Source organism: Apium graveolens, chromosome 10, assembly GCF_009905375.1.
Source record: "Apium graveolens cultivar Ventura chromosome 10, ASM990537v1, whole genome shotgun sequence".
NCBI classification, from domain to species: Eukaryota; Viridiplantae; Streptophyta; class Magnoliopsida; order Apiales; family Apiaceae; genus Apium; species Apium graveolens.
This window is the reverse complement of record NC_133656.1, coordinates 149,439,059-149,511,147: the sequence shown is the minus strand read 5'-3', so window position 1 is coordinate 149,511,147 and position 72,089 is coordinate 149,439,059. Positions and strand designations below refer to the sequence as shown.

The window sequence follows — 72,089 nt, the reverse complement described above, 5'->3', positions numbered from 1 at the left end:
AGCATGAACAAATTGGACTCGCAGTCTTCATGAGAAATTTCATTAATAGATTGGAGTTCTACTTCGAGAATATGTACTTGGTACATTTTTCTACCTTATTCCTGTGGTGATTAATTGCTCAATAATGTGCACGATGTGAGTTTATAATCTTAATAAGTCTGAAGGAAAATTTGCGAGATTCTCGTCTGTTCACAAGTATCTTTCAGAACTTACATATACGAGAGTAGTTGTGCGACCGTAACTATGAAACTTGGGTTGATCTTTAATAACTTTCACAAATCAGTAAATTGTGCATGGTCTTTAAAGGGAAAAATCGGACGATCAAAATTTCTATATTTTGTGTGCTTTTATTGAAATGTAGTCAAAAGAGCCTAGTCCAAGTTTAGTCCACTAATATTTTTTCACGTTGAGATGATTGTCACTAAGTACATGTTCAAATCCGGAAGGTCTGTAATATCGTCTGATCACCATTACTATTTTCTAATTTTTTTATTTTTTTCCAAAATTTTATTTTGGGGGCCGATTGTTAGATATTTCTTATAAATATTTTTAAAAAAATCAAAAAAATGATCAAATAAAATCTTTTTCAATAATTATATTAAAGATTTTCTAATTAATAGCTTCTTAATATATTTCAGTTCCATATAATGGGCCTTTAATTCTAATCATGTCTTAAAGCCCATATTAATTTATTCGATACTAGTTCACTTTGATTTTTTGAGAGCATATCCTTGCGTCTTGTAAAGGATGAGGTGAAAAATGAAGTCAATATATATGGGCGATTATTTTCTTTCCTTCTTGATATAATATATAATATATCATATCACTTTTATACTGATTGACAAGCCCCAAAATATATTTACAATACCCAAATATGGTAGAAAAAATTATGATTTAGATTATAATTATAGAATAAACATTCTTATGATTTATTGATTTGAAGCACCGGAAATTTGACGTTCTTTTTTCTTCTCATTCATACACGGTAAAGAATGAATCGCAAAGAGGTGTTTTACTGCTAGGAAATTGGCATCCAAACCTTGCACGAGGGCGGGCACAAATCGTTAGGGTGGCATTAAAGCGACTCATCCCAATTGTCAAAATTTATATCCTTTCATTATTTTAATTTCTTGCTTAATTGTTTAATTCATGATTCTATTTTAGTCTAAATAACAACGGTTAACGACTAACAAATTTTTTATGCTTATTTGTATATTTTTGCAAGCTAAGAAGCGTAAAATTTCTATCAATCTAAGGATTTTTGATTAAATATGTTTTCGTTTCATAGACGTGATGTTCACTAAAATGTCATAGTTACAATTGAATAATGTGGTGTGAACTCGTAGATGTTCATTTTAGTTAGCTCGGATGACTTCCCGGTGCAGGGCGAGGAGGGCAAGGAGTTCGCAGAATCAAAACTATTGTTTATATCGAGACGTGTCTTCAGTTTGTATTGCAAAATTTTTGTTATTTGGACTAAAAAGGTAAATCTATATTTACACCAAGTTCTTGCGAGGATGTAACAAAAATAAATTTTTATTTGTTAAAGGTTAAGTGATAAGTTGTGTAATAGGTATTTTTTATTATCCTCTATGGACATTTTTTGTTTGGAAAATTTCTTTTAAATAAGACATTTTTGGTGTTTTGGATTGTAAAATTTTAAATTTGTAAGAAATTTGTTAATGTGTCCATGATAGATTTTTGTACGTCTTTTAGCTGTTTTGAAAATTTGTTAACTATTCCCTTGTTATAGTGATATATGAAATCTCTTTGGTATGCATTTTTAAAATTTAGTGTTCTATCAAGAAATCAAATTTGTCTCTAACTTACATTTAACTTTTTGATGTTATTTATATTGAATTTTTATTAACGGGTGCAACAAGATATATGTATGTTTGTTCATTATTTATTATATTTGTGTGTGTTTGATAATGTTTGACGTAGGAATTCTTGATCAATGTTTTTGTTTAAAACCGTATTATAAAAATATACTACGTTATTAGTTTTGTTAGTTTGAACTATAAGTATGCAAATATATATGCCATGTGATATCTATTCGAACTACCTTAATTATACAAGCTCTATTGTTTAATATTATGTTGTGCTTTCATCACTACTTATATACACCTCTCTTTCGTTTCCTGTTAATGTGCTAAATTCTAAGTTGTGTAAATAAAGAGTTTCAAATGATGTTAAATCATAAATTTTCAGTAAGTTTATTTTTTTGTGGTACTTGGTTATTATAATGTTACAAGGACATGTACTAAGAAAAAACAGAGAGTTGTTTTTATTTGAATATTTTATATGTTTTTATGTAGAATCTCCTTATTTTTTATCCCTGATGTTGTGCTTTGTGCATTTTTCTTGTTTGTTCTAATTCTCGTAAACTACGTCAATGATCCGTTGTTTATTGTAATTTTATGTGTTTAGTCTCTCTACAAATTAATATTAATTACCTACAACTTGTGTTATATACACGTCGGTGTGATAATCTGTCTTTAAATAAATAAATAAAATATTGTGGTGAGGTTTAATTACAGGGAAAATTCATTTTTTGTAATTTATTCTATATGAAGAAATCACTGATAATGGCCCAACTAACAAATAAATTTATTGATACATGTTTTAATAAAGAAAATTAAAACAATATAATGAAATGAAAATATTTTGTTCACATTAAAATATTCTACCACACATATTACATTAATTGGTACGTACCGAATAGTCCACCAAGTTCTGAAACTGCCTGAAGAAATCGTTCGTGAAGCTCTAAAGTCCAACATACGCGTGACTTGCCTCCATTAAATAAAGAGAGTTCTAATTCTACAACCAGAACATCATGCCAACTTATCATTTGTTGTGTTACCGGCGACTGTTGTTGAATTTGATTTTGTTAAATAATCGGAGGTCTACACCCTAGAATCTTTGGAATCATGTTTTGATGGATGGTATTTTGATGATAAAATGATATTTGTGCTATCATCGAGTTTGCACTGCTAGAGGAATTTACACTAGAATTGTAGTTATTTTTTTTGGGTTTTGGATATATTGACATATGTAGGTTTATATCTTCACTAAAGCCCAACGATCCAAATATAATTCACATCCTTCATATTGAATTGAAGATGATAAGAACAATTTTTACTTGAATTTGATATAAATATTGACAATTTGGTGCTAATAATTTTATCATTCATTAAGATTCATTGAATAGATATCTGAATGAAAGATAAAATTATTAGCAAAAAATAGTCAAAAATTATGTCGCATTCAAGTGAAAATTCTTTCTATTATTCTCAATCCAATGGGAACGATGTGAATCACATTAGATCGTTGGGCTTTAGTAAAGAAATAAACCTACAAAACTCAATACATCCAAACCCCAAGAAAAATAACTACAATTCTGGTTTTAATTTCTCTCGCATTGCGAACTCGATTTTGGGACAAACGACATTTTATCATCAAAATCCCCTTCACCAAAACATGATTCCAATGATTCAAGGGTGTAGACCTCGGGTTATTCAACAAATTCATATTCAACAACAATTATCGGTATCACAATAAAGGATAAGTGGACATCATCTTCTGGTTGTGGAATTAAAACCTTCTTTATTTAATAGTGACAATCTACGTATGTTGGACTTTAGAGTTTCACGAACAATTTCTTCATGCGGTTTTGGAACTTGGTGGATAATTCGATACGTACCAAAAAGTCTAATATGTGTTGGTGACATTAGAATATTAATTTGTTAACATAATATTTTCATTTTATTATAACATTTTACTTTTCTTTAATAAAACATGTACCAATAAATCTATTGTTAGTTGGGACATGATCCATGATTATCTTGAGAATTCATATATCCTCGTAGTTTCATGATAATAACGACTTGAATTTCACAAACACTTCAGGTGTTTTGGATATATAGTTAGAATTATTATTATATATTTATTTTAAGAATTCAAAAATCTAAATAATATTATAACATACAAAAACATTTAAACAATAATTATAATCGTATAGTCAAAATATTTAATGTGTACTAAAAATCAAAACGAATATTAAAATGGAAGAGAGTAGATGTGCCCTTTCAATTTTCGTTTCTTTTTTATAATTAGACTTCACCACAAGATTATCATTTTGTTACATTAGAAAGGACATTCATGTTCGTTTATTTAATGATAACTCTTTTGTAGTTGCCACCCCAAAGGGCATTTTACAAAAAATGAATGTTAGAGGGATGAATATGGACCAAATAAAGAGTCATCTTTAGGTTGGGCTCTATTACCATGAAAATCACAGATAATGGCCCAACTGACAAATAAATTTATTGATACATATTTTATTAAATAAAAGTAAAACAATATAATGAAATGAATATATTTTGTTCATATTAAAATATTCTAATGTCACCCACATATATTAGATTATTTGGTACGTACCAAATAGTCCACCAAGTTCCGAAACTTCCTGAAGAAATCATTCGTGAAGCTCCAAAGTCCAACGTACGCGTGACTTGCCTCAATTAAATAAAGAAGGTTCTAATTCCACAACCAGAACATAATGCCAACTTATCATTTATTGTGATGTCGGCGACTGTTGTTGAATCTGATTTTGTTAAATAATCGGAGGTCTACACCCTAGAATCATTGGAATCATGTTTTGATGGATGGTATTTTGATGATAAAATGATATTTGTGCTATCATCGAGTTTGCACTGCTAGAGGAATTTAAACCAAAATTGTAGTTATTTTCCTTGGGGTTTGGATATATATTGACTTATGTAGATTTTTATTTTCACTAAAGCCTAGCGATCCAAATTTAATTCACATCCTTCCTGTTAGATTGAGGATTATAGGATCAATTTTCACTTGAATTCGACATGACTGTTGACTATTTGTTGCTAATAATTTTATCATTCATTGAGATTCATTGAACAGATATCTCAATGAAATATAAAATTATTAGCAATAGATAATCAATAATTATGTCACAATCAAGTGAAAATTCTTCCTATCATTCTCACTCCAATAAGAACGATGTGAATCACATTGGATCGTTGGGCTTTAGTGAAGACATAAACCTACAAAAGTAAATACATCCAAACCCTAAGAAAAATAACTACAATTCTGGTTTTAATTCCTCTCGCAATGCAAACTTGATTTTGGAATAAACGTTATTTTATCATCAAAATCTCATTCATCAAAACAGTATTCTAATGAGTCAAGGGTGTAGACCTCGAGTTATTCAACAAAATCATGTTCAACAATAATTATCGGCATCACAACAAAGGATAAGTGGGAATCATGTTCTAGTTGTGTAATTAGAACCTTCTTTATTTATTAGCGGCAAGCCCCGTACATTGGACTTTAGAGCTTCACGGACGATTTCTTCAGGCAGTTTCAGAACTTGGTGGACTATTTGGTACATACCAAAAAATCTAATATGTGTTGGTGACATTAGAATATTTTTTTGTTTATATATATTTTCTTTTTATTATAACACTTTAATTTTCTTTAATAAAACATGTACCAATAAATCTATTTGTTAGTTGGGCCATGATACATGATTATTTTGAGAATTCATATATCCCTGTAGTTTCAAAATAATAATGACTTGAATTTGACAAACACTTCAAGTGTTTTGGCTATATAGATAGAATTATTATTATTGATTTATTTTCAGAATTCAAAAATCTAAATAATGTTATAACTTACAAAAACATTTAAACAATAATTATAATTGTATAGTCAAAATATTTAATACGCACTAAAATCCCAAACGAATATTAAAATTGAAGAGAGTAGATGTGTCTTGTAATTTTTGTTTCTTTTTTATAATTAGACCCCACCTATCATTTCATTACATTAGAAAGGACATTCATGTTCGTTTATTAATGATAACTCTTTTGTAGTTGCCACACCAAAGGGCATTAATGAATGTCAGAGGGATGAGTATGGACCAAATAAAGAGTCACATGGGGGTTGGGCTCTATTACCATAAAAATCACTGATAATGGCCCAACTAACAAATAAATTTATTGATACATATTTTATTAAATAAAAGTAAAACAATATAATGAAATTAAAATATTTTTTCATATTAAAATATTCTAAGGTCACCCACATATATTAGATTATTTGGTATATACCAAATAGTCCACCAAGTTCTGAAACTTCCTGAAGAAATTGTTCGTGAAGCTCTAAAGTCCAACATATGCGTGACTTGCCCCTAGTAAATAAAGAAGGTTCTAATTTCACAACCAGAATATCATGGCAACTTATCCTTTGTTGTGCTGCCGACAACTGTTGTTAAATCTGATTTTGTTGAATAATTGGAGGTCTACACCCTAGCATCATTGGAATCATGTTTTGATGGATGGTATTTTGATGATAAAATGACATTTGTGGTATCATCGAGTTTGCGCTCCTAGAGGAATTTAAACCAAAATTGTTGTTATCTTACTTTGGGTTTGGATATATTGACTTATGTAGATTTATATCTTCACTAAAGCCCAACGATCCAAATATAATTCACATACTTCCTATTAGATTGATGATAGGAAGAATTTTCACTTAAATTCGACATAACTGTTGACTATTTGTTGCTAATAATTTTATTATTCATTGAGATTCATTGAACAGGTATCTCAATGAAAGATAAAATTATTAGCAGCAAATAATCAATAATTATGTCATATTCAAGAGAAAATTCCTCCTATCATTTTCAATCCAATAAGAACGATGTGAATCACATTGGATTGTTGGGCTTTAATTAAGACATAAACCTACAAAAGTCAATACATCCAAACCCCAAGAAAAATAACGATAATTCTGTTTTTATTTCCTCTCGCGGTACAAACTCGATATTGGGACAAATGTCATTTTACCAACAAAATCCCATTCATCAAAACATGATTCCAATGATTCAAGGGTGTAGACCTCGAATTATTCAACAAAATCAGATTCACCAACAGTTATCGGCATCACAACAAAGGATAAGTGGGCATCATGTTTTGGTTGTGGAATTAGAACCTTCTTTATTTAATAGAGGCAAGCCGCGTATGTTGGACTTTAGATCTTCACGAACAATTTCATCAGGCAGTTTCAGAACTTGGTGGACTATTCGGTACGTACCAAAATATCTAATATGTGTTGGTGACATTAGAATATTTTTATGTTAACATAATATTTTCATTTTATTATAACATTAACCTTTTCTTTAATAAAACATGTACAATAAATCTATTTGTTAATTGGGACATGATCTATAATTATTTTGAGAATTCATATATCCCCGTAGTATCAAAATAATAACGACGTGAATTTGACAAACACTTCAAGGGTTTTGGCTATATAGTTAGAACTATTTTTATTAATTTATTTTCAGAATTCAAAAATCTAAATAATATTATAACTTACGAAAACATTTAAACAATAATTATAATTTTGTAGTCAAAATATTTAATGTTTACTAAAAACCCAATCGAATATTAAAATGGAAGAGAGTAGATATGCCCTTTTACTTTTCGTTTCTTTTTTATAATTAGACCCACCACAAGATTATCATTTCGATACATTAGAAAGGACATTCATGTTCGTGTACCTAATGATAACTTTTTTGTAGTTGCCACCCCAAAGGAAATTTTATAAAATATGAATGTTAGAGGGATGAATGTGGACCAAATAAAGAGCCACCTGCAGGTAGGGCTCCATTACCATAAAAATCACGGATAATGGGCCAACTAACAAATAAATGTGTTGATACATATTTTATTAAATAGAAGTACAATGATAGAATGAAATAAAAATATTTTGTCCACATTAAAATATTCTAATGTCACGCACACATATTAGATTATTTTCTACGTATCAAATAGTGAAACTGCCTAAAAAATCGTTCGTGAAGATCTAAAGTCCAATGTACGCGTGACTTGCCTCTATTAAATAAAGAAGGTTCTAATTCCACAACCATGACATTATGCCAACTTATCCTTTGTTGTGTTGCCAGCAACTGCTATTGAATCTGATTTTGTTGAATAATCAGAGGTCTACACCCTAGAATCACTGAGATCATGTTTTGATATATGGTATTTTAATCATAAATTGACATTTGTGTTATCATCGAGTTTGCACTGCTTGATAAATTTAAACCAGAATTGCAGTTATTTTGCTTGGGGTTTGGATATATTGACTTATGTAGGTTTATATCTTCAATAAAGCTCAGCGATCCAAATATGATTCACGTCATTCCAATTGGATTGAGGATGATAGGATAAATTTTCACTTGAATTTGACATGACTGTTGACTATTTGTTGCTAATAATTTTATCACTCATTGAGATTCATTGAACAGATATCTCAATGAAAGAAAAAATTATTAGCAACAAACAATCAATAATTATGTCACATTCAATTGAAAATTCTTCCAATCATACTCACTCCAAAAAGAACGATGTGAATCATACTGGATCGTTAGGCTTTAGTGTAGACATAAACCTGCAAAAGTCAATACATCCAAACCTCAAGCAAAATAACTATAATTATGGTTTTAATTCTTCTAGCAGTGCAAATTTGATGATGGTACAAACGTTGTTTTATCATCAAAATCCCATTCGATCAAAACTTGATTCCAGTTATTCAAGGGTGTAGACCTATGGTTATTCAACAAAATCATATTCATAGTTACCGGCATCACAACAAAGGATAAGTGGGCATCATCTTCTGATTGTGGAATTAGAACGTACTTTATTTAATAGAGGCAAAGACACGTGTACTTTGGACTTTGGAACTTCATGAACGATTTCTTCAGGAAGTTTCTGAACTTAATGGACTATTCGGTACGTACCAAAAAATCTAATATGTGTTGGTGACATTAGAATATTAATTTGTTAACATATATTTTCATTTTATTATAACACTTTACTTTTCTTTAATAAAACATGTACCAATAAATCTATTTGTTAGTTAGGCTATGATCCATGATTATTTTGAGAAGTCATATATCCCCGTAGTTTCAAATTAATAACGACTTGAATTTGACAAACACTTCAAGTGTTTTGGCTATATAGATAGAATTATTATTATTGATTTATTTTCAGAATTCAAAAATCTAAATAATATTATAACTTACAAAAACATTTAAACAATAATTATAATTGTATAGTCAAAATATTTAATACGCACTAAAAACCCAAACGAATATTAACATTTAAGAGAGTAGATGTGTCCTTGTAATTTTCGTTTCTTTTTTATAGTTAGACCCCACCACAAGATTATCATTTTATTACATTAGAAAGGACATTCATGTTCGTTTATTTAATGATAACTCTTTTGTAGTTGCCACCCCAAAGGGCATTAATGAATATCAAAGGGATGAATATGGACCAAATAAAGAGTCACATGGGGGTTGGGCTCTATTACCATAAAAATCACGGATAATGTCCCACCTAACAAATAAATTTATGATAAATGTTTTATTAAAGAAAAGTAAAACAATATAATGAAATGAAAATATTTTGTTCATATTAAAATATTTTAATGTCACCTACACATATTAGATTATTTGGTACGTATCGAATAGTCCACCAAGTTCTGAAACTGCTTGAAGAAATCGTTCGCGAAGCTCTAAAGTCCAACGTATGGATGACTTACCTCTATTGAACAAAGAAGGTTCTAATTCCACCCCCGGAGCATAATGCCAACTTATCCTTTGTTGTGCAGCCGACAATTGTTGTTGAATCTGATTTTGTTGAATAATCGAAGGTCTACACCCTATAATCATTGGAATCATGTTTCGATGGTTTGTATTTTGATGATAAAATGATATTTGTGCTATCATCAAGTTTGCACTGCTAGAGAAATTTAAACCAAAATTGCAGTTATTTTGCTTGGGGTTTGGATATATTAACTTATGTAGGTTTATATCTTCAATAAAGCTCAGCGATCCAAATATGATTCACGTCATTCCTATTGGATTGAGGATGATTGAATAAATTTTCACTTGAATTTGACATGATTGTTGACTATTTGTTGCTAATAATTTTATCACTCATTGAGATTCATTGAACAGATATCTCAATGAAAGAAAAAATTATTAGCAACAAATAATTAATAATTATGTCACATTCAAGTGAAAATTCTTCCTATCATACTCAATCCAAAAAGAATGATGCGAATCACATTGGATCGTTAGGCTTTAGTGTAGACGTAAACCTACAAAAGTCGATACATCCAAACCTCAAGCAAAATAACTACAATTCTGGTTTTAATTCCTCTAGCAGTGCAAATTTGATGATGGTACAAACGTTGTTTTATCATTAAAACCCCATTCAATCAAAACATGATTCCAGTTATTCAAGGATGTAGACCTATGGTTGTTCAACAAAATTATATTCAACAACAGTTACCGGCATCACAACAAAGGATAAGTGGGCATCATCTTCTGATTGTGGAATTAGAATGTTTTTTATTTAATAGAGGCAAAGACACGCGTACTTTGGACTTTGGAGCTTCACGAACGATTTTTTCAGGAAGTTTCTGAACTTAATGGACTATTCAGTACGTACCAAAAAATCAAATCTGTGTTGGTGACATTAGAATAATTTTATGCTAACATAATATTTGTCATTTAATTATTACATTTTACTTTTCTTTAATAAAACATGTATCAATAAATCTATATGTTAGTTGGGCTATTATTTATGATTATTTTGAAAATTTATATACCCTCGTAGTTTCAAAATAATAACGACTTGAATTTGGAAAACACCTCAAGTGATTTGGCTATATAGTTAGAATTATTATTATTTATTTATTTTCAGAATTAAAATATCTAAATAGTATTATAACTTACAAAAACATTTAAATAATAATTATAATTGTATAGTCAAAATATGTAATGTGTACTAAAAATTCAAACGAATATTAAAATGGAAGAGAGTAGATGTACCCTTTTACTTTTCGTTTCTTTTTTATAATTAGACCCCATCACAAGATTATCATTTCGTTATATTCAAAAGGACATTCATGTTCGTTTATTTAATGATAACTCTTTTGTAGTTGCCACCCCAAAGGGCATTTTACAAAAAATAAAGAGGGATGTATATGGACCAAATAAAGAGTCACCTGCAGGTTGAGCTCCATTATCATAAAAACATTTTGTACAACATAATTTTTCGATGATAATTTAACAAATTATTATTCTTTACGTAATTTTCTATTTGGCATAGTTTATTTTCACTACAGAAAGTGAGGATCAAAAAGTCATCGGACAGATTGATAATAGAAACTACGAGTAAGAGATTTTTATTAAAAAATTTCGCCATTATATTTCCTCGTTCAGATAGTAGTTAAAAAATACATGGCCAGTAATTTTGACATAAATTTAATTTTTATTTTTATTAAAAAAATAATACAGTTTTTTTAATCTTGTCTAAAAAATTTCAAATTATATTAATCTGTTTTGAAAAAAATAAAACATAGGGATACTTATCCGGACATCCAAATGCTCGCATAGATCAGTAAGTTACAGTTGTTACCAAGTATCTTTCACTTATCTTTATGTCATTTCGTGTGAAATTTTATATTTTTTTAAATGTTTTCAGGGGACTTTTCTTAATGTGAGCGTAAATGGTCTTGAATCATTCGTTTCAAACATCAATGCCTATGGAAGATTATTGAGCAATATTTAGGTTCATTGTAATGCTTTTTCCATTTCTCAATACCTAGAAGTATGTCCTTTTTATCAAAGTAACAAACTTACTATTTTCATATTTCTGACAATATTAACCTCCAACACTTTTAAAATGCCCTTTATTTTTTCTGTTTATCACTCTTTTGTAGGTATGATCGACTTACAGTTTAATTTTTTATGAATATTACAGCCTCCAAATCATAATGAATATCGGATTGTTGGGTTTGAGGATGGCAGTGGAAGCATTCAAAATTGGGGTCATCATAATTGAGAACTTCGTCATGGGAAGTACTAGAAGGAAAAGTGAAGGACATTCATGAGGATCTAAAATTATACTTTCCCCTATAATATTTTATATGCATTTTTGGATTTGAGAACATACACCAATTAAGTTTCATTTTTAAGTTTGTGAAATTGGTTGTTGCAGTTTTGGATTTTAGACATTGTGAGATCCAAATATTTTTTTATTTCATCCATATATATTTTGTTTTCTATATAAAATACTGTTTTATTTGTTATCTCAATTAATTTTTCTAGTGTGCCTTCACGGACACACGATAAGAGTATTGCTACATTTTTCCCAATACAATTTAATACTTCATTTTTTCTTTTAAAACTTTCATATATTTTAAAGTGTTTAGGAATAATGCTTTTTAAAATAAAAGTAATTTTTTGAATGAATATATGAGTAATAAAATTTTATTTATAAAAAAATTAAGAAGATAATTCTGGAATGCAGCTTTTTTATATATCTCAAAAAATGTGTAATGGTCAAAAAGGTATATTATCCAGTTTTATATATTGTAGAATGAAAGTTGAATACAATATATAGCAATATACTGTGAAACATAATAGAAAGATAAACATATATATTATTAATGACTGTATAAGATATGATTACATAAAATACACTATTCTCTTAAGAAGTACATAGTTTTTAAGAGCCATTATGAAAGAATAATACTTCGATAAGTGACACATAAAGTGTGTCACCATAATATGCGTATACATGAGCACACATATACCCTACTAATTACAAAGATATGATTAGAATGTAAAATGGATAAAAATAATTATATTCTATGTGATAGTTGCGATTTTTTGAAACCAACATATATATTCTGTGTGATTATTGCAACTGTTGATTCCCCGAAACTAATCTATCATTACAAATGTAATCTACTTAAACAAAATCATTCTTCTCTTGTTCATTATCAATTTCTCTTGTTCACTATCAAAATTAAACCTTGATCACTATCCAAAATAACATCATAGAGTTCAACATGCATGCACACAGCTATAATGGCATAATGGTGAACCATTATGATATGATTAATTTTCTCACGAATAGAAGATGCATGATTGTAGGGCTATTATTCAGACCGAGCGAGCCGAATTTTGAGCCAAGCGTAATCCTAGATGAAGTTAAATGAGTCGAGCCGAGCCGGCTCATTTCACTAATAGAGTTCAAAGATCTTCCCGAAGTCGACTCTTTTAATTTCAGGAGATGAGTTGGGCCGGCTCGTTTAGCTAAACGATCCTGTTTTAACGAGTCAGGTGAGCCAACTCATTTAATTACATACTTAATCAAGCCTAAACCTCTTCCCGAAATCGGTTTATTTATTTTCACGAGTCGAGTCGAGCAAATTCATTTATTTAGATGAGCTGGAACCTCTGTCTGAAATCGACTCGTTTAACTAAACAAGCTGAATCGAGCCCACTTAAACGAGTACGAGCCGGGTGGCTCGTAAGCCAAGTGAGCTCGCGAGCTACCCGACTCTAATTACAGCCCTACATGAGCGCCTGCAGGAGAATATAAGTAAAGTTAATATTAACTTATATTTTCAACAAAAACTATGTATATTTATAGATGTTTTTCCGTATTTAACCTATCTTTTTATCAAGTTCAAGTCATGTATTTGTTGTATGTTACTTTGAACAATAAACCCATCCATATATCCAAAATCACACACGCCATATTCTGGCTGTGAAAATCTTTTTTTCATTTTATCTAGACCCCATCCTTAGTAATATTTTTTCTTCTCGTATGCGGGTCTCGCAACGAACCATTTTTTTAACCACGTCCTAATCATGAGCAATACTTTTCCTTCTCCCATTTTGTTTCAACCATGAAATTCTTATATTGTTTTAAGTAATATACTAATATTTCTCTGACACTTCACACGGTCGTGCCAAGTGTTTGATGATAATTCCAATCATGGATGAGACATAAAAATTATAGGTATATGTATAGATTTCCATTCTATTGATGAAAGAGATTTTGGTTTTAAGATTTTCAGACTAAATTTGATTTTTATTCTAAAAAAATATTCTCAAGAATTCTAGATGGAAGAATATGCATATTCTTTAGGAGTAAGTCACCAAGTTATAGTGAGTTTCCTTGTTAGATATAGTTGATGTTGTCAGGATCAGAGTTTATCATCATTATTTACCATCAGAGTTGACGTCAACATACAAGTCATCGGTTTTTACTCAATCAGAGTTTACGATCAGCATTTGATTGTCACAGTTTGATATGCTATAAATTAGAAGGATCTTTATTATGTTCGAAAAGATAGAATATGTGAAGATATGTCAGTTACGAGAAATTAGCAGAATCGGTTATTAGTTTAAGATATATCTTGTAATCGGCTAATTATAGTAATGATATATGACGCTCTCAATCTCAGGGTTAGGAACGAGGACCCATAACACCAATAAACTAATATAATAACAGCAGAATATAATAAACCCCAAAACTAACAGGATCTAAATAGGATAAAGTATGAGACAAGATTACAACTGCCAACCAGAATATAATTATTACAACCCAAAATACAAATAAATTCAAATTATTCGATTCCGTCTTGGAATCGACAAATAACCCAAAAGTATCTGATTTAGCCAATACACTTCCCACCAACTTATTATCGCTTGCTCACACAGCATCTACCTGCTCTGGCATCTGAAATCCCACAACACGATAGGGACTGCCAGGAACGCTCTTGCGAGCGGTGCGCCTAAGTCTGGCCATCTTCTTGCTTAACTACCATTGTTAGATCGAAGCAAATAAATAAACAAAGAAGCTCAGTAAGTAACTATATTAACAGTTCTAAATAACAACATTTGAGGCATTCTAACTCAAAGTAAAAACTAGGTGGCAGCACTTTATCAATTTCTTGGAAAAGGGTTCTAAAGGAGGGTTTCAAGCTTTTAAGATTTAAGTTTGAATGACCAATGGTTCTCAAGTTCAATCGATAGGGTTCTCAAAGAAAGTTTCACACTTTAAGAGATATATTAGTTTAAGCTATGAGCATCAATATAAAAGTATTGTGACAGGGTTCTAATACAAGATTCTTAAGACTTTAAAGATGATTCAATTCAAACTATTTAACTTCAAATCAAAAGAAAAGCATAACGCTTGTTGCAACATTTATAAACATTTACTTCCATTATTAATAATAAAGAACCCTTGATTGGAATATACATCTTTCAAGTATAATACGGGTGATCATGCCGTACTGACCTCCATCCGGTCATTAAGGTACCGATGACATTATTTCAGCCTTATATTGGACTAGCCCCGCTAGTCTCTTACGTGACTGGACTATTCCCACTAGCCTCTTAAGTCTTTATCCAATCCTTCAGGAATTCATTTGGAAAACCTTTACGTTGGAATACAAGGAAGTTTTGCTAAATTCATTTTTAACAATACCAATATGTGAAAACGTTTGGACTCAATCAAGTCGAAAGTCATTCCTAAGTTCAATTCAAGAATTCAAGGAAAGTGAACAAATCGAAAGTAAACAGGGATAGTAAGTTACGGATATTGATCAAATGTTAAAGAGGGTGTACCAAGGCCGTAATCAGAATAGTTCAAAAGAACGATGCATAAACAAGGCACAAGGTATTATCAAAGGAATCTAGGTTAACAAGATATATGAAAGGTTCATTAAGACTCTCTTAGAGTCAAAGGATCATAAGTTAACAAAATACGAGAATAGGGTATAAGTACTTGGAGCAAGGGGTTACTATTAGGGTTTATCACAAGGATTAATAACGAGCTTATCACAAGGATCAGTAACGAGTTTATCATAAGGATCAATAACAAGTTTTACGAAGATTCTTTACTCTATCGGTGCATGGCATCAACAATAATCTATAATCAATTTATAATAGAAGGCAGAGTTACTTGCCTCAAAAAGGTTTCCTGTTTTTTGGAACATGAGTTATTGTCACCTAAGACTTCTTTCCCTTTTCTAGCCTGAATGCTTCCGCTTTTCAAATCTACAATACAACATGGAACCTGATTAGAAACTCGATCGATTCCCGACATTTCTCAGAACATCTAACTTCAACCCCAATCATAATAAACACTTATCTTATATACACATACATAACAAGTAGTACATAATAAGATATAGCTTTATACTTTTTATATCACCGACTATCTCGATACTTTACACATAGCAAGTAATCATATAATCTCATAGTCCGACACTAAATCTTATTAAATCATATTGACTACATTCCTTATACATATCTATTTACTTTCTTTTCAAAAATTGGGCATGACGTATTTGTATCTAGGCCTACCCTTATCATACCAACCAATCCACGACAATCAGTTATAGTCGAATATACATAATTACATTTTATCACTTAGCACGCAACATGCAACTCATTTTATACTATTCCAACTAATGACTCCACATACCATATCAAAATATACAACTCATTTTCTTGGATTTACTTCTTACTTCCTTCTTACCGAATATAAATCTTAATAATCCAATTCGAATACATATATCATACATGCAAAATTTCATATATTGATATCAAAATCAACTAAACCTTTAACAAATTAGAACTAATAAAGAAGATAAATTCAGAAAACTCTAAAATCATTTAAAATCGACATGCATTAACAATTACTCCCTTAACGAAACATGAAATCACATTTAAACTAATATCCCGATGAATGATTCAAGAAAAATCAAGATTATAAAGTCTGAATTTTTTATCACAACATGCAATTCAAATTTTTGCTAAAACGAAATGTTTCTCATCGATTTCGGACTCAATAATCATCATCGTCCATTCCACCGACTCATTGGAGTTCATCGCCGGCGGTGGAGTCGAATGGAGGTGCCCTTACGGATTTCCAATCACATTCAACTCCAATTAAAAGTTTAACATCACCACTTGATCAAACACCATCAATAACAACTATCAAATCATCAAAACCAAATTGAAATTCGAATTTCAACCCAAGAATCCGAAAATGGGTTTTCATAATCATTACACAAACACGCATGCAACTAAAGACGAGCACAGAGGGAGTGAAACCGAGCTCATAGCCGGTTTTAGATCAAGAAACGAGCAAGAAACGAGAGAGAGAGAGAGAGAGAGAGAGAGAGAGAGGGAGAGAGAGAGAGAGTATCGAGAGTTAGAGAGAGAGAGAGATAGAGAGGAAGAGAGAGAGAGAGAGAGAGAGAGAGAGAGAGAGAGAGAGAGAACGGGAGGGGAGAAAGAAAGAGGAGGGAGTATATACTTGGTGCAGGGGCAACACGATAACTTTACCCTGGAAACTGATTTTCTTTCCCTTTCTTTTTCTTATTTATCGAAAGTAGAATAAAAGAAATGCAATTCAACTATCATAAAATGTGCAAATGGCTCATTTTTAATTTTTTATAATATAAAATTAGCTCTTCACCCATATTTTCAAAAAAAAATTTGAACAACCGATTTAATTTCTACATATTTTATAATTAAACCACCAATAGTAGCAATAAGCTTTTAAAAATTATTTAAAAAAATCAGAATACCAAAATAAATCAAACTATATTTTTAGAAATTCTCTAGAATTATTCTAAAGATAATAAAATAAATTTCACACCTTGATAATCTTTTAATAATTTTATAAAATTATATAAGGATCAAATAATCCTTATTTTTACCAAATAAATTCTTTAAAAATATTTCAAAGCTCACGAATTCACAAATTCACACATGTACTCACAAATAACAAATATTCACATAATGTTAGTCACCACAATTATCTATACACCTTAGCACATAATTATCCTTTAATCTATCTTTTGAATAACGGGTCTCGTTCTACTTGACGGCCCGACAATCACAGCTTAAACCCTTAGCTGACTCATCAAACTGGAACTAGGCTTTTCCCGTTCCTTAATACTATTTCACGGAATTTTACATTAACCACAAAATTTTGTAATTTAATATTTTATACCCAAAATTCCACATAATCCACAATTATAACATGAAACTATATTTTATTCGAATACATATATCGCAAAAATCCCAGTCGTTACATGATATCTTTTGTAATTGATATTGCAACTATGTTTTATATAACACAATTTACGTTTTACGATATATGTTTTACTTAACATTATTATCATTCGTACAAACTAGCCGGTCTCAAGAATATTGTTCATTCTCTGAGAAAGTACATTGTATTTATTTATCAATTTTTATATCTATAATAAAAACTGCATTTTCTTCATACTTATGTTTGATTAAATAAATTTAATTGTGTGGTATATGTTATTTACTAGCAATCGACTCTGGTTAATTTGTAGAAGGGGGTTTAAAATAAATTAAAATTTTCAACAAAAATGTTGGAAATGTTACAAAAATATCATCAGTTGATGGGCTACTCCTTCAACGGTTATCCTTTAGGATGATTAGCCGTTGAAGGCTACAATTTTACGTAACATAATTATGTCACGTGTTTTGCTTATCATCAAGATTCAAGTGTGATTTCTAACAATCTCCCCTAATTTATGGCTGATAGAATACAGCCATAAATTGAAGCCATGATGATAACAAAACACATTCTGGCTTTTAAACATTAAGAGTGCATAATCATATTGTGTTAAGCTGCTGAAATATGAAATCTACAAGGAACTAATATTTAGGAAAAGATGTTACTCTGAAATAGCTCCTTTAGACTGAGCAGATGAGATATTAATTTCTTTCAGATTTTCTTGCTTTGTGATATTCCAGTCTACCTTTTTAAGAATTTCAAGAAAGATCTCTTCACCCTTCACGTTAATATTCAGCTTCTTCAATAGAAATATTGGATTTTCATTGAATCTCTGAAGTACTAGGCATCAACAGTGGAAGTGAAACCTTTGGCTTTTTTTAAGCCTAGAAATACCTTTTGTCAACATTTTGTATCCTTCTTTCAAAATATGATGCAGAATTTATATATTGCCGATTCCTTCCTTATAGTCAAACACTAGCCTTTCAGGCAGTTTTGAAGTGGAATGCAGTCCTCTAACTTCATGGATTTTATCAGGATGAAGATTGATATGAGAGTACTCATCAATGTACGCTAGATACGTGAATTAGTCATTATCTTCAAGCTTTTTTACTGATTTAGAGACTTTATATTTGAAAACTAGTTTTATTTGAAACTTTCTTATTCTTGGCAGCCTCCAATTCCTTTTAGAAAAGTTGGAAATACAGTTTCTTTAGTAACATCTGATTTTTTGCAGCTGATTTTGTCCTTTTTCCTTTGGGCTTCTTAATTGCATCTCAGCTTCCAGTTGTAACTCTAGCTCTGTGGCCTGCTTCATTTGAGTTGTTAGTGACAGATTCATCAATAACTCAATGTGTTAACAAGTCTTTAGCTTTAACCAGTCCATAACCAGTCCATCCCCTCTGTTGATGCTCTTCTCCCCTTTAGTGACTTTTTCCTTTTTAACTTTGCTCATCCTTTGTTGATACTTTTCCCTCCCTCGGTTGTTTCTGTTTCAGGAAGAGCTGCAGACTTCTCCCCCTTTTGTTAACATCAAGGGTTTGGGGTTCACCTGAGGATCTGAAAAGGTTCTTATAACAGCTTTTCAATAAAGGTCAAGTCGTGTGCAGCCAGAATTTGATAGGTTTCATGGAATTATTTGCATCCCCATTAACAGCAGCACCAAGAATATGCATTTTTACTCCAGTTGTACCTGCATTTCTCTCATATTCTCTATTTTCTTGCATCAGGGGCTCCCCTGGCTCACAAACCTCACGCCTTAACCTTCACCTTCTAAGGTGGAACTCTCAAACTCACTTGCAAGGCTGGAAAAAATAGCCTGTCTCTTATTCACACACTCTCCTTTTGCCTGCTGTAAAAGCAGCCTCTCACTCTCAGTGTGTTCACTCTCTTTCTTCAATCCTAGAAGTGTTAGAGCAACTGTTCAATCATTTGAACTAATTGTTGGGGAGTTGGTGTAGAATGATTACTTATCAACTATTACGAAACTGTCATTGATAGAAAAATTGGAGCTATCAACGGCTGTGCTGTTAAGCTAGCCGTTGATATATGGACTAATACTTATCAACGGCTGACAGATAGCCATTGATGAAGAGAATGAGATAGCAGCTGAAGTTCTCACTAAAATTACATCCGTGAAGATTGATGTGATATTTAAGGGCACAAACTCATTACTAGTGACCGAAATAAAAGACTGATGTTCCAACAAATCATCTAGAAGATGATGAGTATCAATTTCAGAGTGGGGCTTCCCCATGAATTAAGAGATGAAGAATCAGTTTAAGAAATTGATATTAAATCAACATTCATATGAGAAGTAGGTGGTTGTTTGTGTGTAGCTGTTCAAAATTGATTTGTAAAGAGTGGGGCTGTGACTCCATATTTACAAGGAGTCACATCAATCTGAAGTTGAGAAGGCATAGCTCCCCGGGTGAGATGCCTCATGTTCTGAAATGAATAATGAACTAAAAAATGAATGATTTAGAATTAAAGCATTCTTGTGATTATGTGGATGTGTTCTTCACTTTAGTGAAGCTCTAGTAAACTAGAGGGGATTTGAATACATATTTCACTTAGATAGCATTCTAGACCCTGGTTCCCTTTAGAAGGGACCACCACAACTGTGAATTTCCTATCATTAATAAGTCAAGATAGTTTAACTTATTGTCTCAATATTTTAAATCTTAGACCATAGTTATGAGGGATGTTGTTCAGTCAAATTGAACCTCCATTTTAATTGAAGTAGATTTGAATGATTTTTCCTAAAAAGTACCATTCTTGAATCATATAGTCATTACAGGTCTACTTACCTTAATATGTGCTGAAAATCTCAAAGTTTTTACTAATATAATCCCATATATGTGTTCCCACGGAACTACATATATATGACTTGATGCCTGTGGAAAGTATATGCATGAAGTTTGTACGGGTACAACTACACGAGTTATACAACATATATCGATACGAAATACAGTCATCAATACGAAATCCACACATCAACAGTAACCATCTTCATCCAATTTTCATTGCAGCATTAGGCTGACTAACATTGACACTGGAAAAGACTTGATTGCATCCGGGCGAAAAAGAGTTGCAAAGAATTGTGGAGGACAATCAGAAGCAGCAAAAGCGAGTGCTGTTGATTAGAGTAGAAGTGGTGGCTATACTGATTAGAGTAATTTACTCTGCTGATTACACAATGTAGAAGATTATTATTAAACCATTCACCATCATTACTCATTTTTACCATTGATAGTTGATGGAAATCTTGAGTACTATTATCCGTAAGAAGTCTTAATAATTAAATTAAATTGTAAGTTTGTACCTGGTTAGTGGTAAATGGTAATCACCTAGCATTACTCTTAACACAAACACTGCATTTCCTTTTTGTTTACAGGGGAAATGAATGTCGAACACTTGAATTCAAACTTTGCAAAGACATGTAGTGGAACTGTTCTGTAAGAGTACTGTCATTTATCTTCTTTGAAAATTCAGAAACTTAATGCCATAAGCAAACACAAAAGTAAAAAGAAGTGCCCAACCAATATGTGCTAAAACAACATACCCAAGAAAATCAGATTCGTATCCTAAAGTATCTTTTAGATATTCTTTTACTGGTATGCTATTTTCTTCAAAAATCACCATAGGGTCCATATTCTCGCCAAACTGAGATGTAATCAGGCCGTAGATTGTCCATGCAATTGGAGAACCCCAGTAGTACCATCTCCACCAAATTGGTATTTGCTGCAAGTTGCGGAGATGTTAATATGTTATATTTAGTTTGACAACTTGAATACAAGTTGAGAAAAGCAGTAGGTAGTTTTTTTACCGTCCTAGGGATAAGGAAGCCAGAGAACAAGTTCCATAAACCGAGGAAGAATGACATGGTAATCGCAGCAATTTGGAAGTTTGGAGTGAGGGCAACAAGCATCATCCCATACAATGTGAAATACACAAAACACATGAACACAAAAAAGAAGTAGAAAAGAAACTTCTCGATTTGCCAGGGGAATCCAATCATAGTAAATAGGATAATACTGTAGATGAATGTCTGGATAAAAACGTAAACAACCTCAATGGCCACCTGTAGCATAGAAAAAGTTAGTTCTAAGCAAATGTTGACTCCGGAACCCAAAATTTAATCAAATTGCAAGTACTGTTGCTTTCTGTTACCTGAGCAAATGCATATGGCAGTGCTGAATACATCCCTGCTGCTCTTTCACGGTAGAAGACTGTTCTTTCAACTGCCACAACTGACTGTACGGCCCCAACACTTGTTCCCCCGAGAAACAAAACAGAAGCATACATAGCTCCTAGCAGATTCGATAGGTCTTGTTGTTTTTCACTGCAGACATACCAATTTAATTAATATTAACACCAATTTACCTGCATAGAGGGCATGTTATGATAAAGAATAAAATCACTTGCTTACATTTTCTGCCCTTGCCCCCAAAATATTAATCCAAATACTACACCGATTACTATTGTCATTAAAAAGCGGATGGCATTGTACTCTGGATGCCTCCAGTATGACCAGTACTGCTTCCAGAAGCAAGCTTTACATTGAGTAATAAAGGGTTGCGAATATTGGGTCGGAAAATGCAAGTCCTCGGAGCCTGGTGCTCCGTTGCTTAGTTCTTTAATGAGTTTTATATTGCTCCTGATTGAGAAAAAGAGGTGCCGTTAAACATATGAATAGATATGTCCGAGACTGCATTTAGTAGTTAAAGAAAACTGCATACCTATACAGAACAGATTTTTCATAAATTTCTGCAAAGTCAACATCAAGTTTAGATTCCGCCACTGCAGAGCTAATTTCCAGCATCCATGTTGCTGGATTTTGACTGTCTTTACATTTAGGAATTCCTGAAATGGACTGCAACAAGTCTAACATTATTATTTAGTTTGGCAAAAATATACATATTTGTACCAGTTGAAGTTGTAATTACAGTCTAGAAGTGTACAAGAATAACCGGGTGCTTGTTTGCTAACTAAATTAAACTAATAAGAAATTAAAAAGTGGGATTTAAAATGATAAAAAGCAATTCAGAAAACCATAAATATCGCAAATATATATCACTCACTTCAAAATATTCTACGAGCAAATGAGAGTGTTGTCCAAGAGCTCCAGCATAAATAACTTGGCCTCCTCTTTTCATCAACAGAAGCTGATAATGACAAGTTAAAACTTGAAGGAAAGTAGAACTATTTTCAAAAAATCTCATCTAAAACTACAAAGCTGGTAAAGATGTATAAAGTCCAATCTCTAATAAATTAAGGTTGTGCTAAAAACTCTCTCCTTGTGGCAGAGAGTAATTTTGTAGGTCATTTGACTTGTAAGCCCTCTAAATATATGCAATACATCAAAGTAAGAAATCTACGGCTTTCAGTTGTAGTTAAAAGCATCATACAGTTTGAAACTTGAATTAAGCAAAGCAGGAACTTTGGATGTAAAATATAGTTTCAGTGGTTGCTCAAAATAGTTTAATGAGGATAAGCTTGATAAACCTTTGCTTCATCTTCTGAAAATTGTGAAGACGTCATCGCAAGGTGAAAGCATTAGGAGGTACATATAAATTTCAGACCAAGTTTATAATCCCAGATAAGTGAAAGAAATTAGTAGGTACCTCATCAAAAGCTTCAAAGATATCTATGCTTGGCTGATGAACTGTACATACAACAGTTCTCCCTGTATCCACTGTGTTCCTCACGGTTCTCATGACAATTGCTGCTGCTCTGGCATCTAAGCCTGATGTTGGCTCATCCATAAAAATGATGGAGGGATTAGAAACCAATTCTACTGCAATGGTAAGCCTCTTTCTTTGTTCAGTTGATAGACCATTTACTCCTGGGAGTCCAACTAGCGCATTTCTCAGCACATCCAACTCAACTAACTCCATCACTTCCTCAACAAACATCTGAAAAGCGAGAAAATGTTAGAATATCAACCTTCTCTGATTTGGTTAGACAAAATTAGGGGGCACAAACATATCTGCAATAGAATCAGCAAGCAAAAGAGAATTAACCTTTTGTGTTTTATTTGACACATCTGGACCAAGACGTAACCATGCCGAGTACACAAGAGATTCATGAATGGTAACATGTGGAGAATGGATATCGTTCTGTTCACAATAACCACTGACACGAGCAAAAGTTGCTTGGTTCTTTGGATAACCTGAAATGCTAATACTTCCTTCGATATACCCTCCAGTTTTTCTTCCCGCTAATACATCCATCAACGTGGTCTTTCCAGCACCACTCACTCCCACTAATGCTGTCAAAACACCAGGCCTGAATGCACCACTCACATCTCGTAGCAATTGGAGACGGTGCTCTGTGATTCCTTGACTCTTCATTTCCTGAACAAACGAATGGTTTTACTGTGAGAATCTTTGACCACCATATGTTCTGCTCTCATAGAAAAACTGCATATTATAATATCAATTTAAAGGACGGGTGACTTACAGGAGGCATATCAACATAGTAATTCACATTTTCAAATGCAAGTGAAAGGGGCTTGAAAGGAAGCACCATTCCTCTTCTGTTATCTTTATCAGAAGTGAAGTTCGTGTGTCTTGGAGTGTTCCGTACACCCATATCTACACCTGTGGTAGTTCAAATTTACATAACAAAACCTTTTAGTACCGGAATAATAAGGTATCCATGTATTGTATATTGAGGATTTTCATGCAGAAAACATTCAACTCCTCAAGGAATTGTACAACGTAAGGTGGAGTCCAAAAGTTTGGCGATTTAATAGGACAGAAAAACATACCATCTTCAGCTAGAAAGTGAGCTAATATGTACTATAATGTAAGAACTGTGCAGATTATAGTTATTGAAAATTATTTAATCTCAATTGCTAAAATTCTAAAGATCTCTCCGGTTCCAAATACAATCATTATATTCCTTTCAATTTTCATTTTTCGCAAGTTTATGCAAAATGCGCTCGCCAGCTAGTATTGACATCTCACTATAATAATATTAGCAAAAAGGAAATACCAGTCAAAATGTTGAATGTATTAAGAGACTTGGTTACATGTAATATCAAACCTTTATTCAAAGGAGCTGTAGACGCTGTGCTCCTGTCAGTAGACTTGTTCTTTTTCTTAGTGTTGGCATCCTTATCAACGACAGACTTGGAACTTCCAAAGGCTGCATTTTTTGTCAAATTCTCAATTACAATCCGAAAGTCCATCATCATAAACGATGCTATTAAGAAAAGTTAATTCTTACGATTCAAGTATGTCAGTGCCAGGATAAAGAGGATGTTTAAGAAAATTGTATAGGCAAATAATGCTACTACACATATCCAGTACATATATCCATCCACAAACATCCCTCTGCTCCCCAGAAGCACCTTTCCGACAGTAGGTTGATCTATCCTTGTGTCTGTATTGGGCTGTTCAAAGGAACCATCATGATCCAAGTGTCGATTGATATATGTGAAGGCAACTGATCAAAAATCAAATTAACTAAACTTACATCGTTCCATCTTTCATCAAGAAATTCATTGACAGCAACGGCATTCTGCCCGTACATCAATGGAGAAAGATAATAGCCCCATTTCATCCATGATACTATGTCATCTGCAACATAAAAAGAACCTAACTTACGATTTTGCAAATTTAGTAATATGTATCTCAAAAATTTAGCAATTGTAAGGTGTAGAGATAGTATAAGATTTTAAGTAGCCTACCTTTAGCGACTATAAATCCACCAAGGAGTAAGACCAATAGCATCGCAAAGGTACCTAAGGAACTTGAAACAACCTGTATCCTTGAAACTGCTGCAATGAAACGGAAGAGAGACAAGGCCATTTGATTTACGCCAACATATGCCAATAACTGACAAAAGAACCTACAATACAAGGCAAATTAGTAATTTTTGTCAATATATATGTTATAGATCTACATTGCTGTCATAATTAAGGTGAAATTGCAAGTAACAAATCCAGTAGACTTTTGCAAATGTTCACCACCAACAGAGACAGTATAATCAGTTTCAAAAAACAATGTGCAAGCACACATACCGAGTAGCGTCTGGAGCAAAACCGATTGTGTAATATGTTAGAATTGTCCATATAAATGACTCCATAACTGATATGGGTATTCTAAGGACACATATCGGTATTGCAAATGCCCATGCGGGGAAAAACAATGAATCTCTTTGTTTAAAGAAGACCGGAAGTCTCATCAGTGTAAGTCCAAGCTCTGCTGCCCCATTAAACATCACATTTAAGAGACCGAAGAAAAGTGCACCAAAAAATTTTGCTCCATCTGCTGCTCGGCCAGAAGGCATCTCTGATTTAAAGAACACTGTAAAAGCAATAATTGACATAATAGTGATCTGGAAGGTCTTGAAAATGTATAAGAAGGAGTTACGCTTCATCAATAACCATTCCCTAGCAAAGGATGCCTTGAGGAGTTCCCTGTTGGAAATACCATATCTTTCTTTCACTAATGCAGCTTGATGGGTTTGAGATCTATCATAAGGAATGGAGAGATCTTCAGTGATTCTCTGGCCAACATGGAAAGAGCCAAATCGTTTGACAAATTCGGGAACAGAAACATAGTGGTACGGTTCATTCTTCTTGTACCAGTATTGCTCTTGGTCTTTCATTGAAGTAACCTCCTGAAGAAAGTCCCCAACTCCTTTTCTTTCAGGGCATTTGAATCCCACACTTTCAAAGAACTCAAGAATATTATCTCGGGGACCTTGATAGACAATTTGACCTTCTGAAAGTAGTATAATGTCGTCAAAAAGCTCATAAGTTTCAGGTGCAGGCTGGAGAAGAGATATTATCATGCTTACATCCATAATATGAACCATTTGCCTCATAAACTTGACAATTTGAAAAGTTGTAGAACTGTCTAGACCATTTGATATTTCATCCATGAAAAAAACTTTCGCAGGGCCAACCAGCATTTCCCCTAGTAGAATGTTGTCACATCAGCAGTGTAACAGCAACAATTATTAAAATTTTAGAAAGCGGTAGATTGTTTGAGGTAAGAAAAAAAAAGCAATTTGACATACCGGTGGTGACACGCTTCTTCTGCCCACCAGAGATACCCCTCCTCATCACATCTCCGACCATTATATCACCACAGGTGTCCAATCCAAGTATCTGTTATAGAAACTTATAGTAAATACAATAGTCAACTTCAAATAGCATATAAAGATCCTAAAAAGAGCTGCAAACCTTGAGAACATAATCAGTAACCAAACTAGAGTGTTGGCCTGACACTGCTGTAGCTTTCATGAAAGCATCTATCTCCGCATCTGGTTTGATGCCCGATTCTTTTTCTCTTCTTGACAATTCTGACAGGAGATCGTATCTTGTTCCAACTCCCAAGAAACGTCCAGAGAAATCTAATGTCTCTCTTACTGTTAATTCACCATGGTGAAGGTCATGCTGGCTTATATATGCAGAAGTCCTCTGTGGAATGAATTCTGACATGTCATGACCACAATATGTTACTTGTCCACTAACCTGGCCAACATTATATAACATGTCGTAAGATAGAAAATCATATATCAGAAAAACATAGAAAGATGACAATTTTCACGAAGTATGAGGTGTCATTAACACACCCTTAGATCCTTTTCCAACACCCCAGCAAGGGCCTTTAACAAAGTAGTCTTTCCAGAGCCTGGAGGCCCTAAAAGAAGTGTCAATCTGGTAAAGATAAAATGAAAATAAAAGAATTAACAGTATACATATAAGAAACCTATCACAAAACATAAAATTTAAAAATTCTTCGTGTCATTTTAGAGCATACACTTTTGTACACTGCATATTTTATGCAGCAACTGTGTGAATATAAAAATGTTCAAAGATATGCTTCTGAATTCTGAACACTTTTTCTGTATCATCTGCAGCACTGCTGCTATGACCACTGTTTTGCTCAACTAATAAAGGGCTCTTTTCTGAATTGCGATGAGAACAACTAAATCTAATTGATAGTTTTCAAGTACCTTGATGGTTTCAGCACTCCATTCACCTTATGGAGTATTTCAACTGTCTTTTTCATTGATGGAGCAAGTCTTAACATACGAAGAACCTCCTGTTTGCAAAAAAGTTATGAACAAAGTGTAATCATTTGTTAAGATCGCTATCATTCCTATAGGAAATTTTATCATCTCTACAAAAACAGTTTAAGGATAAATCATAAATTATTCCAAGTGTGGCTATAGTGAATGGTTGTGACTTCTTCTTCATAACATTTACATATGAGCTTAGTTAAAACAATTTTCTGGATGATACTTTCACCGTGAAACTGCTGCCATTGCTGATGTAACCAGTAGGTTGAAGTACCAGAGGATACACTTTCTTTTTAATATATATGGTCCTAAAAGATCCTCTATCATTTTATTTTTTATTCACACAGGCCAGCTTAAATTTCTGATTACTTGTTTACGGCTGAAAATGTTGGAAGTTAAAGCATTAAAGAAATGCATTAGGTTTAGTCTATGAGGTCTCATCTGTAGTTTTCCACACTTATCACAAGTGAGAAGGTACGTTAAGTCTTGAAGTGTCTTGCAAAATTCAGCTGACCCATGCTAATGTAAATTATCATAAGATTTGAACACTGTTCACTTGAATTATGATTTGGGTGACAAAGAAGCCTAGATTCAAGTCCAAAATCAAAAGACCACTTGAAATCTTCAATTTTCAATCATAATATACTTGGTCTTCGTCTGAGATTAGAAGTTGTTCCCTCTCTAATTATTAAACTGGTGCTCGGAACCAGAGCAGTAACGAGCTATATGCCAATAATTTCTTGGATTGGATGGTTGGTTATATCTAGAGAGTGTTAATGCCTTAACTTCTAAACAAGATGATTGATTCAGTTTTTATGTGTTAAAATTTAATATCAAGAAGCATTTCCATTATTCGCTAGAATATAATGAGAGAAGGCAGACTAGCTTGTATCAATCTACAAAACTTATGATTACGAAAAGTTAGACCACGAGTAAAGTGTAACTAGTACCTCTATGGTATTCAAGAAGGCATTTGGGAGCGTTGGAAGTGACCTCGATCCGATATATGCATCTCCTTCGACTGAAAAGTTTTGGAACCGCACTTCGACCTTGGGAATACTGATTCCAACCCTATTTAGACAAAACGAATATCAATTAATCCATCAACTGTTGCCAAAAGAAAGACATGTACAAACATACTTGACACAAGTATCACAGCTTTATTTCGCACCTGTCAGTTCGATTCCGAACTCTGAGAAGAAGCCTTTGGTTATCCTCTTCAACAACTTTGAGTATACTCTCTATAAAGTTCTTCTTGTCTTGCACTCCTAGAGTAGACACATCCATTGTTTTATGAACCACATTTCCATCCTCAAGAACTTGCTTAATCATTCCGTGTCTTAACCTATTATATGTGGGAAGCCTTTCGATTGCAGCCCATTTGAGATCTTCCTCATCCTCTTCTCTTCCATTCTGCTTAAATAAATCTCCTCCTGGGGAATCAAACACCTCCCGGATACTTGCTGAGGCCCATTTTATTCTGTCGGATGATGCATTAACACTCATCCTTCGACTTATTGACCTTGCCAGGTCCTCTGTAGCCATAGTTGATTCAAATTTCTATAAATATATAGTAGTATCAAAAAAAATCTTGATTTTTACATGCAAGAAGAGAGATAGCTTAGAACCGCAAGTTACTTGTGGGAGTAAGGCTTCATGGGGATTTTGTAGCAAGTTAGCTTGGAAGAGACAGGGAGATGAGTCAAGGGACTGCTAAAGTGGGTCAAATAAGATCAAATGGACTTGACATTTTTCTGTGTCTTTTATGTGTCTTATTTGCATTACTAGTATACAATCTGAGCCGGCTTGAAGAAGACATCTGCCCCCATGAATTGACATTCCGTTCTGGTATTATACACACCAGACTGCAATAATACATGTCTCGATTATGCTAAGTTACAATTACTGCCGTCTATTTTTCTAGTGTAACCTTTGTTTTATACTGCAATTATTTATGTCTTCATCTAATATGTTGTGCTAAATTACATTTAGTGCCGTCTCTCAATCACTTTAAATTTTGTTTTACGTGTTCTCTTTTTCCCAACAATTCGTTGCCGCTTATTTTATTTGGATACTGGTTGTTAGACTTGCACCCTATAGAGGTTCCAATATTGCTATTGTTTTCAAGTAATCTGCACAAAATATTTGTAGAATATTGGACTGGCTACTAAAGTTTTCAAATTGTTAGTACATTACTGGTAAGTGTTAAGTTGATAGATATTATCAATAAAAGAACTAGATACTCTAACTAAATGATGACCAACACGATCTGCAGACCGTTTAACAAAAATCAGATCTATTTGATTCAAACAATACCATGCCAAAAGAGAAGATTGTATGAACCAAATTGCCAAGTGAACACAGTCAAGCAATCCGTATATCATTCTTCCAACTAGCGCGCTCCAACGCTCACAACCATTCCCAACCGAGAAACAGGCGAAGATGGAAGAAACCTGTTTTGCTTGAGCACATAAACATTGATCAAGGTCCAGTTTAGCGCACACCACAATCTCTCGCAGAAAAGTAACTTTTTGATTCCGCAGAAACATTTCGCGAGCTTTCCATAAGCTCCAGCACAGCATATTTATCTCCGAACACTCTCTGAATTACCTTGCCAATTTTGATGAAACAATCCCGGAAAATTTTAAAGCAATTACATGTGACTCAATCGACACTGTAGCAAACAGTACTGAACAATAGTTTCATTTTCAACTTGACAATTTGAACATTCTAGATTTCATTCTGGATAGATACATGTTTATCTTACAAACTATCTCTTAACACATGTTTATATCTATTATATTTAATGTGCATTGACAAATTCTGCAAGGAATCTAATGTTGATGATTTCATATCTAAAACTGATAAGGATCAAACTAAAATTTTGAGTCAATATAGGCATGTTCAATCAGCTTTTCATGTGCTGCATTGCACTGGAGAGTACATCTTGGGTCTTCTATATTTCAAACATTTTTCTGTAAATTGTAAAATATATTGTTCACAGATCAAATACATCTTTTTCTGCAAGTTCCTAAAAACAAACTAGTAGTGCTAGAGTTATCAAATTGGGTACCAAAATTTGTTTCTCAATGACATGGTATTGATAACCCGACAATTTGAGATTATTTTATTGGTAAAATTTATGTGAATGTAAGGGTCCATTATTATTAATTGCATTATAGGCCATCAGTCCATTGCACGCGACATTTGGGATCAGTTTTGGGTGCCCTTGTTGCTGCAAATTTGGAACCTTTAGCATTTTCCAGAACAAAATAATGTTTTTATGCATAACACAACCTTTTTCTTATTCAATCTAATTCTTTTCGAGATTTTAATATTAAATGACAACATACAATATTATGATCTTTATTTTTTTGATTGCTATTACGATCTTGGGATAACAAAAAATCATAAAATAATATATTAATGATCTTGAAAAAAGTTGGCTGTGAGGTCACATAGAATTCTTTTCTGCAGGTGTCACAAAAAGTTTGTAGGAGCTACCTCAGTCTCTGTGTTTGTGTTTGGAAAATAAGGAACGAAACAAAAAAAAATGAGAAAAGCCCTGTTTTTTGCTTAAATGAGGAAGAAGTAGGAAACTTTATTTGTTCATCCTTGAAGCCTATCTTTTCATATAAAATCTGTATCACCTCAAGCTCTCTCTTCCTACTCCTAACTTTTTCTCAAACTGGTACGTTTATTTACTCCAGCTTATATGTTAATTTCATTTTTCTTGTTTTCATAGTATGATCTGATCACCTTGTATGATACTTTCTTGTTTTTCAAATTTTACAGAAATTTTTAATTTTCTTGAGTTGGTCATTTCAACAATGCCCTCGAGAATATCTTCTTTTTGTGTATAAATATAATCAGTTTAGTGATTGATTGTGTATATTTCATTTATTTTTGTTAGCTGTTTGATTCTTTTTTAATGTTCTAAATTTCTGAGCTAGCTTAACTGTAATAATGAGCTAATGAGCTTTGTAAAATCGGAAATGACTTTAATATCTGGGAAGCATCAAATAGATATCAGTTTTGAGATGATTAGCCTCATGGTAAGCAAATTGCTTGCATCACTAACGAAAAATTTTCCCCTAAAGGTATCCATCTACGCGCTAGCTAACAGAAGAAAGGAGATTCTTCTGCTCCTCATTTCATTTACATGCACCAGAAATGTTCGTAAGAACTTAGCATGATCTATATGTAGTAATAGTTTTAGAAACAGGTAAATCTGTAGATCAACCAACATGTTGGAGCTTGGGTTTATACGGCGCATAAACTATGCTCCATGATTGGCTCATAAACATGTATGAAACTGTCGTGGCATTGCGTGTTTAAATTTGTTGACTTATATAGGTTACTTGAGTAGGATTACGTAAATCCCAGCACTTTGAGACAGTTTAGCAATGTATGACAACAATGTATTCACGATGCTCATCAATGATTAGCTCTAATAGTAACCATATTTGGGGATCCCATTTCATCCTATATAATGTTTGCTATTGTATTTCGTGACATTGTTTTAAACTTGCACTTAGGTAGCCTAGTAATGTGTTTGTACAGCTCTAAGACACATCTATTGTATTAAGGTATCCTACTGTAAAATACGCGTAGGCAGTATTCTTATATTCTATGCTAGGTTCTGTTACTCTATGATGGAGACATGTATTTGAATTTGGTATGGTGCATTATTTTCTCTTGTTTTTTATATGCATCCTACTTGTCGATATTTGATTCAATTATGTGTATTCTGATGCCAGTTTGTGCCTTTTGTGCAGTTGTAGTGACATCCGGTATTGAGATTAATACATAAGCAAGATGGCCTCTAGAGGTGCTTCTTGGGTAGGAGATATATACCAGAGGTTTGAAGCAATGTGTCTGGAGGTTGAGGAAACATTAAATGAAGTACATATCTTCTTTTGGCCTCTTTGTATGTTGTTTAGGGTGGTGGCTAAGTACTAAACTATGGTCATAGTCCCAAAAGGATTCTGTTTTTTTTTTCTGAGATTCAATGCTTCTAGTATAGTTATTTCCTTAACTATATTAAACAAAAATTATATGTGCAAGGTAAAATGTACATAGGTTAATCAGATCTGCATAATTTCAAAAGCCATTCCTGAAAACATTCAATCTTTTCTATGGTTCTCTACCTTATATATAAACAAGCCAACTTTTTGAATGTGCTTCGCTCTATAAGAGATGCAATACAAGGCAATCAAATGCTAATGTTAGTAACCAGCATTTTGATTTCTCCTGTTTAATAATTCTATTTGCTGTCTGCATGTTCTACTTGATTCAAGGAGAGGTTTGTAACTATTAATGTAGGGATAACCTTTACTTCTATTCTCGTTTTCTACTTTTCTATCTAATCTGCATTTCATCTACCATTTGTTGGATGGTTCCAAGTTCTTACTTGAATCATGTACATTACATGTATCTAGTTTTACTTTGAATGAATGTGATATTTGTTTAACTTCATATTTATATATTTCACAATTGCAAATTCCTTGTGCACAGGATGCTGTTAAGTTTATCGAAAGACAGGTGCAGAATGTTGGGACCAACGTTAAAAAATTCTATTTAGACATCATGCAAGATTTGGTTTCCCAAGATTCTACTTCTGTAAAGCTACCTGTCACTGAATTTCCTCGCGACTCAGAGAATCAGGTGTCGGAGAACCTAGGCAGGGAATCACTGGTTTCTGAAATAGTAGATGAATGTGCATCTACTGAGCATATAGTTTTGACATCACCACAAGATTCAGTTGTAGAAGGATGGAAATGGGAATCCGAGGAAGATGAGAAAGAGATGGCTAGTTACGAGGAAAATGATGCAGACATCACAATTAAAGGTCCAATATCTACTTATATTCTGTCATTGCGAACTACAGGTGAAGGATTGTAGCTACGCTTTCACTTTCTTTCTGAATTAATTATTTAAAATGTAGGAACAGATACTTTGACCAAATCAACTGCATTAGGTGATTCAAAAATTAGTCAACTGACTAGTGAGCTTGTTGCCTCATCAGTATCAGGTACGATGATAAGTTAACAGTTACCCTTTAAAATTTTAGAAATACCTCAATATCAAGTTTTTCCAGAGTTTGATGCTATTCTTGTTTGACCCTCTTCATGAAGTCTTAAATTCATATTTTCCTTTATCATAGCATGAAATTTTGAACACCAGTATCTTGGCAGGTACTATGATTTTGCACCAAGCTTATGGTAACTCAAATAGTAATGAGTGTTTGTTCCATTAATTAATAAAGAGTTGACAAGTCTTGCACCCTTTTAGATCATTTTATTGATCATAACAATAGTAATTCACTAAAGGGTGCGATTAAACTATTTGTAAACAAATAGATATTTGTCCATTTCACAGACTGTTCAGTAAAATGTGAAAATCTGCAGGAAGTATCTCTAAATGTGATAAGGATATGATCGGGAGTAATGATAGTACGGATCAAAAGATGAAAAAAGCTAAAGACGGTGACATTGAATTGGACGAAACCTGTGTCTTTGTCAATGAAAACAACATTTCCTTTGTTTCGTACAAGGATGCAAAACCTCGGTCTTACAAGGTACTACTCTGGTAAATTTGTATGCTTTTTTCTGTGATGAGAAAAGTATTTGAAACTGACTACTAATTTGTTGCAGAAAAAGATCAAGGAAGCTTTCTCGTTGAAAAAGAAATCAATCAGGCAGGAGTATAAAAAACTCGTAAGAAGGTACGAGGACGTGAACGTGAGTTCAAGCCTAACATGCGTTGATGCAGTGGCACCAACACTCCCCACATTGTCAAGCACACCAGAGCTACAAACTCGTGAATTTCAGGAGTCGGACTGGGAAGTTCTGTAGTGTGTTTTATCAAATTTTGCAAATATGCTGCTAAGATACTTGACTTGTTGGATGTTGTTATGTAAACATAAGCTGCGCTATGTAATCTGGATGAACAAGCACATAGATGGGTACAAAGCTACTGTTTCCGGAACTTTACCAATTCAGAATTACTAGCTATTTTGCAACCTGGAACGGAATTAGTTGGTAAACCCGTGGTCACATAAATCCACCTATTTTGCAAAAATCGGTCAAAGTATTTATTCGATTTGACAGATTTTCTATAAATTGTCAATAAATCATCCAAAAGTTTAAAAATCATTCGATAAATCACAAATTGATATTTTTACCGAATAATTCCGATTTTCAAAATCTGTAATCATGGGTAAACCGGATAATTAGATGATTAATTGGAATACGTATTATTTAAAAAAATTAATGATAATTAATTAATTACTAGCCAGTACAAATTTTACCGCCGATATTTTTTTTGTTGAAAACAGATTTCACGACCGATATTAATTTATGTAATATGATTATATGAGTACATTTAAAATTTAATAAAATTGCTGAAACAACTTCAAATCTAAAACATTCAAAACCCAAATTAAGCATGTGGTCAAATAAAAAGTACTAGTAGATATTGTTGTTATTGAGTGGCGCCAGAAACAAGACAATACAAAACACACACACAGTCATCTTCAAAACTCAATTACAAAAATTGTGTTTAATGTCTTATTGCGCTCTTCAATTATCATTTCCAATCTTCCATCTTAAAGGGTCATTAAAGGTCTCTTCAAATGGGCCTCAGCGTTTCAGCAATTTTTCAACTTATAATAGCAAATTTGATTCATCACAGGGTGAAAATGAGCATGTTTCTCCGCATGTTAACAGGTTTTATACTAGCCCAGTTTGTTTATTTGATGCTCTGTTTTATGTTTTTCACTAGTTTTATGTATCTTTTAGTTTATAAGTTAAATGTTCTTGTAAGCTTATGTAAATGTTCCAGTTGAATACTAGTTAATTAAATTGGCCTAGTGAACTTTATTTACTTCATTTGAGTATCATGCGAATTGTATATCTGTGGTGGCTAATGGGTAAGGATCTAATCCAGGCTGAAAACCGGGCTTCACCGAAAAAAATAGTGAATTTTTTTATGCTTAATCTTGTTTAGTCTTGAAAATCAGTATAAATTTTACATTGAGCTCCGGTAGATCCTGAATAATAAGTAGCTGATCTTTTTAAATTGTGTTTCCGCCACTGTATAATTGTGCATTACAAATTATATCTTATGTTCGATTTATTGTTCTTTTATGTATATTTAGTGAATAGTGTCTGTTTATATGGTTGATCTTTGAAGTCAGTACAGTTTGAAGTTTAAGATTGTTTGGTGTAACTTGATTTTTAATATATACAATGCATTACTATTTCATCAGAGAGGAGGACCAGTCGCGCATGATTTTAGTGGAGAGATATGGGAATGGTACATCTAAAAGGTGATTTTAATATTTCTTCTAATTCCCCTGATTTTATGTTTCAAATTGCTAGATTTATGCAAAAAGAAATAATAATAATAATAATAATAATAATAATAATAATAATAATAATCATAATAATAATAATAATAATAATAATAATAATAATAATAATAATAATGGGGATATATGCTGTGTACTTCTAGGATCATTGTATTGATGAATGCAGGTGTTTGTAATTTTTGTTTACAATTAGGTACATTGTGGATGAGAACTTGAAATTGACTTCCTATGTTGATGTCATAATGACAAAATCAGACGGGGTCGGAATTTCGGAATCCTCAAATGGGAAACTGTGGTGGCTACCTGATAATGTTAAAGACTTCATCTTGCCTGCTGGCTTTCCAGGTACCAAAGATTAACAGGTTCTTGGTCATTTCACAAAGAAATAAAAAAGTAATCTGCAAGGTGCTTGCTTTGGAATTATAATCAACTTATGAAGTGACAGAAACTTAAGTAAACAACTAATTGAATTTGTTGACTTGTGTAGTGTTGTATCCAAAAAGTTCTGTTTTAGTTTGTGAAAATATTTCTACTTGTTTGTTTTGATGTTTTGGGCTTACACTAATTTTGATATATGGTGCAGGATCAGTTTCAACTGATTACTTGGAGTACATCATTTTGCAGTTTCCTACAAATGTTACTGGCTGGATCTGTCACGCATTGGTCACTTCAAGTCTTCTAAAGGCACGTTAATCTTACTCAGGACGCTAGTTCCACTTGGTATGTGATGGGAAATTATATATGTTTTATGATTGCGAATTTAACAAGCCTTTATAAGGGATTACTTTAATATTTTTCTTTCTTTATTCTGTTTATATTTTCAAAAACATAGTTTCTGGATCATTGTTTGTTGTTGATCGTAGGTATGTTTAAAAAATTTCACATTATTTGGGCACGAAATTTTAGGGTGAAACAGTTCTCTCTTTCTATGCATTTAATATATAGCTTTGTTACCTTGACACTCGAACATCAGTACGGGCGCTTGACACTTCATTTTAGGCCAAAAACATGCAAAAAAATAAAAATATTGCTGAGCCCGACCCTTGGATACTTATTTATGGTAGACACTTCATTCAAGTCTGGTATCATACATATCCAATATTTTCTTTATATTGTCATAATTGATTATATTTTACTACCAGATTTGTACATATTTCGTTATATAGACATCTTCTACCTAAAATTTGATTGATAAACGTTGGTCTTTTAGCAATAACCTTTCCATTTCCTTTTGCATATGCAGGATTAATATAATTCGTTTAATATAGAGTTTACTAATATAGAAAGCGTGGATTACCAATTCCATGTCGCATACTGACATGCTTATGTTCAAATTTTCTAAAAAACAAAGGAGATTTCTACAGCATTGACTTACGAAAATTCTCCCGGTGATCAGCTTTTTGTCAAATTCTTCATCAGAAGAAAGTGCAGTTATTGAGTACACTGCAGAAGTATGGAACTTTTAGTAGTATAAGTAATTTGAGGGTACTATGGTGAAATTCGAAGTTCTTTTGCTTTCTTTGAACAGCATTCAAAGATAATACTGTTGCCAAAGTATATATGTGTAGTGAACTGCAGATGTATGGACCACTGAAGAGAAAAAGCTTTGCATGAATACTGTGGTGGAAAATACAGTCTCTAATTGATTTATAAAGTGGAACCACGGTTTTAATAATTTTTTGTGGTTTTAAGAGAAAATTGCCACTGTTCATACTTGAAAGCAGAGCAGCTTAAAATACCGAAATTTATACTGTATTCTGTCTTCCAAGAATGATTCCTTCTATTGTGGTTCCAGTCTGTGTTATTGGAATTCCTTTATTTAGACTACTGTAATGGCTAATGCTGCAGGCAGTTGGTGTGGGCTCTTTTTCTGGAACTACTGCTGCTGCTTCAGCTGCTGCTATCAGGTTTTTAATCATTTTAATCCAACACTTGTGTTTTATATATTATTTCTACATCAGTTAGTATCTATGTACTTCGATGATTTATGTGGATTGACAACGCTTTTAGATTTGAAGAATTACTGTTGTACTTTTTTTTACATGTCATGAAATATTTATTTATACATTATAGACAATAGACTGATTAAATTTTGCTGCAGATGGGTGTCAAAAGATGGGATTGGTGCTGTTGGACGCCTATTCATTGGTCTGCAACTGTGTATGGCTAAAGAAAAAAAAAGTCATTCTTAGTAGTGTCTTAAGTAATCTTTGTAATTTTTTTCAGGCGGACGGTTTGGCAGTCTTTTTGACGATGATCCAAAACAGTGGCGCATGTATGCAGACTTCATTGGAAGTGCAGGAAGGTATCTATTTAGTAAAAGCTATTAGTTTTATGGAATAATGCTAACGTATTAGATATTCACTGAATCGTGTTCCCTTGTTTGTAGCATATTTGATCTGACTACGCCGCTGTATCCTTCAAATTTCCTACTCCTCGCATCTCTTGGGAACTTAACCAAGGTATTATGCACCTATAACAAGCTGTGCAAACTTATCCTTTTTCTCTGCAGAAGGTTCAGTGAACCAAGATATTAGAACAAAAACTCAATGAACATAACAATCTTATGGAGTTCCTCTTCTGCAGCTAGATTGCGGCATGTTAGTGATACACTGTACTTGCAGTGATTTATTTAACAAGAATTACATAGTAAATTGAATGACAGTTAGTTAAGACCTGATAAATGTTTTCATGATATAATTTTCCAGGCTGTGGCAAGGGGACTAAAAGATCCATCATTCCGTGTGATTCAAAACCATTTTTCAATATCAGGAAATTTGGGAGAGGTTGCAGCAAAGGTATGATATTTTAAGTTTTTTTTTGATTTAGTGATGTTAAAACTGCTTCTGCTCACTATTATTGCCTAAAATATATAGTGTCTATTAGATTATTTTGTATAGTATCTAGAATAATTAAAAATGTTGTTCCCTTTCACTTGTGGTTTCGTTTTTAGCATATATGTGTGGCAATAGGACAGTGTATCACTAACATGCCGCAATCTAGCTGCAGAAGAGGAACTTTACTGTATATACCTTTACTGTATTATTATATATAAGTTAATAATATATTTTTGGTTACTAATTACATGGTGTCAGAACTCATGTTTAGGAGAGGTCTTGCGTTCAAACCCAACTACATGTATGTATTAATCCAAATCAAATATCCGGATTCTGATGTCTTCCCTCTGCAGAGTCCAAGATGTTATAGGTTTTTATTTTAAAATATACACATATTCATATTAACTGAAAGTTCGGTTTTGTAGGAGGAAGTTTGGGAAGTAGCTGCTCAATTGGTAGGCCTCGGTCTTGGTATATTGATTTTGGTAAGTTGTGTAATGACTGTAGCTAGCTGTAGTAATGACTGTACTTAGCTGTATTCATACTATCAATATAATAATTACAATGGCACTGGAGAAGCAACAGCATGTTTGACTACGCACCCCCTCCAACCTTGCTAAAACCATAGACATGCACATCCTAGACTTGACTGCCTCGCCTGCTTGAACACTATCCCAGCCTGTAACTTGAAAGGGTGATCACAATCAGGGTCAAACTGTATAACCTGCCCAAACTACTTGATCAAACTGAAATAAAGTTAAGTTTGCAAATTCAGTTTAGAGGCTTAAGAATACACGAGTGGCAGTTCTGTTTCGGTTTGCTTCTAGTTCGAGCCCTCCTTCGATCCGACCTGCATTATTATTTGTCACTTGCGTGTATACGTATATTAACCCAATAAAAGAAAATGGTGTAGTTACAAAACTGCTGAGACTGATAATTGCATAGAAATGTGTGGTCAACCAGGGACGTAACTAGGAATTCAAAATCGGGTGGTCTTAACGTATCACTACCCAAGTTTCACATACAGAATTACGACTGTAACTTCAGTGCTCACTCTTGACTCTTGAGTATTGATTTTTATTTAGCAGTAGCCGTGAATTAGGTATTAGATATTACTCGGTTTGAATAAATTGAATAACTTTGCTGGGCTTCACAAATAGTTGGAGTAAGAAAACACATCATATGCATAAGTAGTAATTTTTTTCTTTAAAATCATCCTGGGCTTAAGCCCATGTAAGTCCTTGTTTAGCTCCGTCTCTGTGGTCAAATACTACTCACCATTGAACAATATTGTTAAACCGATTATCTTATTCAATCTTATCAAACAACTAAGTAGAGAAAAAAATGAAGAGAAATTCAGCCTGCTAGATATACATTTTCCATTGCAGCAAGTAGACAAGTAGTTAAACTGACAAAAAATCGCACAGCAAGACTTTGTATACCACCCAGATTATTTCAGATCTAACTTCTAAAGCATCTCATGGCAGGCCCGGGGTATCTAATAAAGGCCGTAAATGACATAATTATTGCTTTTCACTTTTCTTTCTTTGAAGTTATCACCTTTGATTTGGATCATGAATGGTGCATGTTGGTGATGATAACAAGTATGATTTACCAATTCTCTAAATCAAATAGTAATGAGCTTGAGCCTCATCCACTTGCAGGATGCCCCTGGAATTTTAACATCTTATCCTGTGTTGGTGCTAACATGGACGGGCATGCGAATTTTGCACCTCTGGTTACGTTATAAATCGCTCTCAGTTTTGCAGTTCAGTACAGTAAGTTTTTGTTCACTGTTCCTCATTCTTCTGGCTCCTACTTGTTGCACAAACATAAAATGTAAGCTGAAGCTTGAAGATGCATTACAACTTATTTTCCAAGATCCAAGTTCATTAAATCTTCTAGTTCCATATCTATATCCAAGTAAATTCAGCTTAATGCCGAATCAGCTGTTTAAAATTGTTAGTTACTTTCATGTTTTTTTTCAAGATTTACTCAACTACTCCACAAAGTTGGCTGTCCTATAAATAGATAGTAAAAAAATAGTTCATGGGTAGTATCAGTATGCCATGCCAGAAATGTATTTTAACCTTTAAGCAGTAGTGGTTAGTTTGAAACTAAAATCATGATGCAGGGACTAGGATGCCAATTCAATATATATTGATTTATGTAATCTTTGATTTTTCTGTAGATAAATCTCAAGCGTGCACGTATTTTGGTACAATCTCATGTTTCTGGTTCTTATATTCCTGGTATGCTTTATAAACTTGGTCCATGGCTAAATTTGGTAAAACATCAGTGGGCAATGGCCCAACTGACTTGATGTATTTGCATCAGGATGTCATGATTGCAATAGCAAGGAAGATATATTGCTTTGGGAGAGATTTATCAAACCCAGAATTCGTTTTGGTGTTCCCTTGGAAGATATGGTTGGTGGTGAGATGCCTGGCTCCAAGGTATCATCTCCAACAGAACTCCTAAATTTATCATCATAAAATTAATCATTTCTATTCATTTATATGGAAAGTTGAGACTGTTACTTGCATTTTAAGTTAGTTAACTAATCTAACCACCAAGTAATTTTTGCTACATATATAGAAAGTAGAAATTCCGGGGAAAGTAGATAACTATTACTAGAGTGCCAACTGAGAAGAATAAATTAAGCGGGGAGAAGTGGAGGGAAGGAAATTACTTAAAAAATTTTAACCCGGGGAATAGAATGAAGGGGAGTAAAACTTACCTTAAAAAAGTGTATCGGTGTTTAGCCATGATTCATGAACCTTCACTATATCGTAGTTTGATTGTAAAAATAAAAATTATGGAGGAGTTGATATCTCCACACAATCCTCCCAAGAAAGTTGCAGTTGATTCCAGACTCACATTAGAAAGGACCTTGTGGAAGTAGCATTTGACTTGCTGAACTAATAGTCCCTTATTTACGATTAAGATATTCTTAGTAGTTAGTTCTGTGTTCTATCATAATAAACTTGGTCATTATGTCTCATATACCTTTCTCAGATTATGTGAGAAATCATAAAAATACCATGGGGATCAATAATAGAAGGGAGAGAGAGATTGGCACAGACTCTGGTGTAGGTTAAATTATAATGTCTGCTGCAAGTATACAAGGTGGTTAAGCCTCAGTCTAATGGCTTCTTTTACACTACTACTGCAATGATTATTCTTGCAGTAAATACGAAATTGTGCTATTCTTGTTGATATTAAACAACAGATTTGTTTGTTTCACACAGGTTAAAATGCTTCTGCTATTGTATGAGAAAGAGAAATACATTCTTGTGGTCAACCAAAAGGAACCCGGAGAATTTGAGGCCTTGGTCTCCTTTAAGGTATAGAGTATACACTTTTTAAAGTGTGAATTTCATTCTAAATCACTGTAAATTTTAATACTGTATATGAACATTTACAACAGGAAGGAGCTACAAGTCTAACAGTGCTGCGTAGTGTATGGCAGACATACTGGCTTTATGAAAACTTGACTGATGATGATAATTTTACGAGTAAACTTGAGGAAAGCTTAAATAAATTGGGCGCTAGATTCGAGAACTTCTTGCAGCAATTGAAAGAGGCTGGATGGGATACTAATCTGATAAGTTTGAAAGTTCCTAAAGAAATTTTGATAGAAGAAAATCACGGGGCCTGATTTTCTTTTCGGTAAAGGCTGACAAGTACCTGTGTTGATATCATCCTGTTGAAGGTGCTTTACTCCGTTGGCTTGGTCCATCAAAGAATGACAATAAGGGTGGCTGGCCTGTTTTGCTGTCTCTGTAAAAGAATGTTCATGGTCAGTTTTCTGGTAACTGTAAAATACGCAAGGCCAGAATTCCAAATACTGACCCATCCCCTTGCAAAAAAAATGGAGGGAGATGCATATATAAGATATTTCTTTGAAGGGTTGAGGATCAGTAAGATATTACTGGTAGACTGCCTCTCATGCCATTCGAATACAAAACATTTGTAGTGTTAAAATATTGTAGGATGATCGATGTAAGTTATAGTAACTGATAGTGTCTAAATTGATAACCGTTCTTACTGGTATGGAGCCCAATGATATACTAGCATTTTTGCCCGCAGCTTGGCGTTTACAAACTAAATTTTTATTTTCATTATTCAATTGTTTGCCAATATATTATTTTATTTTTAATTTAATTTTAAAATAATGTTAAAAGTAAAAAAGAGCATCTTGGGCTCCATTTTCAACTTGCCAATTCAAAATTTGAATATAGTTGAATTAATTATTCTAAAAATATTTATAAAAAATTATTGCTCGTGAGTTAATGATTTTAGTAGTAAAAAGTTAATTTATTTTAATTATGTGAGTAAAAAAGTAAGTAGTTGTTGGTGTAAATTTTATGAACTTTAATAATTAGAAATTTAAAATATAACAACGAGTTTACTCGGTTCCGTATTCGATGAAGCCTCGATTCTTATATAATATTTAAAAACTCGAATATAGTTAAACTACTTGTTCAAAAAATATTTATAAAAAACTATTGCTAGATAGTTTAATTTTTTCAGTGGTAAAAAATTATTTTACTCTATTTTTATGAGTAAGAAGTTTATGTTTATGTTGTCGGTGTGAATTTCATTAACTTCTATAATTAGAAATTTAAAATACAATAAAGAGTCTTTTCAGCCTCGCCTTTTAACTTAATTTTTATACAATATTTAAAAGTTGCATAAAGTTAAGTTATTTTAAAAATATTCATAAGAAAATATTGCTCGTAAGATTATATTTTCAGTAGTAAAGGATTATCGCTCCAATGAACAACAATTTTCCGCCTTACACAGATTCATTTCAATTCTATGAGTAAAAATTTTGTACTCGTTAGTGTAAATTTTGTGAACTTTTATAGTTAGAAATTTAAAATGTAACAAAAAGCCTTCTCGGATCCGTATTTGATGGCGCCGATTCTTATATAATATTTAAAAAGTTGAATATACTAACTTGTTTTCAAAAAAAATCAAAAAAAAATTGCTCGTGAGTTTATACTTTTAGTAATTAAAAAAATTTGTATATAGTGAACTTGTTTATAAAAAATTCATAAAAAAATATAATTATCTATTAGTATAATTTTCTAATCACAAATATTTTACCCCATTACGCTTATACTTTCATTTTATTACATCGCATATTTATTGCATAATAAGTTAGAAAGGAGTTGCATATCACTTGCAAAGTTGCTCCACAATCTTTGCAAAAAAAATCATCATAAAGGTTAATGGATGAGAGTTGAAATTCAGGTACCGATTATCTCTATCTTTAAGATGAAAAGGAAACCTGATTCTAGTTGGTCAGCAAATTATAAAATTATACTTATCATTTTGTACTGCCCCCCACATGACCATACAGTGATAATACAACATCATTACGATTCTTTATTTTAACAAAAATTGCCTAAAAATCTCTATATGAAACTTTCCTCTAGCAGTCCATGCAACTTCTTTTCAGAGCCACGGGTAACTAACCAACGGCCTTCCCAAATCTTTGTCTTACAGAACCCACGAATCTTATGAACCACGAATCTTATGGAATCCTGCAAATTTTTGTTCATGACATAGAGTTTTAACAAATATACCTGAAATCATTACCAAAATCCTTTAATAAGATATCTTCTTTATGATATGGATATTATATCTTATATTCAGAATATAGGATCTAGTATATTTAACTACTAAAATGCACGATTATCAAGAGATCCCGATTCTACAAAATAAGAATATTTATCATGTCAATATCCTTGTAGACTAGATTTTGGCCGTGAAGTTCAATCAGGAGGCCTGGTTTTTATTGCATCATTCTCGTGCTTCTAACATTTGTGAAATCAAATATACTACATGTCCTGTATCATAAAGGACATGTATTAGATTACCAAAAAATGGTTTTAAGAATGCTAAAATGAACACCAAGTTTGAAAATAGAGTGCAAATCAAATTTTCTAGAGTAATTTTACTTAAACAGTGACTTAAGCAATTAAAATCAAGTTAAACATAACATCAGGTAGCCTGGTAGGAGATTAACTGAAATAATTAGACCAACTCAAGACCCAACAGAAGCAAGACTAATATTTAGCTTACATGCATTACTATTTTTTGAAATCATGGAAATATCACAGTTGGACTACTTATATACAAAACTAATGTTATTGGATTGCTAAGTTCTGAAACTCGCCAAAAACATCAAAAGTTGTTCTTGTATTATTAAAAGAAGGAAGATAAGGCAATAGAGGAGTCAAAAACATGTAATATGGCCAGATTCTTGGTTGAAATGTAAGGAAGGAAGGTATTTAGCTTGCTTATCAATAATAAACTAAAAATAACTCACAGGATCATCATCAAGTAACAACTCATCTTCTGGATCTAAGTAAATAAATTTACCATTTGTAGGACTGGTCAATACAAGAACACAAAATTATTTCAGCACTCTTAAATAACAAATATGACATATTAAGATTCAAAAGTTGAAGAGGTCTTCCTTGTATATGCCATATAAATTACAAAATTTAAAATATATAACCCGAATCTGAAATAGAAACACTGACCTGTAGAAAAATGGTTGGACATCAGTAGTTTTACACCAATCCTCTTATAATAGACTTGGCATGTATCCCCTGATTAAAACTCAAGCACTTTTTCAATGACCCCAGCGCCAAAAGACCCTGATGTGAGCAACAAAAGTATATTAACACAATCAATAACACAATCATTCGAGAATTATAAATTATTGGAAAATCTTGGCATTCTAAGTTCTGAAACTGGCCAAAAACATCAAAAGTTGTTCTTGTATTATTAAAAGAAGGAAGGTAAGGCAATAGAGGAGTCAAAAACATGTAATATGGTCAGATTCTGATAAGTGGCATTTTATACCACTTAGAACGTCTTATAATAGCTTAAATTGATGTCTTGAAATCAAGTATTTTGTGTATTTGATGCGTTTTTCTAGTGTTTGTGCATTTCAGGGTATTATTTGCATTTCTGGAGAGATTTCATCAAGAATAAGCCTTGGCATGTGTTTGGCATTGCAAGTGGGAAGATGGGAGCAGAATGCAGCAAAGAACGGGAGCAAAAACAGAGCATTTTCCAGAAGGGGTCTGAGCGCCCGCTCAGCTCTGCTGAGCGACCGCTTAGGAAGCTGAGCGCCCGCTCAGGAATGCTGAGCGGCCGCTCAGGGACGGAAATTTAAAATAATTATTTTAGACTCCTGATTCTGGTAAGCTTCCAACTTCTGAGTTAGCTGGGTTTTATGGGACTCCTATATAAGTAGTTTTCAGAGACGTTTCACATAGTGTTGAATCGTAGTATTAATCGAGGAGCGAGGAGATAAGGAAGAAGACCGTTTTAGCACACCGCAACGAAGAAGAAGCATATTTCATGTGATTCTTTATTTCTTTGTAACGTTGGATGCTAGTTTTCTTTATTTTGAACCTATTTACTCTTGTGACGTACTCTGGTTTAATATAAGTAGTTTTAATTATTCTCGTGTGTTATTATCATGTTTTCATATGAACCCATGATGACGATGAGTTCTATCATGGGCTAATCATGATCATGGGGTCGTAACGGATTTACTATGGAATTCTTTAGTTAGTTGTTTAATACCTTAGTGTGTGATGATTGTATGATATCTAGTATTAGTTGTCCTTATTCGTCTTATGTGCGTCGCGGACATATAAGATAGGGTGTTAATCTCTTGTGAAGCGACGGTGGATCTTGAGGTTTAGAACTTTCCATGCTAACATAGGTTCATGTATGTGTATGCATGATTAGTGGGTAACTCTAACCGTTTTACTTGCCCTGTGTAATCATAAGGAATAACTTGTGCTTAAATCGTTATGTTGTCAAATTCTGTAGACATATAGGGTCTCAACATAATTGATGCATATTCAACTTCTGTCTTAATTGGGGATGCTTGGTAGAATGGTATTAGTACAATGAAAGTTGGCTTTTATCAGTTTCGTGTTGTTCGATTAATATCATCACTGTTACATGCTAAGGGTAATGACAATGACTATTGAAGGAAGTAGTAATGAAGTTGTGATCTCATGTGTGTTTTAATATTGTTAATTCAAGTATCAATTAAGTGCTTAATTCTCGTAGTTAATTATAGTTAATAATTAGTTAATCAAATTTAAGTGTTATTGTCTTAGCATTGAGAAGTAATTATACATTAGTGAGTGAGTGTTAATTGAACATAATTAGTCTGAGTCTCTGTGGGAACGAACTAGAAAGTATTCTATATTACTTGCGAACGCGTATACTTGCGTGTATTATTAGCGCGTGTTTCCGCCCTAACAAGTTTTTGGCGCCGCTGCCGGGGACTCGGCGTATTTGTTTAGTTTATGTACTTACCACGTGGTCATTAGGACTCATTGATTAAGACGTGTTACTTATTGTTTCCGGTTGTGTTTCAGGTACTTTAGCGAGCGTTTATGCAAACACGTTCTCGTACTCGCAAGAGGACTTTAGATACGGCTGAGGAGATAGACGAAGTTCTTGATATTCCGGAGAAGATAGATTTTGAAGATTCGGAGTCAAGAAGTGAGCAGAAAGAGCCAGTAATCATGGGTGATCGTATAGTTCCGGCAGATCCAGCTCTTATGGACTTTTCTCGGCCTAAAATTGATGAAATTCAGTCTAGCATCATGCACCCGGCTATTGAGGCCAATAAATTTGAAATCAAGCCGGGCACTATTCAGATGGTGCAGAATTCCATTTCTTTCGGAGGTGCTGCGACTGAAGATCCCAACATGCACATAAGGAATTTTATCGAGATCTGTAGTACTTTCAAATATAATGGTGTGATTGATGAGGCTATCAAGCTGAGGCTTTTCCCATTCTCACTGAGGGATAAAGCTAAGGACTGGTTACATTCTGAACCAGCTGGGTCCATCACTACTTGGCAAGATCTTGCGCAAAAGTTTCTGGTAAAATTCTATCCAATGTCGAAAACTGCAGCTATGAGGAGTGCTCTTACTCAGTTTGCGCAGCAACCTACAGAATCCATGTGCGAAGCTTAGGAGCGCTACAGGGAGATGTGAGAAAGTGTCCACATCATGGTATGCCTGATTGGATGGTGATCACTGGTTTCTATAATGGTTTGGGGGCCCAATCTCGGCACATGCTCGATGCAGCAGCTGGAGGCGCCTTGTGGGCCGAAAGCTATACTGAGGCTTATAATCTGATTGAGACTATGGCTGCAAATGAGCATCAAAACCTAACTCAAAGGATGATGCCTGGGAAGGTAGCAGGTATTCTGGAAGTTGATGCAGCTACAGTTATTGCAGCGCAGCTCCAAGCGCTGTCTATGAAGGTCGATTCTTTAGCCACCTATGGAGTCAATCAAATAGCTATGGTCTGTGAGCTTTGTGCAGGTTCTCATGCTACAAATCAGTGTTCTCTTGTTAATGAATCTGTTCAGTATGTGAATAATTATTAGCGACCGCAGCAGCCTGTGCCAGCTACTTATCATCCTAACAATAGAAATCATCCAAATTTCAGCTGGAGTAATAATCAGAATGCTATTCAACAACCATATCAGCAAGGCGTAAGTAAACAATTTAATCCACCTGGATTCCAGCAACCACAACATTATGCACAAAGGCAATCATATCCTCAACAAGGAGGTGTAGCTCCACCTTTCAGTACTGATTTCGAAGAACTCAAGTTGTTGTGCAAAAGTCAGGTTGTTTCTATCAAGACCTTGGAAAATGAAATCGGTCAAATAGCCAATGCAGTGCTCAATCGTCAACCTGGCACACTTTCCAGTGATACTGAAGTGCCAGGCAGGAAGGAAGCTAAAGAGCAAGTCAAGGCTATTATCTTAAGGTCTGGAAAAGTTGCTGATGCTAAAAAATCAAAAGACGGAGAAGCTGAAGTTAGTGATGAAGAAGCTAAGCAAAGGGAGAAAGCGGCGGAACCAAGGAAGACTACTGTTGAACACACTCTGCCTAAGGATAATACAGAGGAGAAACAGCTCTACCCTCCACCACCTTTCCCTAAGAGATTGCAACAACAAAAGCTGGATAAGCAGTTCGGTAAGTTTCTGGAGGTGTACAAGAAACTTCACATCAACATACCTTTCGCTGAGGCTCTGGAGCAAATGCCTAGTTATGCGAAATTTATGAAGAGTATTCTTTCAAGGAAGGTGAAACTGGATGACCTTGAGACCGTTGCTCTAACGGAAGAATGCAGTGTTGTGCTGCAACAAAAGTTACCTCCAAAGCTTAAAGATCCAGGTAGCTTCACCATTCCGTGCACCATTGGCAAGTTGTCTTTTGACAAGTGCCTGTGTGATTTGGGAGCTAGCATCAATCCGATGCCGTTGTCAATCTTCAAAAAGTTGAATTTGCCTTATCCAAAGCCCACCTACATGTCTCTACAATTGGCTGATCGTTCTATTACATACCCACACGGCATAGTGGAGGATGTGCTAGTAAAGGTGGATAAGCTCTTCTTTCCTGCAGACTTTGTTATTCTGGATTTCGAGGAAGATAAGAAGATTCCCATAATCTTGGGGAGACCTTTCTTGGCTACAGGCCGTACCTTGATAGATGTGTAGAAAGGTGAACTTACTATGCGGGTGCAGGATCAGGATGTGACATTCAATGTATTCAAAGTGATGAAATTCCCTACAGAAGACGAGGAGTTCTTAAAGGTGGATTTGATTGATTCGGCGGTTACTTCAGAACTTGATCATATGCTAATGACGGATGCATTAGAGAAAGCCTTAGTGGGGAATTTTGATAGTGAGGATGAGGATGGCAATGAGCAACTACAATATCTAAATGCTTCTCCTTGGAGGCGAAAGCTAGACATGCAATTTGAATCTCTTGGTACTTCTGACCTCAAAAATGCTAAAGGAAAGCTCAAACCATCTATTGAGGAAGCACCTACCTTGGAGCTTAAACCATTGCCTGAACACTTGAGGTATGCTTTTTTAGGTGATGCATCTACTTTACCTGTTATTATTGTATCTGACCTTTCAGGTAGTGAGGAGGACAAGCTCTTGAGGATCTTGAAAAAATTCAAATCGGCTATCGGATGGACTATAGCAGACATCAAAGGGATCAGCCCTTCATACTGCATGCATAAAATTATGCTAGAGGAAGGTAGTAAGCCGACTGTTGAGCAACAGTGAAGACTTAATCCTATCATGAAAGAAGTGGTGAAGAAAGAAATTCTGAAGTGGCTGGATGCAGGAATCATTTATCCTATTTCTGACAGTTCTTGGGTGAGCCTCGTGCAATGTGTACCTAAGAAAGGAGGTATTACCTTGGTAGCAAATGAGAAAAACGAGCTCATCCCCACTCGAACAGTCACAGGATGGAGGGTATGAATGGACTACAGAAAGTTGAACAAGGCCACAAGGAAGGATCACTTCCCTCTTCCATTTATTGATCAGATGCTTGACAGGTTGGCCGGTCATGAGTATTATTATCTTCTGGATGGTTATTCGGGGTATAATCAGATATGTATTGCACTAGAGGATCAAGAAAAGACTACCTTCACTTGTCCATTTAGCACATTTGCTTTTCGCAGAGTTTCGTTTGGCTTATGTGGCGCACCAGCCATTTTTCAGAGATGTAGGCTATATTCTCTGATATGATTGGAAATAATGTCGAGGTGTTCATGGACGACTTCTCTGTCTTTGGACATTCGTATGATGAATGTTTGAATAATCTTTGTGCGGTGCTCAAAAGGTGTGTGGAAACTAATTTGGTGCTCAATTGAGAAAAATGTCACTTTATGGTGCGTGAAGGCATTATTCTTGGGCATAAGGTCTCTAGCAAGGGTCTTGAGGTGGACAAAGCCAAGTTGGGAGTCATTGAAAATCTTCCACCACCTATTTATGTGAAAGGAATCCATAGTTTTCTTGGTCATGCGGGTTTTTATCGGTGTTTCATCAAGGACTTTTTGAAGATATCTAAGCCGTTGTGCAACTTGCTCGAGAAGGATGTGCCTTTCAAATTTGATGATGAATGCTTGACGGCATTCGAGACTCTCAAGAAGAGTTTGATAACTGCACCAGTTATTACGGCACATAATTGGACAGAGCCTTTTGAGAGGATGTGTGATGCGAGTGATTATGTGGTGGGCGTAGTTCTTGGGCAGCGCAAGAATAATCTCTTTCATGTGGTCTACTATGCTAGTAAGACTTTAAATGGAGCCCAAATAAACTACACCACTACTGAGAAGGAGCTCTTGGCTATAGTCTTTGGTTTCGAAAAATTTCGATCTTATTTGCTTAGGACAAAGGTGACAGTGTTCACTGATCATGCGGCCATCCGCTATTTGGTTCCAAGAAGGATTCAAAGCCTAGACTCATTCGTTAGGTGCTCTTGCTACAGGAATTTGAGTTAGAGATCAAGGATCGAAAAGGTACTGAAAATAAAGTAGCTGACCATCTCTCTAGATTGGAGAATCCCGAGTCTACTTCACATGATAAGACATTGATCAACGAATGCAGTTCAGGAGAAAGAGCCATGGTTCGCAGATATTGTGAATTATCTTGTCAGCAATATAATGCCTCCTAATATGAATACAGCTCAAAAGAAGAAGTTTCTACATGAGGTGAAGTGGTATATGTGGGATGAACCGTATTTGTTTAGACAGAGAGCTAACCAGATCATCAGGAGATGTATCGCATTTTGTGAGACGGAGGGGATATTACGAGACTGCCACTCCACAGTTTATGGTGGACATTATGGTGGTGAGAAGACGGCAGCTCGTATTCTGCAAGCAGGTTTTTTCTGGGCTACTTTGTTTAAGGATGCTCATTAGTTCATTTTAAGGTGTGATCGTTGCCAAAGAGTGGGGAATCTCACGAGGAAGGATGAGATGTCTTTAAATGTGATGCTTGAAGTCGAGGTCTTTGATGTTTGGGGAATCGATTTCATGGGGCCATTTATCTCGTCCTGCAATAATCAGTACATCTTGTTGGCAGTCTATTATGTCTCAAAATGGGTAAAAGTCAAAGCTCTGCCGACGAATGATGCAAAGATAGTGTTGAATTTTCTTCATAAGCAGATTTTCATAAGGTTTGGAACGCCACGAGTAATCATAAGTGATGAAGGGTCGCATTTCTGCAACCGTAAGTTCACTTCTATGATGCAGCGCTATAATGTGAATCATCGTGTTGCTACTGCCTATCTTCCGCAAACGAATGGTCAAGCAGAAGTGTCTAATAGAGAGATCAAGCACATTTTAGAGAAGGTTGTTTGTCCGTCAAGGAAGAATTGGTCTTTAAAGCTCGATGAAGCTGTTTGGGCTTACAGAACAGCATACAAGACTCCACTTGGGTTGTCCCCGTTTCAACTTGTGTATGGTAAAGGATGTCATTTACCTGCGGAGCTTGAGCATAAGGCCTATTGGGCGTTGAAGAAGTTGAACCTGGATCTAGATGCAGCTGGAAAGAAGCGAATGCTTCAGCTAAATGAACTTGATGAATTTCGACTCCAAGCGTACGAGAACAACAAAATGTACAAGGAAAAAGTAAAAAGGTGGCACGACAGGAAGCTATATCCTAAGTCATTTGTGCCGGGGCAGCAAGTTCTTTTATTCAACTCTCGTCTCCGACCTTTTCCTGGAAAGTTGAAATCAAGGTGGTCTGGACCTTTTATTGTCAAAACTGTGTTTCCACATGGAGCGGTGGAGATTTTTGAGAATGATCTGGACCAAGCATTCAAGGTTAATGGTCAGCGTTTGAAGCATTACTATGGGGACACGGCAAACTGGGAAGTGGTTAGTGCCGTTTTATTGTCAACTTGATTAAGGTACGCTACGTCAAGCTAATGACGAAAAAGAAGCGCTTATTGGGAGGCAACCCATGATTTGTTGTTACAGGAACCCTTAGAAGTTAGTAACCTATCCAAAACCACAAAAAAATCAGAAAAACAGGGCAAGAAAATTATTTTTCCAGAAGACCCCTGAGCGCCCGCTCAGGGCCCGACTGGCAGAATTTTTTTAAACCTTATAAAAATCCAAAAGAATAAGAAAAATCAAAAATCAAAACACAGCCCCACTACCCACGAATTATCTTCCCATTACCCACGTTTTTAACCCTCAAGCCCACTCCTAATCAAATTTTACCCTAATCTCTACCCTATATATACATACAACTATTCCATATACTCCCCCATACACTTTCAAACCTTAAACTCTCTCCCATATTCAAAAACACAAATCTTAAACCCTTTTTCTCAGTTTCGATGGCACCCAAGAGATCCCGGACTATTGATAGCAGCAGCACTGTTCCTACTGCTGATTCTTCGAGGGGTACTGCTGCGAGGCCTCGTTTGTTTGATAGGGCTGCTGAGGAGGAGTATACTAGGCTTCTGGGTAAGCCGATTTTGAAGGAGAGGGGATTTTTACCATCGGGGAGGGATGGTGAGTTGTTGCCAATGATTTCTAAGAAGGGTTGGATTGCTTTTTGTGAGTCACCAGAGGCAGTTCTGATGAGCGTTGTTCGCGAGTTCTATGCGAATGCGAAGGCTGAAAAGAATGGGTTTTCTGTTGTGCGGGGGATGACGGTGGATTATCACCCTGAGGCGATTTGCCGTGTGATTGGACAACGACAGAGGAAGCCCACGGAGGAGAATTGGAACGAGAAGACTGCTGAAGATTTTGACTTGGATTTGATTTGTGCTACTCTCTGTAGGCCGGGAAAGGTTTGGACTTTCAAGACTGGGACTAACGAGTATCACCATTTTCCGGCGATTGCGATGAATAGGTATGCCCGTGCATGGAATGCCTTTATTTGCGCTAATATTCTGCCTACTTCACATGCACATGAGGTTACAGTTGAGCGAGCACAGTTGTTATGGGGTATTTTGAATGAGGAGTACTATGTGGACCTTGGTTAGTTCATCTACCAAGGAATTCTGAAGTTTTTGAGGGGAGCTAAGCACATGAACATCCCTTATGCATCCACGGTTACAAAGCTTTGTCGAGCTGTGGGAGTTCAGTGGTCGTCTCACGAGTAGTTGCAGCTGCCGGCCACTCCTATTGATTCCGGGACTCTGAATACGATGCAGGAGTGGACTGGTGGAGAGCCCGAGGAGTATGGGATGGGTTATCGTCTTCCAGGAGGGCGTCCAGCACGTGGTGCTACCATGGCGAGACCAGGGTGTGATGAGGCAGGTTCTTCTAGAGCTCAGGAGGGTGCTGGGATGGCTGATGCCTAGTATAGGAGGCTGTCGAGGAGGATGGATGTTATATACGAGATGCAGAGCAGGTTTGCTCAGGAGCTAACTCTTGCGCTTGGGACTGCTTTTAGAGGCCTTGGAGCTGACATCCAGTGGCCCGTTTTTGGTGAGGACTCTGCGTGTCCGCCTCCTGATACTCCACCCTCTGAGGGTGATGATGATGATGATGTCTCTGAGTAGGTATACCCTGTGTTCCTTTCTACTACCTTCATTGGGGATAGTGAAGATTTTAAGTTTGGGGTGGTAGTTAAGGAATATTTTGTGTGTGTGTCATATAGTTGCATATTCATGATAGTTTAGTTCATATAATTCCATATTTTTTTTGCCATATAGTTTTTATTTTATTTTATTTTATTTTATAGCTTTATTTATCATGTCATTTAGCTCATGCATATACCATGATCCCTTTTGCGTTGCTTTTACTAATTGATTTGTGATGTTGATGTGAGTGAGTGATAGCGTTAAAGTGATGTGAGTCTTGTAGGTTGACGTGCATGCTAGAAACACTTGTAATTTCACTAACTCTTAGAGAATGCTTAAGGACTAGATTGTTGTCATGGTTTGATGGTTTTCAAGGTTAATCTATTGACTATTCTTAGAATTTATAATAGGTTCTTAGTGATAAAAGGCATGAAAAGAAAAATTGGAATAAAAAGTAGAATTCATTGCTAATTGTGGCTAGACGTCAAATGGCTAGTAGACGGCTCATATTTTTATGCGAGTAGTCTAGGGTTGAGCAAGATGGAGCGAAACGCACTTGCTCAGAAATTTTGAAAAAAAAATATAAAAAAAAAAGAAAAAAAAAAGAGAGAGTTAATGCATCATTGATCACGAGTGGGCTCTTTGGTATTCGAGTTATTAAGTTCTTAGGGGACTTTGTGCCTAGTGACCTAAGGCTTTTACAGTCTGGGATCCGCTAACCTAACGCTCGCTACATGGATGCCATTGCATAAGTCTTTTGTGGACCTCACTCATTGCACGGTCAAACAAGCATTTGTGTGTTGTGTTAAATAAAAAGCATGATTCCGTAATAAGCTCCAGTAATCTTGAAGTGTTATAAGTCATTTTGTGCCTAGAATTTTATTCTTCGTATAATCATGTGATTACCTTGAGGATAGTCGAGTTATGATAATTGATCTAGTTTCGAAGCATATCTGTTAAGCATCCGCACACACCATGTTTCCGGCTGTATGTTAGTTTGCATGATTTGGTTGATCTTTATTCGCCTAATTGCATTTGTTGAGATATCGTAGAAAGGTTTTTAGCACATAAACGCAGCGAAAACGTAAATTTAAATCTTAAAAAAAACCGAAACGCTCTGCAGGATCCATGCGAAAAATAATATTTAATTCGTAGTTCAGTATGTTTACCTTAAGAAGCCTTACGTTAATGGAAAGATGGAAGTCTTTAATGGCGATCCAAAAATAATGAACAGAGATCCTTAGCAGCTGCTCCTCAAGTGTGAAGCACTCCACCGGTATCCACCAAGAAAACGATGTAATGAAGGTGGAGGAGATGGAAAGAATTAGGGTTTTGTAAATCTTTTTGGTTGAGGCAAAAATAGGGTCTATAATAGTATATTTATAGGCAAAATTTCCAGCTGAAAATTTTTCCATAAAATATTATTATTATTAACCCTTTATTATTCTCACTAATAATTAAAACACCTTTTAATTATTAATCATTTTTCTAAACTCTTTTGAAATAATTCTCTCACTTGATTTAATTTCCAAAAATTAAATTCTTAATTGATAATATTAAGAACCTTTTCTTAATTAATTTATAATCAATTAAATCTCATTTAATCAATTATTAAATTTGCCAATTAATTATTTATTTCATAAATAAATAATTATCAGCCATTATTAATTAATTCCCCCACCATTAAATCATTCTCTTTTATATGGTGTGACCCTGTAGGTTCAATATTAAGCCGGTAGTAGAAATAAGTAATAATAAAACTATTTTATCATTATTTATATAAATTCTCTAATTCATTAAATATGATTAATTAATTAATCATATTTATTCTACATCGTGAGGGATACTTCTCAGCATATCGCGACTATCCGGATAATACGAATTCACTGCTTAGAATACCAAGAACCTATTCAGTGAGTAGTTACTGTATAATCAATTTCTTCTATCCTGCAATGTCACGATTAAATACAAGGCATGGAACTTGTGTCAATCCTATCTTATTTATTCACTTGCTTTCCCATTCACTATGCTTAGTTTTATTAAATGTAAATTAGAAACTCCTTTTTAATTTCATTCACTCTGGCCAGAGATTCCTGAACTAGCATAAGTGGATCAGCATTGAACATTCTCTTCCTTCACTGGAAGGGGTAGATCCTTTATTGATCATACACTATCTTCGTGTACAAATTCCTATACCCAGTAGAGCCCTTATAATTGTCCCTTGAGACTATGAACTAAACCAAAGCATAGTTCAGTGTACACAAGATGACTATGATGACCTCAAGTCTAAGGATACTTGTACAACTATCACTATGTGAACAACTGCTGACACGTGAGTGAACTCCATCAGTTGTTCAGGTGTGTGAGTCATGTTCAGTGAACTTATTCTATAATAAGCACCTATATACTAGCTATAGTGTCACCACACAAATGTCTATGAGAACAGACATCCTTCATAATGAAGCAAGCATAGTATGTACTGATTTTTGTGGATTATTAATTACCAGTTAGTAATCCTACGACCAGGAACTATTTAAGTTTAGAGTTATCATCTTTTAGGTCTCATTATTATGATCTCATCACAATCCATAAAAAGCTTTACTCTAAACTATGGTATATCTTATTTAAACATTTAAACAGATAGAGCCCGCAATAAAAACAAAACAAGTCTTTTATTAATATCAATGAAATCAAAACAGATTACATAAAAGTTATTCCTAAATCCTCATACATGATTGGACTTAGGACATATCTCTTTCAATCTCCCACTTGTACTAAAGACAATCACTCTGGTATCTAATACCCATCTTGTCTTTATGACGATCAAAGTGACTCTGAGAAAGTGGCTTTGTTGTCAACTCTCTCGACGTTGACATATCCTCTTTCAACAATCTCCCTAATCAGATGAAAGCGTCGCAGGACATGTTTGGAATTTCTATGAGACCTAGGTTCCTTGGTTTGTGCTATTGCTGCGTTGTTATCACAATACAACACAATAGGCTCTTCAACGCTAGGAACAACTCCCAACTCAAAAACAAATTTCCTCATCCAAACGGCTTCTTTTGCAGCCTCACTTGCAGCTATATATTTTGCTTCCGCTGTGGAGTCAGCCGTTGTAGACTGTTTGGAACTCTTCCAACTAATAGCACCACCATTCAGAGTAAACACGTACCCTGACATGGATTTGCTATCATTTTCTGATTGAAAATTAGAGTCAGTATAACCCTCTATTTTCAACTCAGATTCACCACCAAAAACAAGAAAAATGTCATGAGTCCTTCGCAAGAACTTAAGGATGTTTTTCACTGCTTTCCAGTGGTCTTCACCTGGATTGGACTGATATCTGCTCGTCACACTAATTGAATAAGCAACATCAGGCCTTGTACATAACATCGCGTACATGATAGATCCTATTGCTGAAGCATAAGGAATCTTACTCATACGCTCTCTTTCCTCAGGTGTCTTAGGAGACATTTTTTTGGAAAGGGACACTCCATGGCTCATCGGTATGAGACCTCTTTTGGAGTTTTCCATGCTAAACCTTTTAAGCACTTTCTGGATGTATGTACCCTGGGTAAGACCTATCATTCTTCTAGATCTATCTCTATAGATCTTCATACCGAGAATGTAGGATGCTTCTCCCAAGTCCTTCATGGTGAAGTTCTTTGATAGCCATACTTTGACTGATTGTAGCATCGGTATATCATTTCCTATAAGAAGTATGTCATCCACATATAATATAAAAAATGTTACCGCGCTCCCACTAACCTTTTTGTAGACACATGGTTCATCTATGTTTTTGATAAAACCAAACTCTTTGATTGTCTCATCAAAACGGATGTTCCATCTACGAGAAGCTTGCCTTAAACCATATATGGTTTGCAGCAGCTTACACACTAGGTGTTCATTTCCCTTGGAAAGAAAACCCTCTGGCTGTGTCATATACACTTCCTCCTCAAGTTCCCCATTGAGGAAGGTCGTTTTCACGTCCATTTGCCAGATCTCATAGTCATAGTAAGCAGCAATCGCAAGCAAAATCTGAATTGATTTGAACAGGGCTACAGGAGAAAAAGTTTCATCAAAGTCAATCCCTTGCCTTTGTTTGAATCCTTTTTCCACGAGCATGGCCTTATAGGTCTCCACCTGGCCATCTGCTCCAATCTTTCTTTTGTATACCCACTTGCACCCAATAGGCTTAACACCTTCAGGCGCCTCAACCAAAGTCCATACTTGGTTGGTATACATAGATTCCATTTCGGATTTCATGGCACTATGCCATTTCTCTGTGCCAACACTACTCATAGCCTCATTATAGGTCACAGGGTCATCATCATCAATGATTGACAACTCATTGTCATTCTCAATGACAAGGCCATAATACCTCTCAGGTTGGTGAGACACTCTCCTTGTCCTACGAATGGGCTGTTCCACAGAAGGTTGTTCAGTCTGAACAGGTGTTTCCACTTGATCCGTAGTAGTTTGTGCTTCTTGAACTTCATCAAGTTCAATTTTTCTCCCACTCTTTCCTTCAAGGATAAACTCCTTTTCCAAGAAGGTAGCATGTCTGGAGACAAACACCCGATGATCGGTGTAAAAGTAATACCCCAAAGTCTCTTTAGGATATCCCACAAAATTTCATTTTACGGATCGAGATTCCAGCTTATCTGGGTCAACTTTCTTGACATAAGCTGGACATCCCCAAATCTTAACGTGTTTAAGACTCGGTTTCCTTTCATTCCATATCTCATATGGTGTTTGAGGAACAGATTTGGAAGGCACCTTATTTAGTAAATATGTCGAGGTTTCCAATGCATAACCCCATAGGAATACTGGAAGATTCGCATAGCTCATCATGGACCAACCATGTCTAACAAAGTTCGATTTCTCCTTTCAGATACCCCATTTAACTGTGGAGTATATGGAGGAGTCCACTGGGAGACTATACCATTTTCTTTGAGATAATCTAGAAACTCTCCATTCAAGTATTCACCACCTCAATCTGATCGAAGAGTTATAATACTGTGTTTGGTTTGTTTCTCCACTTCATGTTTATATTCTTTGAACTTTTCAAAGGCTTCAGACTTGTGTTTCATCAAATACATATATCCGAATCTAGATCTATCATCTATGAAAGTAATGAAGTACGAAAATCCACCCATGGCTTGCGTAGACATTGGTCCACATACATCTGTGTGTACCAATCCTAGCAAATCTGCAGCCCTCTCTCCATGTCCACTAAATGGAGATTTGGTCATTTTACCCAATAGACAAGACTCACATGTAGGATATGATTCAAAATCAAAGGGGTCAAGTAACCCTTCCTTATGCAATGTCCGCAGTCTATTTTCACTAATATGACCTAGCCTACAGTGCCATAAAAAGGTCAGATTTTCATCATCTCGTTTTCTTTTATTAGTTTGTTCAATCTGAAGTAAATCATGCTCTACGTCACATACATACAGACCATTATTTAAAATGCCATGTCCAAAAAGAACATTATTTCTAAGGATAGAACATTCATTATTCTTAATAATAAATGAAAAACCATCCACATCCAACATAGGAATAGAAACAATATTCCTCACAATACAGGGAATGTAATAACAATTAATCAAAATAATAGTCTTGCCCGTAGGCATATGTAAACTAAATGATCCTACAGATATGGCCGCAACCCTTGCTTCATTACCCATACGTAGAATCACCTCATCTTTTTCAAGAGTCCTACTTCCCTTTAGTCCTTGCAACGAATTGCAAATATGAGAACCACAGGAGGTATCTAATACCCAAGTAGAAATTTGACCTAGTGACATATTAACTTCGATCATGAACATGCATGAATCAGAAGCGGTAGTCTCACTACCCTTCTTCTTCAATTCTGCAAGGTAAACCTTGCAATTCCTCTTGCAGTGCCCCAACTTGTTATAGTGAAAACAAATAGCTAAATTAGGACCAGTCAACTTGTGAGCATCTAGTATGCTCCAGAGTGATAGTGCAGAAGACATGACGAATATAGTAAATCTGTAAATGATAAACACATAACAACACTTAGCAAATATTCAATTTCATTTCAAAATACTATATAAATCGGGTCTTTATTCATAAGTGTCTCCCACTAGTTTATCTAATTTTTTCAACCCTCTAAGTGAAAATTAAGCATTCATAATGCTAGTGGGAATAGGGATCCTACATTCCATCACACAACCTCGGCTGTGGCATGAAACATCATGTGATGTTCAATAGGCAGACAACTCTTATCAATTACATCTTATGTTATTCCCTAATATAAGTTTAGCCTCTTGAATAATTGAGTCACGGCTGTGGCACGACAAACTCAATATTCTAAGTCAAGTCTAACCCAACATTTCGTACAATTGAATCAGTCTCCAATGGCCCACGGCTGTAGCACGTACCGACCTTTGAAAGGAATATGTCCTAAGTCCAATCATGTATTAGGATTTAGGAATAACTTTTATGTAATCTGTTTTGATTTCATTGATATTAATAAAGACTTATTTTGTTTTTATTACGGGCTTTATCTATTTAAGTATTTAAATAAGATATACCATAGTTTAGAGTAAAGCTTTTTATGGATTATGATGAGATCATAATAGTGAGACCTAAAAAGATGATAACTCTAAACTTAAATAGTTCCTGGTCATAGGATTACTAACTGGTAATTAATAATCCGCAAAGATCGGTACATACTATGCTTGCTTCATTATGAAGGATGTCTGTTCTTATAGACATTTATGTGGTGACACTATAGCTAGTATGTAGGTGCTTATTATAGAATAAGTTCACTGAACATGACTCGCACAGCTGAACAACTGATGGAGTTCACTCACGTGTCAGCAGTTGTTCACATAGTGATAGTTGTACAAGTATCCTTAGACTTGAGGTCATCATAGTCATCTTGTGTACACTGAACTATGCTTTGGTTTAGTTCTTAGTATCCAGGGACAATTATTAGGGCTCTTCTGGGTATAGGAATTTGTACACGAAGATAGTGTATGATCAATAAAGGATCTACCCCTTCCAGTGAAGGAAGCGAATGTTCAAGGCTGATCCACTTATGCTAGTTCAGGAATCTCTGGCCAGAGTGAATGAAATTAGAAAGGAGTTTCTAATTTGCATAGAACTACGCATAGTAAATGGTAAGCAAGTGATTGAATTAGATAGGCTTGACACGAGATCCATGCCTTATATTTAATCGGGACATTGTAGGGTAGAAGGAGTTTATTGTACGGTAACTATTCACTGACAGGTTCTTGGTATTCTAAGCAGTGAATTCATATTATCCGGATAGTCGCGATATGTTGAGAATCATCACTCACGATGTAGAATAAATGTGATTAATTAATTAATCATATTTAATAAATTAGAGAATTTATATAAATAATGATAAAATAGTTTTATTATTATTTATTTCTACTATCGGCTTAATATTGAACCTACAGGGTCACACCATAAAAAGAGAATGATTTAATGGTGGAGAAATTAATTAATAATGGCTAATAATTATTTATTTATGAAATAAATAATTAATTTGCAAATTTAATAATTGATTAAATGAGATTTAATTGATTATAAATTAATTAAGAAAAGTTCTTAATATTATTAATTAAAGGATTTAATTTTTGGAAGTTAAATCAAGAGAGAGAATTATTTCTAAAGTGTTTAGAAAAAGGATTAATGATTAAAAGGTGTTTTAATTATTAATGAGAATAATAAATAGGATAATAATAATAATATTTATGGGAAAATTTCAGCTGAAAATTTTGCCTATAAATACACTATTATAGACCCTATTTTATTCCAACCCACATCAAACCCGAAAACCCAAAAAGTTTGGAAAACTCAATTCTCTCCACCTCCTTCTTCCTCCTTAACATCGTTTTCTTGGTGGATACCGGTGGAGTGCTTCACACTTGAGGAGCAACTGCTAAGGATCTCTGATCGTTGTCTCCGAATTATTTTAAAAGGTTAGATTCGATCCCTCGAATTTTTATTCACGATTTATATGCTTTTATTTGGATTTTGTATGTGTAAAAGTGTTTTGCCACGCCCCGCTGCGTTTAAAAATCCAACGATGGTATCAGAGCATAGGTTGTATGCATATAGATCTGTGGTAAAAATTTCAGAATTTTATGTGCTTGTATGAATTAATTATGATTTTTACAAGTTATATTATGGATTAATTTTGTCTGATGAGAAATCGTTTCTCAGAATAATTTTGAATGTTAATCTGGGTTCTACAAGTGTTGTAGATCGTCTGGGTATTTTTTTCATAATTTTAGGATGTATAGATTTTTTATTATGAATTTTTGAAGTTCTTGCAATTAAATTCATAATTAAATAATCATATATATATATAAATTAGATGTATGTATATATATTTGTATACCTGCTGCTGTTCTGTTGCTTGTCTGCTGCTGCACGGAGAAAAAGCAAAGCAAGGTACAGGTCTGACATGCACGGCAACCGAGGAGAGAAAAGGCGGCTGCTGCGAAAAAGAAAAAAAAATAGGGGTGTAACGCATTCCGGGAATGCGTTACACACCTTAGGCGCATTCACGGAATGCGTTACACCCTTGTAACGCATCACGGGAATGCGTTACAGGGCTTGTAACGTGTTCCTGTAATGCGTTACAGCCCGTCTGTTTATTTTAAAATTGATTTTCTGGGAGTTTCGTAACTCCGTTTTGGGCGTGCAATATACCGTTGGATTCATTTTTCCGAGACGGATCTAATGGAGTGATCAATTTTAGTTTATACAAAAGTTTTGAACTGTTTATATTTCCATGAAGTGTTTTAAAGCTGTTTTTGACTGTTTTAATTGCTTTTAAATGCTTCATGTGATACATAGAGATGTATAATGCTTAGACTAATGTGCTAGATGATGTAACATGCCTACCTTAATGTTTATTCATGTTGATATATGTGATATATGCTTAGTTTATCATGCGATGATAGATTTAGGTGAACTTAAATAAACATAAGGCGTTTGTTAGACAACCTAGTATAGTGAAATTGTTTCATAACCTTAATAACAATATTATGAATACAATCATGAGATTCTTGTGTTTTTGAAACATGTAATTGAATATGAATTTTCGATATGAGAGAAAGGATGATTCTGTCAACAACAGATTTTTATCTGTAAGAAAGGGTTATTAAGTGACGCCTCTTGACAATGCTCCACCCGATCTGGGAATCATCTGATTATTGATTATTGATTTGAAATATTTAATTTAAAAGGAAGAATTTCTTTATAATATGATTATGATTGTAACGTAATATAATCCCTCTAAAATTAAATAATATCAAGTAGTAATTGGCCAATGATACAACGGGCTTGTGTCGGTCATAGCCTTCCAACATGATAGAAAGTAGTTCTTATTTTTGAATAATTGTCGTTTCGTGCCACAGCCGAGGGCTTTGATTTCGAAATAAGAAATACTTGTCTATTACATAGAGATGTGTACATTGAATAAGAATCTAAAGGTCGTTACGTGCCACAGCCGTGGGCCTTTGGGGACTGATTCAATAGTACGGAATGTTGGGTTAGACTTGACTTAGAATATTGAGTTTGTCGTGCCACAGCCGTGACTCAATTATTCAAGAGGCTAAAGTTTGATTAGGGAATAACATTAGATGTAATTGACAAGAGTTGTCTGCCTATTGAACATTACATGGCGTTTCGTGCCACAGCCGGGGTTGTGTAATGGAATGTAGGATCCCTATTTCCACTAGCATTATGAATGCTTAATTTTTCACGTAGGGGGTTGAACAAATTAGGAAAACTAGTGGGAGCCACTTATGAATAAAGACCCGATTCATATAGTGTTATGAAATGAAATCGAATATTTGCTAAGTGTTGTTATGTGTTTATCATTTACAGATTTACTTTGTACGTTATGTCTTCTGTACTATCACTCAGGAGCATACTAGATGCTCACAAATTGACTGGTCCTAATTATGCTGACTGGCTTCGAAACTTGAGAATTGTTCTCAGGATTGAGAAGCTGGAATACGTGATTGACTCACCTAAGCATACTGAACCTGCTAGTGATGCACATAATGATGAACATGTTGTGTATCGTAAGTGGATAGATGATGCAAATGTTGCTCAATGCATCATGCTAGCTTCCATGAACATTGAGCTACAGAAGTAACATAAGCATATGGATGCTCACACTATCCTCTTGCATCTACAAGAGTTGTATGATGTGGCAGGGAGGACAGCTCGATATGAGATATCGAAGGAGCTGTTCGGAAGTAGGATGTCTGAGGGATCATCTGTGAATGACCATGTACTTAAGATGATCAATTTGATTGAACATCTTGGACAACTTGGTTTTGCCATGGATGGGGAGCTGAGCCAAGACCTGGTCTTGCAATCGCTTCCGAGTTCGTTCTCGCAGTTTGTTGTGAACTTTCACATGAATAAGTTGGATGTCAGCCTGCCTGAACTCCACAACATGTTGAAGACTGCAGAATCGAATTTTCCCCCTAAGAAGAGTTCTGTTCTTCTAATTGGTGAAGGTTCCAATCCTAAGAAAAGGAAGAGGAACCCTTCCAAGAAGAAGAAAGTAGGTGAGAAAATGCCGGTTCCACCAAAAGCTGAAGACCCCAAGAGCAAAGTTGTTTGCTTTCACTGTAACAAGGTGGGGCACTGGAAGAGGATCTGCAAGGTTTACCTTGCAGAATTGAAGAAGAAGGGTAGTGAGACTATCGCTTCTGATTCAGGTATGTTCATGATAGAAGTGAATATGTCATTTCTACTTGGGTATTAGATACCGCCTGTGGTTCTCAAATCTGCAATTTGTTGCAGGGACCAAGGAGAAGTAGGACTCTTGAGGAAGAGGAGGTGATTCTACTGATGGGAAATGGAGCAAGAGTTGCTGCTGAAGATGTAGAATCATTTCATTTACATATGCTTACGGGCAAGACTATTGTTTTAAATAATTGTTATTTTGTTCCCTCGATTGTGAGGAATATTATTCCCATGTTAGACTTGGATGGATTTTCATTTATTATTGAGAATAATGAATGTTCTATTCTTAGAGATAATATTCTTTATGGACGTGGTGCTTTAAATAATGGTCTGTATGTATGTGACATAATTTATTTCAGATTGAACAAACTAATAAAAGAAAAGGGATGATGAAAATCTCACTTTATAGTGGCATTGCAGTCTCCATTTAGTAGACGTGGAGAGAGGGCTGCAAATTTGCTAGGAATGGTACACACAGATATATGTGGACCAATGTCTACGCAAGCCATGGGTGGATTTTCATACTTCATTACTTTCATAGATGATAGATCTAGATTCGGATATGTGTTTGATGAAACACAAGTCTGAGGCCTTTGAAAAGTTCAAAGAATATAAGTATGAAGTGGAGAAACAACCAAACATAGTATTATAACTCCTCGATTAGATCGAGGTGGTGAATACTTGAACGGAGAGTTTCTGGATTATCTCAAAGTAAATGGTATAGTCTCCCAGTGGACTCCTCCAGATTAGTATCTGAAAGGAGAAATCGAACTTTGTTAGACATAGTTCGGTCCATGATGAGCTATGCAAATCTTCCAGTATTCCTATGGGGTTATGCATTGGAAACCTCAACATATTTACTGAATAAGGTGCCTTCCAAATCTGTTCCTCAAACTTCGTATGAGATATGGAAAGTAAGGAAACCGAGTCTTAAACACGTTAAGATTTGGGGATGTCCAGCTTGTGTCAAGTAAGTTGACCCAGATAAGCTGGAATATCGATCCGTAAAATGTAGTTTTGTGGGATATCCTAAAGAGACTTTAGGGTATTACTTTTGCACCGCTCATCGGGTGTTTGTCTCCAGACATGCTATCTTCTTGGAAAAGGAGTTTATCCTTGAAGGAAACAGTGGGAGCAAAATTGAACTTGATGAAGTTCAAGAAGCACAAACTACTACGGATCAAGTGGAAACACCTGTTCTGACTGAACAACCTTTTGTGGAACAGCCCATTCATAGATCAGGGAGAGTGTCTCGCCAACCTGAGAGGTATTATGGCCTTGTCATTGAGAATGACAATGAGTTGTCGATCATTGATGATAACGACCCTGTGACCTATAATGAGGCTATGAGTAGTGTTGACTCAGAGAAATGGCATAGTGCCATAAAATCCAGAATGGAATCTTTGTATATGGTATACAAAAGAATGATTAGAGCAGATGGCCAGGTGGAGACCTATAAGGCCAGGCTTGTGGCAAAAGGATTCAAACAAAGGCAATAGATTGACTTTGACGAAACCTTTTACCTGTAGCCCTGTTAAAATCAGTTCGGATTTTGCTTGCGATTGCTGCTTACTACGACTATGAGATCTGGTAATTAGCCAGATGGTTTTCTTTCCAAGAGAAATGAAAACCTAGTGTGTAAGCTGCTGCGAACCATATGTGGTTTAAAGCAGGCTTCTCGAAAGATGGAACATTCGTTTTGATGAGACAATCAAAGAGTTTGATTTTATCAAAAACGTAGATGAACCATGCGTCTACAAAAAGGGTAGTGGGAGCGTGGTAACATTTCTTATATTGTATTGAATTAGAGTTGACACACATAACAACATAGCAGACCCACTCACAAAGCTACTTTATGAAAGTCACTTTGATCGTCATAAAGACAAGATGGGTATTAGATACCAGAGTGATTGACTTTAGTACAAGTGGGAGATTGAAAGGAATATGTCATAAGTCCAATCATGTATTAGGATTTAGGAATAACTTTTATGTAATCTGTTTTGATTTCATTGATATTAATAAAGACTTGTTTTGTTTTTATTACGGGCTTTATCTATTTAAGTGTTTAAATAAGATATACCATAGTTTAGAGTAAAGCTTTTTATGGATTATGATGAGATCATAATAGTGAGACCTAAAAAGATGATAACTCTAAACTTAAATAGTTCCTGGTCATAGGATTACTAACTGGTAATTAATAATCCGCAAAGATCGGTACATACTATGCTTGCTTCATTATGAAGGATGTCTGTTCTCATAGACATTTGCGTGGTGACACTATAGCTAGTATGTAGGTGCTTATTATAGAATAAGTTCACTGAACATGACTCGCACAGCTGAACAACTGATGGAGTTCACTCACGTGTCAGCAGTTGTTCACATAGTGATAGTTGTACAAGTATCCTTAGACTTGAGGTCATCATAGTCATCTTGTGTACACTGAACTATGCTTTGGTTTAGTTCTTAGTATCCAGGGACAATTATTAGGGCTCTTCTGGGTATAGAAATTTGTACACGAAGATAGTGTATGATCAATAAAGGATCTACCCCTTCCAATGAAGGAAGAGAATGTTCAAGGCTGATCCACTTATGCTAGTTCAGGAATCTCTGGCCAGAGTGAATGAAATTAGAAAGGAGTTTCTAATTTGCATAGAACTACGCATAGTAAATGGTAAGCAAGTGATTGAATTAGATAGGTTTGACACGAGATCCATGCCTTGTATTTAATCGGGACACTGTATGGTAGAAGAAGTTTATTGTACGGTAACTATTCACTGACAGGTTCTTGGTATTCTAAGCAGTGAATTCATATTATCCGGATAGTCGCGATATGTTGAGAAGCATCACTCACGATGTAGAATAAATGTGATTAATTAATTAATCATATTTAATAAATTAGAGAATTTATATAAATAATGATAAAATAGTTTTATTATTATTTATTTCTACTACCGGCTTAATATTGAACCTACAGGGTCACACCATATAAAGAGAATGATTTAATGATGGAGAAATTAATTAATAATGGCTAATAATTATTTATTTATGAAATAATTAATTAATTGGAAAATTTAATAATTGATTAAATGAGATTTAATTGATTATAAATTAATTAAGAAAAGTTCTTAATATTATTAATTAAAGGATTTAATTTTTGGAAGTTAAATCAAGAGAGAGAATTATTTCTAAAGTGTTTAGAAAAAGGATTAATGATTAAAAGGTGTTTTAATTATTAATGAGAATAATAAATAGGATAATAATAATAATATTTATGGGAAAATTTCAGCTGAAAATTTTGCCTATAAATACACTATTATAGACCCTATTTTATTCCAACCCACATCAAACCCGAAAACCCAAAAAGTTTGGAAAACTCAATTCTCTCCACCTCCTTCTTCCTCCTTAACATCGTTTTCTTGGTGGATACCGGTGGAGTGCTTCACACTTGAGGAGCGACTGCTAAGGATCTCTGATCGTTGTCTCCGAATTATTTTAAAAGGTTAGATTCGATCCCTCGAATTTTTATTCACGATTTATATGCTTTTATTTGGATTTTGTATGTGTAAAAGTGTTTTGCCACGCCCCGCTGCGTTTAAAAATCCAACAACCTTTAGATTCTAATTCAATGTACACATCTCTATGTAATAGACAAATATTTCTTATTTCGAAATCAAAGCCCTCGGTTGTAGCACGAAACGACAATGATTTAAAAATAAGAACCACTTTCTACCATGTTGGAAGGCTATGACCAACACAAGCCCGTTGTGTCATTGGCCAATTACTACTTGATATTATTCAATTTTAGAGGGATTATATTACGTTACAATCATAATCATATTATAAAGAGATTCTTCCTTTTAAATTAAATATTTTAAATCAATAATCGATAATCAGATGATTCACAGATCGGGTGGAGCATTGTCAAGAGGCGTCAGTTAATAACCCTTTCTTACAGATAGAAATCTATTGTTGACAGAATCATCCTTTCTCTCAATATTAAAAATTCATATTCAATTACGTGTTTCATAAACACAAGAATCTCATGATCGTATTCATAATATTTATTGTTAAGGCAAGAAACAATTCTTATTCTAGATTTTCTAGAGCACGCCTTATATTGATTTAAGTTCACCTAAATCTATCATCGCATGGTAAACATAGGCATATATCTCATATATAAAATTAAATAAACAAGTAAATGTAAAGTGCAATAAAGTAAATATGTTTGGTTATGGCCCCATCCTATGTGATCTTTATCAAGCTCATGATAAAGATCAAGGTCAATCTAATATGGTGATGGAAATAAATACAACTACTTATTACATAAGTTTTCTTCTTTGTTTAGACTTCTTGTATGCCTCGTCTTCTTCTTTGTATCACCTCCATTGGATAGCCTTCTTGAGTCTTCAATTATATTACATGATTGAAAGTAAAACTAATCTAATGAACTTACAAGAATAACTCGAGTTACATTCGAGATTTATGATTACAAAGATTGACGACATGCAAGTCGTATTTAAAACCAAAACCAAAACCATTACATTAAGGTCGAAAGGCCATAACCATCCACCATGCTCATACAACACATAAAAGCATGTTAAAACACATAATCTGATCTTAACATATCATATTATCCATGATCTAATCATAAAAAGAAAATATGACAAAAATTAGAAAAATCAGAATCAAATCAGAAAAACAAGAATCACTGTTTACGGGTAGTAAATGACGTCAAATGTCTTACAGACAAGTCGTTGATAGCTAATGCTATCAGTTTTGTTCAGACGCTCGTTTACCTATGGAATAGGGTATTCGTTTGCGTAAATCGGACACCAGACCCAGATTTCAGCAAATCTGCAGCAGCCAATTCAGAATCCGTATCTAATATGATTCTTATAATTAGAACAAACATAAATTATGTATATATCAGTATATAGACAGATTACATAATCATCTTATAATTATACAACTTACATGAATATCATATATTCAAAACCATACATATATAAGCATATTATATCAACATCAAATCATGGTGAATCACGTACATGCTCATATATCGAAAACAGTTAAACACATAAACGAATTAAAAACTTTTTGCAAGTAGCTCTGATGCCGTTAAAGGGTTTTTAGCACATAAACGCAGTAAAAACGTAAATTTAAATCTTAAAAAAAAACCGAAACCCTCTCCAGGATCCATGCGAAAAATAATATTTAATTCGTAGTTCAGTATGTTTACCTTAAGAAGCTTTACGTTAATGGAAAGATGGAGGTCTTTAATGGCGATCCAAAAATGATGAACGGAGATCCTTAGCAGCTGCTCCTCAAGTGTGAAGCACTCCACCGGTATCCACCAAGAAAACGATGTAATGAAGGAGGAGGAGATGGAGAGAATTAGGGTTTTGTAAATATTTTTGGTTGAGGCAAAAATATGGTCTATAATAGTATATTTATAGGCAAAATTTTTAGCTGAAAATTTTCTCATAAAATATTATTATTATTAACCCTTTATTATACTCACTAATAATTAAAACACCTTTTAATTATTAATCATTTTTCTAAACTCTTTAGAAATAATTCTCTCACTTGATTTAATTTCCAAAAATTAAATTCTTAATTAATAATATTAAGAACCTTTTCTTAATTAATTTATAATCAATTAAATCTCATTTAATCAATTATTAAATTTTCCAATTAATTATTTATTTCATAAATAAATAATTATCAGCCATAATTAATTAATTCCTCCACCATTAAATCACTCTCTTTTATGGTGTGACCCTGTAGGTTCAATATTAAGCCGGTAGTAGAAATAAATAATAATAAAACTATTTTATCATTATTTATATAAATTCTCTAATTCATTAAATATGATTAATTAATTAATCATATTCATTCTACATCGTGAGGGATACTTCTCAGCATATCGCGACTATCCGGATAATACGAATTCACTGCTTAGAATACCAAGAACCTATTCAGTGAGTAGTTACCGTACAATCAATTTCTTCTACCCTGCAATGTCACGATTAAATACAAGGCATGGAACTTGTGTCAAGCCTATCTTATTTAATCACTTGCTTTCCCATTCACTATGCTTAGTTCTATTTAATGTAAATTAGAAACTCCTTTCTAATTTCATTCACTCTGGCCAGAGATTCCTGAACTAGCATAAGTGGATCAGCATTGAACATTCTCTTCCTTCACTGGAAGGGGTAGATCCTTTATTGATCATACACTATCTTCGTGTACAAATTCCTATACCCAGTAGAGCCCTTATAATTATCCCTTGAGACTAAGAACTAAACCAAAGCATAATTCAGTGTACACAAGATGACTATGATGACCTCAAGTCTAAGGATACTTGTACAACTATCACTATGTGAACAACTGCTGACACGTGAGTGAACTCCATCAGTTGTTCAGCTGTGTGAGTCATGTTCAGTGAACTTATTCCATAATAAGCACCTACATACTAGCTATAGTGTCACCACACAAATGTCTATGAGAACAGACATCCTTCATAATGAAGCAAGCATAGTATGTACCGATCTTTGCGGATTATTAATTACCAGTTAGTAATCCTACGACCAGGAACTATTTAAGTTTAGAGTTATCATCTTTTAGGTCTCATTATTATGATCTC

At 34.4% G+C, this 72,089-nt stretch overlaps 3 protein-coding genes across 6 annotated transcripts; 2 read left to right on the top strand and 1 right to left on the bottom strand.

Annotated features, from left to right (window-relative positions):
- Window positions 1-21,461: 21,461 nt before the first annotated feature.
- On the bottom strand, window positions 21,462-29,566 carry LOC141692251 (pleiotropic drug resistance protein 2-like). 2 transcript variants are annotated; one of them, XM_074496989.1, is made up of 20 exons: window positions 29,203-29,566; window positions 28,982-29,102; window positions 27,966-28,054; window positions 27,582-27,666; window positions 27,190-27,480; window positions 27,024-27,114; window positions 26,020-26,920; window positions 25,687-25,847; window positions 25,473-25,576; window positions 25,224-25,389; window positions 25,041-25,142; window positions 24,453-24,592; window positions 24,014-24,346; window positions 23,615-23,905; window positions 23,072-23,155; window positions 22,730-22,863; window positions 22,420-22,647; window positions 22,161-22,332; window positions 21,817-22,071; window positions 21,462-21,731 (listed from the first exon to the last, which is right to left on the bottom strand). In XM_074496989.1, exons 1-20 carry the CDS (start codon window positions 29,535-29,537, stop codon window positions 21,462-21,464), a joined length of 4,353 nt encoding a protein of 1,450 aa, XP_074353090.1. In that variant the 5' UTR covers window positions 29,538-29,566. The 2 variants fall into 2 exon arrangements, with proteins under 2 accessions (XP_074353090.1, XP_074353091.1); XM_074496990.1 differs by having other exon boundaries at window positions 24,453-24,561; window positions 25,064-25,142.
- A 2,117-nt stretch (window positions 29,567-31,683) lies between these two features.
- LOC141693260 (uncharacterized) lies at window positions 31,684-35,095 on the top strand. Of its 3 annotated transcripts, none has more exons than XM_074498291.1 (6): window positions 31,684-31,722; window positions 32,810-32,915; window positions 33,549-33,882; window positions 33,979-34,065; window positions 34,442-34,611; window positions 34,688-35,095. In XM_074498291.1, the coding sequence occupies exons 2-6, from the start codon at window positions 32,850-32,852 to the stop codon at window positions 34,886-34,888; spliced, it is 858 nt and encodes a 285-aa protein (XP_074354392.1). In that variant the 5' UTR covers window positions 31,684-31,722; window positions 32,810-32,849; the 3' UTR covers window positions 34,889-35,095. The 3 variants fall into 3 exon arrangements, with proteins under 3 accessions (XP_074354392.1, XP_074354390.1, XP_074354391.1); XM_074498289.1 differs by having other exon boundaries at window positions 31,688-31,722; window positions 32,810-32,936; XM_074498290.1 differs by having other exon boundaries at window positions 31,689-31,722; window positions 32,810-32,936; window positions 33,985-34,065.
- A 422-nt stretch (window positions 35,096-35,517) lies between these two features.
- LOC141693356 (protein root UVB sensitive 5) lies at window positions 35,518-43,366 on the top strand. The gene is made up of 15 exons (XM_074498438.1): window positions 35,518-35,761; window positions 36,304-36,363; window positions 36,599-36,750; window positions 36,989-37,093; window positions 38,258-38,312; window positions 38,507-38,553; window positions 38,632-38,710; window positions 38,795-38,867; window positions 39,114-39,203; window positions 39,668-39,727; window positions 40,907-41,020; window positions 41,434-41,494; window positions 41,580-41,698; window positions 42,494-42,589; window positions 42,673-43,366. The coding sequence occupies exons 1-15, from the start codon at window positions 35,598-35,600 to the stop codon at window positions 42,901-42,903; spliced, it is 1,506 nt and encodes a 501-aa protein (XP_074354539.1). The 5' UTR covers window positions 35,518-35,597; the 3' UTR covers window positions 42,904-43,366.
- Window positions 43,367-72,089: the final 28,723 nt, after the last annotated feature.

Bases quoted from the DNA above. Each gene is read 5' to 3' on its own strand.
- LOC141692251 (XM_074496989.1), bottom strand. From the start codon at position 29,537: ATGAGTGTTAATGCATCATCCGACAGAATAAAATGGGCCTCAGCAAGT. The intron at 26,921-27,023 runs GTATGTCAAATT...ACATTCTACTAG, and splicing joins GAAGAAGCGTGTCACCACCG to GGGAAATGCTGGTTGGCCCT. The intron at 22,648-22,729 runs GTATGCAGTTTT...TTTCTCAATCAG, and splicing joins GAAAAATCTGTTCTGTATAG to GAGCAATATAAAACTCATTA.
- LOC141693260 (XM_074498289.1), top strand. From the start codon at position 32,850: ATGGCCTCTAGAGGTGCTTCTTGGGTAGGAGATATATACCAGAGGTTT. The intron at 32,937-33,548 runs GTACATATCTTC...CCTTGTGCACAG, and splicing joins TTGAGGAAACATTAAATGAA to GATGCTGTTAAGTTTATCGA. The intron at 34,612-34,687 runs GTACTACTCTGG...AATTTGTTGCAG, and splicing joins CAAAACCTCGGTCTTACAAG to AAAAAGATCAAGGAAGCTTT.
- LOC141693356 (XM_074498438.1), top strand. From the start codon at position 35,598: ATGTCTTATTGCGCTCTTCAATTATCATTTCCAATCTTCCATCTTAAA. The intron at 38,554-38,631 runs GTCTGCAACTGT...AATTTTTTTCAG, and splicing joins TGTTGGACGCCTATTCATTG to GCGGACGGTTTGGCAGTCTT. The intron at 38,711-38,794 runs GTATCTATTTAG...CCTTGTTTGTAG, and splicing joins TTCATTGGAAGTGCAGGAAG to CATATTTGATCTGACTACGC.